Source organism: Thermobia domestica, chromosome 4 (genome assembly GCF_964235325.1).
Source record: "Thermobia domestica chromosome 4, izTheDome1.hap1.1, whole genome shotgun sequence".
Classification (NCBI taxonomy): Eukaryota; Metazoa; Arthropoda; class Insecta; order Zygentoma; family Lepismatidae; genus Thermobia; species Thermobia domestica.
In genome coordinates, this window is record NC_137457.1 from 271,398,325 (window position 1) to 271,470,413 (window position 72,089).

General features: G+C 35.6%; 1 protein-coding gene and 1 long non-coding RNA gene across 2 annotated transcripts; both read right to left on the reverse strand.

Annotated features, from left to right (window-relative positions):
• Positions 1 to 948: 948 nt before the first annotated feature.
• LOC145683513 (uncharacterized) lies at positions 949 to 23,759 on the reverse strand. The gene is made up of 3 exons (XR_014131130.1): positions 23,672 to 23,759; positions 6,290 to 6,426; positions 949 to 1,159 (listed from the first exon to the last, which is right to left on the reverse strand). It is a non-coding gene; the product is annotated as an uncharacterized LOC145683513 (long non-coding RNA).
• Positions 23,760 to 26,644: 2,885 nt separating this feature from the next.
• On the reverse strand, positions 26,645 to 46,592 carry LOC145683123 (uncharacterized). Its single transcript, XM_081754486.1, has 3 exons — positions 46,460 to 46,592; positions 41,836 to 41,976; positions 26,645 to 26,751 (listed from the first exon to the last, which is right to left on the reverse strand). Exons 1-3 carry the CDS (start codon positions 46,542 to 46,544, stop codon positions 26,645 to 26,647), a joined length of 333 nt encoding a protein of 110 aa, XP_081610612.1. The 5' UTR covers positions 46,545 to 46,592.
• Positions 46,593 to 72,089: the final 25,497 nt, after the last annotated feature.

Here is a 72,089-nt window from a genome sequence, read left to right on the forward strand (position 1 = left end):
CGGGCTTAGGATCGAAAGTGTTAACTAAGTACGAGTCTAAAAGTAAAGGGACTTTTGCAATTTCTCGCACTAGGGTTTGATAACACTGCTAGTATCCAACACTGAATTAGTATCGTCTGCAGCGCTTCTATGCAACATGTCACTGTTATTCCCTTGTCAGTCGTTGAAATGTAGCAGATCGTTAAAATGGCAGGTTCTTTGTTGATCTGCACCAAGAAGGAGATGAGAGCAAACCTGCGGAAATTATTCGTCGAATGTAAGCGCAGTATGGCGACAGCTGTTTATCCATTCGTAGATCAAATCAAGATCTACAAATGGATAGAACGTTATAAGGCATGAAGAATTTCTTTATGTGACGAGAAAAGATCGGGCAGGCCATCGATGTCAACGACTGAGGACAATTTGAAAGTCGTTGAGGATATGGAAAACAGACGAACAATAGTGGACGAAATCTCCAATACTTTACCTATCAGTCATGGTTCAGCGTATTCCACTTTACATTGAAGGAAGCGCTCAGGGGAAGAAGATTTGCAAACAATGCAGAAGTCTTTGATGCGGTACAAATGGTTACAGGTGCAATCGAAAAACTTTTTTACGGGCTAAATTAATAAAAAAAACCTTGTGAAACTTTGTAAAAAGTGCGTTGCAGTACAGGAAAATTATGTAGAAAGTTAATGTGTTTCAGTTTTCTATCAATAAAATAAATGTACCTTATTTCAAAAGTCCCATTACTTTTGACTTCTCCTCGAATAATGGTTGCAACTTTACTACACTGAAACTCAGAAATACTTAGGTATTATACTACTACTTTATCTATTGATAACAAGTAGAACTGTAACTCAGCAAATCATTTATTCATAGAAATTAAGCATTCGAAAAAATAATATAACAAATAAATTTACTTATCAAATAATTGACTTCATATGTTTTAGTTCAAATATTTGCACTTATAAAATGAAGAGTTGAATCAGTTGTACAGTATATATATATATTTATGTTGTTCACCGTAGCGAGTGAGTTTTCCACTTATTAACGTTTTCCTCAGGAAACCTCTAGTTGAACTATGCTTAATTGAGTCTTTCATCAAGCTCTCTCAGTGTTGCCAATACCAGTACAAGAAGGAGTTTATTCTTCAAAATATATGCTTAGTGTCAGCAGACTGGAAAATGATAAAGTGAAACAATAAGTGAGAAAGTTGTATTTATAAGTAAATATTCTCTTATAAATTCAATAGATCAACCTTCATCATGAGAATCTCGGAAGGTTTTAGAATCAATCTCGCATAAACATGCTTTCTTTAAGGGGCCCCATCAGTGCAAGATTAAAATTCCGTTAATCTTACAGTAATTATGTAAAATCTTCAAATACATAGAAGGTAATCGAAAAATGGAACAAGAACTTCCTAGACAATATTATTTTACATGAGACACCGTTATCACAACTCACTTATCTGCTTTCGACTTCCAGCCATTTAGAAAACTGGCATTTGTTTTCACATTTCTAAATGGCTGCAAACGTTAAGCTGATAAGTCACTTGTGATAACGGTACCTCATGCAAAAATAATATTGTCTAGGTCGCTCTTGTTCCACATTTCGATTATCTTTTATCTACTTGAAGATATCACACAATTACTGAAAAATTAGAGGTATTTTAATTTCACAGTGATTAGGTCTCTTAACATTATTTTCTCTAAAGAAGAGAGGGAACTAAAGGACATTACTATTTATGTATATACAGATCCTTATGTGTTGTATAGTAACATCTCAAAAAGTGCAACTTACCAGATTAATATGGTATTAGACCATTTTTCGGCTTCAGAATTGTAATGTAAGAATTTATTATCACGATAGTAATACAAATAGATATATTAAGCAACCACATATATATATGTTGAGTCCGTTTAACTTTGAATCTTCAGAAAATTATCTAAATCCAATGCATATATCTTAATCACACTCGACCGTAGCCATAGAAACTAAATACAAGATTCTGATTGGTTCTTTCCTGGTCACGTAACATATATATAGCACGAAGCAAACGCCAAATGCTGTCGGCTCTCGTAGCCGAGCGTGCTAGTGGGTTTGTCGTGGAACCAAATCCAGCCCAAGGAAAGATTTTATTATTTTTTTTTTATTTTCATACTTTTTTCATTAAAATAAGGTAGAAATAATACGCATTATCCCTTGTACGTAACATATAATGCATAAATTGTGCTTTTTCGACCATCTATCCTGAGTTTTCTGGTAGCCCTTATAAACAATGACGTTATAAACTAATAGAAGAGTAAGAAGTGGGTTAGGGGATAGTTTGGAGATAGAGAGGCGAGGTGCCGGAGGCACCAGGAGGGGGATGGACTTTGCACACACAACTTTATTGATAATAAAAGTGATTTACTTACCTTACGAAACAGTTCAGTGCAGCGAAGGGGATAAGAAGCCTCGTAAGGCTTGTTTTGTTCCACCTTGATAATACGTCACACTCGGGTGGCGCAACTTCGATCTAACCTCAATTACCTCCTTGTGACCAATTTAAAACAATTGGCTAGGGTTGGGCGTGAAAAAATGCAAATCTAGTATGTAAACAATCATCATAGTAATCCTTTTGTTACTGTTCAAAAATTGCCTTTTTTTCTGACACAGATGTGTTCAGTATTTTGATAACGTTTTCTGCCCTAATTTATCAAAAGCATTTTTCATTTATACTATGTCGGAGAATATGTGCCCGGTTTTCATTTTATTCTTGTGGATCTCTGCATGATCCTGTCGTCTTTTGTCCCCTATTTACAGCCATTAGCACTATTTCAGGCTACATTATTCCCTATCTTTTGTTGACTTGGTAGCTAATTTCCCTATCCTAAATTATACACCAACTACCAGCGTAGGAGAAGGGTTCTTGGGTTGCAGTGGATAGCTCTTTGATTTCATCCTAGCTCTTAATTAATAATGATATAGTGGTCCTGCGTTGTGTAGTTGCTAATGCTCTCCCCTTCGGTTGCTAACGCTCTCGCGAGCAAACGGGTCCCGGTGAGGGCACTCGGTCGGAAAAGTGGAGAACGCTTTTTCAGGCCAACTACCCTGAACGAGGTTTTCCTGGACTTTCCTTATTCATACGAGTTAAATGCCGGGGTGGTACCTAACTTAGAGGTCCCAGGCTACTTCCTTCCCCAACCCTTCCTTCCTTTCCTTTCCCGGATAGTGTGCTCGGCGAGGCACGTCATCCCTTAAAAACGTGACGTGCTAATGGCCTTACATGTCGACAGCCCAGAAATCCTAATCCTAATGATGATATACCCATCTAACTGAGTATTCTGACTACACATCATACAAATTTCTCTCTAAATAGGAAGTAACCTTCCCCATAACAAACTTAGGAAACTCTGGACTAAAATCTTGAATCTTGTCAAATCGTAAATCCCCCATGTTTCCTACGAAGCCACTTCTTTACATTTCTCGAGATTCATCTTATCTGTCGTACAAACAGTGTGTGTTATTGAAACAAGTGTGATTGATAGGACAGAAATAACCTGAGTAGTGAATTACGTAAACAATTTGATCTGGTAACGTAGTCTATATAAAATTCCTTCTTTAATTACATCTAAATGTAGTGGACAGTCATCGTTGATGCAGCAGTGGAGCTGAGACATTGGTCTCATTTTTTATGTGCATTCGCATACGCATGTTGTCGCATGTCCTTACAATCGCGAATACCGCTACAGAACTCTCGGGTGTTGGTGGAAGTCTTGGGAAATGGTTGGTCAGTGAAAGTCTTTCTTCATTTGAGGTGGGCATGCACTTATCCCGACACTCTGTTGTGTGATCCCAGTATTTGTGAGTTTTTCGGTGTCGGAGTCTTTATAATATATATAAAAATCAAAACATGGAAAAGTAAAAAAAATAATAAAACCTCAAAACGATTTAAAAAATCTTCATCTTTTATTCTTTGGTTCTTTTGTGGCTGATGGGAGTCCATATTTCTCATTCGACAGTTTTTAATTTCAATTCTTCTTTTACCAGAGCGGGCATTTCTCTCGACGGGTTTTTCTTGCGTCTACATTCCCCTTTACCACGACTGCGTCACGCTGATCCTACGGTGAGGTCGTACTTATGAGACAGCCAGGGAGTAGCATAAGATTTCCTAAGCTTCCCGGGGTAAAGTTGCGGCGTTCACAAATATTTTCTATTTGTGAATGAATATTTGATAAGAACTTTATATGGATAGTAAAAAATCTTTCAAAACGACTCCGGACTCTCTCTCTTGCAAAACGCCCAAATAAAACAAGAGTGAGACAAATAGGGCGCCTAATATCAAAAACCGCCAAATCCATTTCCTACCGAAATTGGGTTATATATCTCTTGTTATATGTTTGATCTAAAGGAATTATATGGAAACAGACTTTTGTTTAAAAGTTTAATATTTCATTCTAAAATCTAGTTCAAATATGGAATTTTGTACGCGTGTATATGGACATTCACTGCACGTTTTGTGAGATTACTCGAATTTGAGCGAAATGAAAGTGGCGGATTTTGACATTAGGCACCTCAAATTTTGAAGTTGTAGATAGTGTGGAAAAGACACGTATCGCACGGGTCCGAGTGCTATTAAAGGCTTGTTACTTTTCTTATTAATAAATTAATTACTTATAACACCCGAGAAATTAAAGATATACAGAAATTACTGAATGGAACTTTATTGGCGAAAATAGAAGCAAACAGTGAAGCTATTCAAGTTAACCTGCATTGGACCAGCAAACGTGTCGGTAGAATCCCTATCGTCTACTGGACGTCTCCTGCTGTATGATATCATGTTTTGAGCTTCTAAATTCCACCAAGGAGGAGATTTAATTGAAGCTGGATCATGAAAATGTAGAGGTAGCTCGTCTCGAAAGTAAGAAATCAGGTGAACTCGTTGCTACTAACTCTCTGATTCTAACTTTCAGTTTGTCTACACTCCGAATTACGTAGAGGTTGGTTATTACCGACTCAAGATTCGTCCATATATTCTTAGTCACCTATGCTGATTCGAATGTCAACACTTCGGTCACACCAGTACGTATAATATGAGTGTTGCTTTTTGTGAAAATTGTGGTCAGGGTATTCATGGTGTGGAAACCTATACAGCCACTATCCCTTTTGTGTCATCTGCAAGAGCGAGTATACTGCTTGATATCGAGGCGGTATCGTTTGCGCCAATCGAAAGCGGTTGTTCCGGTTATTGCAACATTACCATAAGCTTTCCGAATTATTTAGAGAATGTCTGTTGCAGACCTAATGGCCTTACGACAGAATTTAATAGCTGTATGTTGTTCGTCCTTCTCAACCGTCGCAGGGGCATCATTTAGGGGGAGCAGGGAGGGGCATTTTCTCCCTGAGTTTGAGATGAATATGGATTTTATCAATAGAATAGTAGTAAATTAGTGAAAAACGCGAAATTTTACTTATATCAAGGGGTCTTGCCTCCCCCAAGCAAAATCTGAAATGACGCTCCTAAGTCATCACATGTCTTGCCTTCCAAACTGCTATAACTAGCCTAATGCTAGTTTGCACTGTGGTTGTGTATGGCTGTCACTAAGTAATTCAATCGCCGTCTCACAAACAGCCTTTGTAAGAAAACACTAAAAAAAGGTCAGACCTGAAACTTATGGACCCCACTTCGTTCAGCAATTTGATATCCCAAACTGTTCGGGAGATATGGCGAAAAATGCTGTAGTTGGCAACATTGATGATCATTATGTAATTTCGAGAACTTTGTGTAATTACAACTAGCAGAAGCTGTTATTATAATGATATAACAGCAAAAATAAAGCAAGCAACAATTATATGAAAGAATTCACTCATTTTAAACAGTATAACAATCTTCAACTATGTTTAGCGTATCTTCGGAACAAGTTAGATATTAAATTGCAGTAAAGGTTATCAAGATAATTGCATCTATTGAAAACTATTTGCATTATTGGATGTTATATTTATCTAAGCATTTTTTCGAAATAAGTTATTTTGAAAGACGTCATATTTTCAATACCGTGTATCTTTGTTGCTATTTTAGGTAAATCAGTCATATAATGATCAAACTAAATTATTTTGGATGCATATTGCTTCATTTAACTCTCTTGCATTAGCACTCTTCTATAAGCTCCTAAATCTTGTTACATTTCTATGTCTGTTATGTTGTAGCATCCTTAATATGTAACAAAGAATGATAAATGTGATATTGTGCATGCATAATTATGTTAGTAATACTGGTAAATATATATTCAACTAATTTAACTTATTTATTATGTACTATACTTACTACACAGCGTTCTTCAAAGTAAACGTGTTCATCATTTTTTGTGTCGTAGCCTCTCTTCACCAATCGACATGTCTTATTTCTCCCAACACACGAACTAGGACCAGTGTCCGTGCATAAACTGTAATACTCTTTCATGTCTGCAATGACAAACTTTCTCGTTATTATACATTACCAGCTGGTACCAGATCTTTGAATATATTTTCTCAATTCATTACACACCTGTTTGAGACCAGAAAGGTAGGATGGAAAGGACAAAGGGAGAATAAGGTCTTATGTCTCCATAAAATAAAATATGGCACCATCTACTTCCTAATAAATCCATAATTATAAGTTACCTTATTATATATACATACATAACCCAAATCCTCATTACTATATTTGTGAGAATCCATGTCGTTACACATCCCCCTCCGTAGATAGAAATTTTACTCAAAGAAATTTTTCATTACTGATAATTTTTAATTAAATAAACCATTAAATCATTTTATCAAGATTTCATGAGTACCTTACACATTTTTTAATGAAGATGAAATGAAATGATAATGGAAATAAGTGTTAGTAGGTGATTGATTGATTATGAAGGTGAACAATAATAACAAACAAAATATACACACAAAACCAGTACACCCAATTCTCATTATGTTTCTCAGTTTTCGTCGATGTTAATCACATTTCTTTGTTCTCTATATATTTTTGCCAAACTTGTATGGGTAACAATCATTTTACCATCTTCAGTCTTACATTGAAGTGTATTGGCAGTAGGCTTTGATGCGACTGTCATTGGCCCCCACCACTGTGACATCAATGACTTTGTTACGTTATCTTTCAAAGAAGATTTTAACTGTGACTTAACCAACACCCTGTCCCGGACAGCAAACGTGACTGAAAGCATCCGCTTATTATACAACCGACGCCTTGCTTCCTATGCTTTATCCATATTAATGAAAGGTTGCTCCCATATTTGGGCATTATTAGGCCTCTCCAAAACATCAGGAGTAATACTCTACTTCACCATCAACGTATCTACCGGTTCTCTCCCAAAAAACGGACGAAATGGACTAAAATTATGCTCCGCATGTTTCGCAGCATTAAGACTAAATTGGAGCTCATTCTCGAAACGCACCCATTTCTCTTGTTTACCAACCAGATATGCCCAAAGGCTCGTTTTAACCAGTCTCACATATTTTTTGACTGCGTTCCCTCCTGGAAAATACGGAGAACAGCGTATGTGCTTTATCCCATTACCAAACAATTTTTTTTAATAGTCCAATGAAAAACAAGGACCCTAGTCCGTCGAAATGGCTCTAATCAATCCATATTTACAGGAAATATCATACAACGCCTTAACTACTAACTTACTAGTAGCATTGCGTAACGGGACTAAATGAAGATAACGACTTGCGTTATCTAAGCACAGAAGGACATACTGATACCCGAACCTAGAAGGCAACGGCCCCGCTAAGTCCGCATAATAATGGGCGTTAATTTCCTTACAATATTCCGAAATTAGTTGTCCTTGTGGAAGAGTATTTCGTGCCTTTACTAATTGACACTCATGGCACAAACGGACAAAGTCCCGCATTTCATTGAATATATTTGACCAAGAAAAATATCTACAAATCTTTTTGCATCTTTTCAATAAACCTAAGTGCCCTCTATTAGGTAATAAAGCACGATAATAACTTAGTAGTAGGGGTCTCAATATACGCGGAACGAGTATTTTATAAGACGACACCTTCGCCTTCGTTTTCATGTATAAAGTATCTCTTATTAACGTATATTGTTGATGATCTCCTTCATTGCTCTTTACCATCTTATAAATATCTTTAGTATCTGCCTCTCATTGCTGATACTGTTTAGTATCCTCATGTGCTAGCAGTGAATTCCACAGACTATACATATACCCCTCTGAGTCCATAATAGGACAAGGATCAACATCAACATCATTCAGATTTATCTCATAAATCGTGGAAAGAAACTCTACCTGATAGTTCTTATGACTCGATCATGTACTATTTTAAATCTGAACTCAAATAAGTTCTGCACAATGTTGGAATATCTTCCCAAGTTCTTAGGGTTTTGCAACATGTTAACCAAGGCACTATTATCCGTGAAAATAGTAAACTCCGAACACAAAAACGGACGAAATCTTATTACCACATTATATATAACAAGAAGTTCAAGATGAAAAATAGTGTGGTTAAAATCAAGTGGTTTCAAAGTTTTACTGTAGAACCAAACAGGACGCAATAATCCTTGCTCATCCTTTTGTGACAATACAGCCGCTCAGTCCGCCGTAAAGTTGCGTCAGTATGCAAGTAAAAGCGTTTACTCATGTCCGGATTTCGTAAAATATTTTTTCAGCAAAAGCCTCTTTTATTTGAGCAAGACTCGCATCCTGTAACGGACCCCACTCAAACTTCACCATCGGCGATCTTAATCGATTCATCAGTTGTACGATACCTGCATAATTATCGCAGAATTTAGCGTAGAAATTTAAAAACCCTAACATTTTACACAACCCTCGGCGATTTACAGGCGAATGGAGATCCTCTATGGCTTGCAGCCTATGTGGCAACATAGAAATCTCACCACCTTTAATAAGAAACCCCAAAAATTAAATACTACTCCTAAATGTAAACATTTATCTGGTGAGATGGTTAACCTCCTTTTCGCAAAACGCGATACGACTTCTTCTAACAACTGATTAAGTTCTTGGATTGTAGAACAAAAAATCACAATGTCATCTGCATAGTATTCTACCCCGCGTCCACGTAGGTCTCCCAGAATATTATCCAAGGCCCTCATAAATGCTTTATCTTTTGAATAAATTCATACAATTTTAAGGGATCCGTACCATCACAATTTTCTAATGATTCCATGAATGATTGTGAAACTTAAAATGCTGATAATTGTTCCATCTTATTAAAACAGCTGTTTTGTGTCCATTCACATAGAGGTTCAGCTCTAGCTTGATCGTTCACCGAGCTAAGAGGTAAATGGGCCGGCTGACTGCCAAGTGCCACAAACATACTTCCACAAGGCTGTGTGATTGTATTATCAGTGCCTCTACTTTGACCTAATTCAACACCTGAACCGACAAGTGCAGTCTTGCTGTTATCAGTTGTAATGGCCAACAGCATTTTCTTAGCGTCACTTTCACTCATAGAAAATATTTTTCATTGTTTTTCTTCTATAGTCACATTGAAAAACTCATTAACGTCCACAGGAATTTCGTCTACAAACTCTTCTTCAAGAAAGAAACTAGAGTCACCATCTACAGCCATTTTTTTCTATTTTGGATACGATTTTATACTTATATACCGGATAGCATGGGTTCGATTCCCGGAACCAATTCCTTGAACTGCTGTACAAAGACTTTCTATAAGGTACCCAATTAATTTATACGAGCAAGTTTACATACACAGCCCTGACTTTATATGACATGAACATGAAAAGTAAACAACTGAATTTATAATTAAATTTTATAAGTAAGAGAATTTTAGGTAAGTTCGTCACTGTTCTGTAACGAACCAATCTTAATCCCCTTTCTTTCCGAATGACCAGCCCGGGCCAAAATCCGTACTTGATACAATAAGGAAACAGTACATAAATAACTTTCAAAATAAAGACTTGTCCACCTAAGAAATAATCCTGAAAAAAGTGGGGAGCGTTTTCACCGGTACTGTATTAAAAGGCCGCGTAGTGCACCCCGATAATGTAAATATATAACTCTCACTTTTAATATATAAAACTTAAGCCAAAGAAAAAATATTTCAGTTGTTTAAGGAAGTTACTTAGCAATGACAACCCTACTATTTCAATTAACAAGAATAGACAATTTATTATAAATAAAAGGAAAAAAATTAAAAACTAAAAAACAAGTAATAGTACACAAAAATATTAACAATTGGATAATTAATAAAAAAAAATCCTACGATTCCTGATGGAAACAGCCTAGAATACATTTTTTCTCAAAATCGCTATTCCAACATGGACTACGGCAACCTCTAATTTTCTCGTCTTTCAGTAGTCAAATTTTCAATTAGCAAAATTATATTCTTGCTCGTGTCTAAATATGTCAATCCTTAAATAATCATCTTTCAAATACATTGAGTATACTCACGGAAATCCACTGACAAAATTTTCCACCATTTTTCACAAACAATAATAATTTAATCTAACAAAGTGTAAAGAACAAACACTAAGTACCTTAAACAGTGGCCAACTGACGATTGACATCAGTTGATCCATGGCTTCCATTCCGGGTTCAAAACCAATCAATCACATTCCGGATTTTAGATGACGAGGGCGTCGTCATTTTACATTACCAGCTGGTGCCAGATCTTCGAGTATATTTTCTCAAATCATTACACACCTGATTGAGACCAGAAAGGTAGGATGGAAAGGGCAAAGGGAGAATAAGGTCGTATGTCTACATAAAATAAAATATGGCACCATCTACTTCCTAATAAATCCATAATTATAAGTTACCTTATTATATATACATACATCACCCAAATCCTCATTACCATATTTGTGACAATCCATGTCGTCACAGCGGGAGCCACTCTGCCTCCGAAAATATGTACGTAATAATGCAAACAACACATATTAAATGCCAGAAATACCACACGTAATAAATCAGCCATGGAGAAGGGCCCCAAGAAAGTTTTCTAAGGTAATCCCTGAACATATAGTACCTAGCTAAATTTGTTTGAACACTTTGATGAGACTGTTGAAGAAAGTAGTTTGTTTCCTTTCCCAATTTAGATTTTATCGCCTGTTACACGAAACTACTTTCAAATTTGTAGATGTCTAGGTTTTGACAAATTTGACGATTACCGAAGTTAATATTGAATTTTAGAATCGGCAAACCTCACCCCATAAAGTTTATTAAAACTTGAAGCGACATTCCTTAATACAATGTGAATATGTTTTATTTAGATATAAAATGAAGACAACAAAATAATAAATTTTCATGTGAAACACTATTAGAATAAAAACCCGATAGGAAAAGTATACAGGTACTTAGTTGTCTCTGTGTTGTTATCACGCGTCTCAAATATGTGGGAGTGAACATACTTACCAAGTGTTCCTTTGTGATACCCTTGGCACCTATCGGTAAGATAATTTGTACTATTTGAGAGTCTGCTATAATATTGGTACGCGGATCCGATACGGATACTACATAGCATGAGGAAAGTTTCTGAAGATATACAATAGTTGAATTGCATGCAAAAAAAAAAAAATGCCTGTTATATGTTGTACGTATCTAGGAAAGATGGCAATGAAATTCATTTTCAGCCGTGGAGCAGGGTTTCATGTAAATAGTAACTGTTTCCAAAATGCAACACAAATTATATATGTTCTTGCATGTTAAATCATCACGCAACTTGAGTTGTATACAGAAAACAGTAACATATTTTTAAGTTACTACCTACTTCCTTTGTTTAACCTACTTCCTCTTCATATTCTTCCTGTTTACCTCAACCATAGGTTCGTGGGCAACATGAAAAATTTAAAACTTTTCTCTACCTTGAGAAATCTGTTTTATACTCTGATATATACTCTGTTTTATACTTTAAGGTCTCTTTTTCATAACTGCATCTATATATTCCATCTTTGGTCTTCCTCTTCCTGGTTTTCTTTCTGCCTTTCCCTCTACCAACACGGTAATCCAATCGGAGTGCCGAATAAGATGACTAAGCATGAGGTTTCTTTTTTTCCTATTGTCTTCATGATCCATCGTTCTTCATTAGTTTCCTTTAGTGTGTCTTCGTTCCTTTTCCTTTCGGTTCATGATATGCACAGCATTCTGCGCAAACACAACATTTCGAATGCTTCCAAAAGTAAAATAATAAAAATAATAAAATTACCAGTTAGACGCATCAAGTAATAAAGGTGATGTGTCATGACTAGAGCAATCGAGTGTACAGGGTAACAATATAAAATAAAGCAAAGATTAGAAACTCTGCACTCAATAAAGAATCAGACTCCATGAAATGTAATATATAAAATTTAAAGTGACTATGTTCGTGACTCTTCAACTCTTAAACCATCCAACCAATCTCGATCAATTTTGAAACATAGATGAAGTTCAATCCAGCAATGGTTTCAATCTTTCCACTTTGACGAAAGAACTTAGGGAACGGGAAGAAAGATATATAAAAATAAAATAAAACTTAATAACTCTTGGACCATCTGACCCATCTCGATCAAATCTGGTTGATGGTTGATGTTCAGGCCTGAAATGTCAATTATCATTTCATTTTCACGGTAAAATTTAAGGTTTGGGGAGGGGAAGGAAGAAATATAAAATATATACAACTTAACTCAGGAACCATCTGACCGATCTAGAGCAAATTTTCAACATAAATGAGGTTTGCACCTGAAATGTTTCTAATCGTTTCACTTTGATAGTGCATTTTGAGGGGGAAAAGATTCATAAAAAATGAACATGAAACTGACTACATTTGTGACTTAATAATTCTTGAAACACTGGATTGATCGCGACCAAATTTTAGGCATAGAAGAGGCTCCTATCTGGGATGGCTTTTATCATTTCATTTTGGGGAGGGGAGGGGAGGGGAAGCGAGATGTTTTAAAATGATCGAATGACGAATATTAGTATCGATTCCATACTTTTCGGGGTTGCTGAGATAAACATTGACACTTCCGATACGTTTAAATATAAATTCAGAACTGCAACTTGGGGAGGGGGATATATAATAGTAGCCAAGAAAGTTTTGCCGCTTTTTCACCCACCACCTTCAAACATCGAAATGTCACTTAAGACGTACTTGGAAGATCAAAACTTATCCCCATCAGCATTCACGACCTACAGCCAACGCTCTGGAAGGCAATGGATCTATCGCGGTAGAACTTGGAGAGCCGTGAAGCAAAGATGGTGCCAAGTGCATTTTGCACCTCTACTATTGATTTGAACTGGCGTCCTCTTAGATGATTTTCCAAAGAATGGAACAAGTGATAATCGGACGGTGTAATATCCAGGGAGTATGGCGGCTGCAATAGTGTTTCTTACAAAAGGCGTAGAATAGTGACCATGGTCATCCTAGCCACGTGGGGCTTAGGATTGTCCTGTAACAGGAGACTTCTAAGTGGTTCAGAAGTACTGGCTCCAGGGTTTTGAATTTTCTTGAACACGCTTCAACTGCTGACAGAACACAGTAGTATTGATACTTTGACCAACTGGTAGTAGTTTCTGATGCACAATGCCGCGAGTAGTCCACCAAACAGACAGGAGGATCTTATTCTGGTGCATGCTGGCTTCGGCTGTTTTGGAACGGCTTCATAGGATGCTAATTAATTATGACGGCGCTGTGGAGCTTCGTAAAGGACGCAATTATCATCACATGTCAACACTCTGTTCAGAAATGGTTCCTTCCTCAGACGAGACAACAAAGAAACAGAGATGTCTGCTCACGTTGCTTACTGGCCCGGAGTCAAATCATGTGGGATCCATCGATTCAAATTCTAGTGCTTCCCAAGTTGATGGAGGTGCTAAAGAATGCTTTCTCCACTCACACTGAACTGTAGTCCCAGTTCTTCACATGTCTGGTCACTTTCCGCCTCAATGGCTGCCTGGAGACCATCATTTTGTACATGTGTTGGTCTTCCCGCACGTGGTGCGTCTTCGAGTGTTTCATCATCGTCCTTAAACTTGTTAAACCACCGCTGCATTGTGTACGTAGTTATGACAAACTCACCAAGGACTTGGTACATCTTCCGCCCCGCTGCAGTGGCGTTTGACTCCAGTTTGAAATCGTACAGCATACACGCCCTTATGACGCTCTGTAGAGGTTCGATGTTCACTCTGTTCTTACGCAAGTTCACCGTGTAAGTGAATTGCCACAACCAGGTAGTATTTAGGATATACTCACACTAACAACTGACTTTCGTCTTAAAACCGTTAGCATCATTCAACTCACGGTGTGAGAGAAAATTGAACACAGACTTCTACAAAAAGCGGTAGAACCTTCTTAGTTACCTATTTATCTATACCCATCTATCTGTCTATCTATCTATCTATCTATCTATATATATATATATATATATATATATATATATATATATATATATATATATATATATATATATATATGTATGTATGTTCAAAAAGGACCGATATTAATGTTGAATCTACATTTTTCGGGATCGTTGAGACGAACAGTGTCAGTTCCGATACGTTTAAATCCAAATTTAGCCCCAATTTCCTTTATGTCCAAAATAAACGTATTCTTCCCATGCGAAGAAAGGGCAAGCTGCTAATAAATGATATAATTCTTTTAGTTGACGAATGTAATAAACACAGAAGACGATAGTGGTTGTGTAAAAGATGATACAACTTCACAAAGATAGAAAGAATATCAAGAATGAAGGAATATTAGGAATGAAAGTGCATGGACAAGATATTCAATAAAGAAGAAACAAATTAAACAAGATGACTTATTAAATGTAATTTGAGAATAAATTTGAATTGAAAAGGATTTAATGAATGAATACAACAGATGATGTAAAGGAAGTCTACAAGAATAAATTATTTTCAGTGATTATTAAAAGATAGATATAGTAGTAAGAAAGATGTTCAAATGGAACTTTGTATAAATTAATCTTATATATAAAAGAGAACGTACAAAATCCTTTGTTCCCTCATCACGCTAATACGGCTGAACCAATTTCTTTTATTTTTGGGGGGTTATTAGGATTTGGACCCTAGATGGTTTTTATCATATCACTTTAATTTTTAATTACCAGTGTCTTGAGATAATTGACCATTCAAGTGTCCATAACGTACAAATCCTTTGTTAGTTATTCATCATAGGTAAAAATAAACGTATTTATATGCAACCCGCATGACCGTGTCACTCGGCGGGTTAACATAAATGACAGGCGATATAATGTTAACATTTACTGCAATCTTCTATGGTTTTTATCATATCACTTGAAAGCGAAAAAGTAAAAATTATCTAAGTAACAAAGTTTATTGCGTTCCGGGGTGACCGCAGCGAAGCGGGGTGAACGCTGCTAGTTAGTAATAAGACATTTTAACAAAGGATTCCATTTCATTCCCGTAGAAGTGCGAAAAGCAAATATACAAAGGCAATAGAGTCAAAACATTCCTAGAGCCTGTCTATTTCAGATGTGCCCTCGGAAAATAATCGAAACATTCTTCGTGGTCACCCTCGCCGCCTTTTGACGGAGGAAAACTCCCGTTGGTTAGGGAAAAGAAGTGAATGACCTCAGTTGTGTTGCCAATTTGTCATTCAGTCGTTTGGTCTTGACAATTGAAGATCAAAAGCTACTTATAATGGGAAACAAGACAGAGCGCATCGAAGTCTGTGAAATAATTCGTTATGGCAACACTTCCGCATCCAACAATTGAAAAATCTTGGCCGCAGCAACTTGTCCCTCGTCTTTCGAGAGCGGTACGGGAAATCAACATCTACAACAGCGCCAGAAGGGACACGCTTCAAGTAGAAAGACTCTAACAAATGTGTCAATAATCATTAGCAGCTAACTCTATCACCATATAGAAGAAACATAACAGCAGCAACTACTGGAGGATAAATTTACCTTCTGAAGAAAAAGAGAACAACGAGAGAAATAATACCGAGTCTACCATTGAGTTTCGGGGACGCAGTGGATCACTCCACTCAGTTCGATCCTAGCTGTTGCCTTGGGGCGTTTCTGGCCGGCAAATACTGTGTGCATGAGTTTTCTTATGGTTCTCCTGTTTCACTTTCCTCATTCTCACATTACAATCAAGCTCTTTATCACCATCTCATGTATACTTGATGTAGAATCATTGGATATTAAACTCACAAGAGAAGTTGAATATTGAACCTTTATATTTAATTACAAGATAAGAGACCAAAGACATCACGATACTTGTCATCTCCACACTATTTAATATAGCTTGAGAGTATGTTTCGTTCTCGTTTGGTTTGGACTTCTTACAAGATGGTAGAACCAGGGCCGAGTTTATTGTTTTAATACCGATAAAAAAAAAAGATAATAAATATACCTTTATAAAGAGAGAACCAGTGAAAACGCCGCAACTTCACACCGAAGAGCTTACACTACTTCCTTGGCTATACCATAAGCGTGCCCGAAGAATCAGTGTCGAGCCGAGAAGGACAAATGGAATCGGGCGCAGAGAAAGCATTCCCGTCAACAAAAACGCACGGTTACGGAAAAATGAGAATTGGGATTAAAAGAAGAACCTATGAAGCCAAAAACATAGATCCCACCAGCCCATAATAAAATAAAATGTGTTTTTTTTTGTTTTTGTGCTTTTATTATTTTCTCTTTTATTATTATTTTTAACTCTTTTATGTTGTTATAGTTTTTCTGTATTTTTATATTTCCAAAGACTTGGTAACCGTACAATACAAACACTGGATGCCCATAACAGCACTTTCACTCCAGACGAAAGAAGACGTGAGGGTTAATGCATGAATCAGAAATTAAGCTGCCCTTTCAGCTCCACCTCTTTCCCGACGATAACGTTCTGCTATATGAAAGGGGCTGTGTGTTAGTTTGCCGTACTATTTCATGTACCAGTTTCACCTTATAAAGGAGCGTTCAATAACTTTTGAACAGGTGGTTATACTTGCAATATGAATACGAAAATTTAAATGAACATAATTTGATCCTTTGACTTAATGAATCATGCCACTTAATGTATCCTCCATCTGCTGTGTCGCATTTCGTCCAATGTTCTTTCCATGCCTTGAATGCACTTTCGTAAAATACAAGTGGCTGCTATTACACTACTCTTTAACATAAAAAATGAAGATTGTCTCTGTCTAATACTTTGCCTTCAAGTAACCATGCAGGAAGAAATCCGAAGGAGCCAAATCCGTTTTATAAGGAGGCTGAGATGACTTCCCATCCCATTTTCATGGCTTTTTGCTGTGTCATCATGACTGTGTGGGGCTTGACATTGTTATGATAGGGTTTGATGACCTTCCCTTGCAGCACCTGTCTCTTGGTCTGGTGAGTGGCAAACAATAATTCTTCTTGGACCCATGTTCCAAAATGTCTATGACAATGACACCATCCTGATCCCACCAAAACGAGACCATAATTTTCCTGCCTGATCTGGAAAGTTTTGATTTTTTTAAACGACTGCTATCAACCGTTGGATACTGGGACGGTCCTGTGTGTGATCTCCATAAATCAAAACCAACTTAGTACGAGTTGATGTGGCTGATTCATCACTGGTTTTTAACAAGAAAATCTTTTCCGTCTTTTGTCAGGTCCTGATGTTTATTTCAGTATACCCATTGTGGTTTATTTGTGAATAATAGAAGACATCAATTATTACCATTTTGAAGGAAAAGATTAAAATAGTTTGTCTAAAATTTCATTGCCATATTATAGTAAAATTGCCATATTACATTGCCATATTAAATTGCCATATTACATTGCCATAGTACATTGCCATATTACTAGTAAAAGTATTACGTCACGCGCCAGTATCCACGCACAGAAGCCGAATTCATCATTCATACACGAAGGACTTGATGTGTCTTCAAAGGGAAAGGTCGAGAGGGTTGAGATCTTGGGAAGCGCCTGGTCACCAGACGTGACCTCTTCTTTCAATCCAACGATTAAAGAAAGTTGTATCCAATTGCGAAAATCCACATCTAAGTGGGCAGGTGCGATGTCATGTTACAAAAACATTCTCGCGCGGGCATCTAGAGGTACAGTCTCCAATAGTTCGGGGAATACATCACGAAGGAAGGGAGACTCTTGGTGTATGAATCGCCAGTAGAATCCGAGGAGGACTTGCTTGCAACAGTCCTGGCTGGCTTCTTGATTGTGCAGGAGACGCCTATAATATTTGAGCGAGTGAGGCAAAAATTTTCTTTAGGCGATATTCTACTTGCATTTAGGTTACTGGTCGTCACTTTGTGCACTTACTGTGAGTTTTTGGTACTTACAGTGTAGCAGTAGTTTGTTTGTGCTAAATCTTACATACTCAGGTGTAGTGTTATGCACAATTAAGCAGGTAACATTGACTTCAGAAACATTTGTTATTGAAACATCGTACTTGTTCCCGCAGATTATTCCAACTTTAAGATAGCATGGCGCTTGAACTAGCCGTTCCTACCTTTGGTTTCCTATTTCAAAATGTTTATATTGGACCCCTCTATCACCTGTATAAATTTGGTACAAAAGATTATGGACACCCTGCATATATATCTGTAGAAAACTTAATGAACAATCTTTCTACTTTCGGTTAACCGGCGTATAGACACTTCTCATTGGGTTGTGTAAATATTAGCAAGATTTATGACTTATCCTCGTAAAATCAAACAATAAAAATTGCAGCTGTCTTCTACGAAAGAAAAACAATAATCACACATTCAAAATCAATTGATTAATACATTAAAGTAGTGTAGATAGTCAACATTGTTAAAGAGTCAATAATCTGATTTAGTTATCTTAGTTAGAATTGCATTGTTACGCAGGCAGTATGCTTATTAAAAGGAACCTTGGAGATGTTCATTTAAATTTCAATCACGAACTCCAATCCTATACCTGCCATTCTGTGACTATATTTACTTAAAGTTATGTCTCAGGAATCTAAATTAAAAGATGGCTGCAAACTTGATGACTTTACAAACTTAGAAGGAAAATCAACACAACATATTTGTTACCTACCAAGAAATGTTCTTAAACATGTTTTTGGTTTTCTTAGCTTTGCAGAAATATCAACTAACTTGAGACTTGTTTGTCGTCTATTTTGTGATATCGCGTCTGACATTTTAAAATCTAGTTTCGAGAAAGTACAAGCACAAATTCAAGTGATAATGTTCGATATTGACAAGGAACTGAAAGAAAATAAGCAGACAAATTCTAATTTGTTAGACTGCATCAAAGAACTTTTGATCTTGACGTCGGAGATTGAAATACTGCGTAGAATGTGCTGGCAATACATAAAGAAAAATCAATGTACATTTTTTGGGGGTGCTATATTGGATCAAGTTGAGGAAATTCTTGCTGTTATTCGGAAACAAAAGATGCCAACGTGGAGTGGAGAATCAAGTATTTTTGATAAAATTTTGAATAATATGATACAATTTATGATATATTTTCAAACTCAAATTGAACCACAGCTTGATGAATCTACGCCCTTTGGTGTTTATTGTGTTGATATATTAGATGCATTTTTTAGTACTGAATATCGCTTAACTGTATGCCATGAAAGAGATGAGTTTTTTCTTATGGGAAGCTATGAACTTTATAACTGTTTTGAAATACACGATCCATTAACACCTATTAACATGTTGTGTCCTTCGGAGAGTGACAAAAGGATATTCCTGTTCTTTCTCTTACATACTGTAATTATCAATAACCGCATGCATGTTCTTCAATTGGAGCTTGAAGATATTTTTACGCCTGCTTACAACAACTTAATCCACTCGTTCTCTGGAAAACAGTGTACCAAACGAGAAGTGTTAAACAACAGAATTCTTGAACTTTACGAGAAGCCTGGTATTGTGCAATTAACTGATTTGGAAGATACTGATCCAATGGGATTTAGTTGTCATTTTAAATTACATTGTACACGCAACTTGTTGCCTCTGTCCATGGAACAGTTAACTCTTCATTCCGAAGACATAGCAAACAAATTAAATGATAATGATCAAAATTACTCATTTTCAATGGATATAGAGATTTTTGCAGGGCTCGACCTTGAAACACAAACTCCTAGTCTGTATCAAATAAACATTGAAGATGGTAAAGTCTGGTAGCAAAAAAAAAAAAAATGTACTAAAGTATGAGAGATCTCTGAGTGTATTTCTGAATCTTTATTTTGATTTAAGTGCATCTACTTTCTTGGATGTGTATAATCCAGAACATATGAAGACAAAAATTGTTTTAAAAAAATGTATATTACGTTGACAACAAATATTTAAAATTTTATGAAACAATTGTTTACTTCCAGCAGTGTAGAGATACAAAAAAGTTCTTGATTTGCAAGGTAATCAGATTACTGTGTAAAATTAAACTTGTAAAAGAGAAAAACAACGTGAATAAACTGGAAATAGGCTTCGTATTTTATATTTAAGTAGTTTACGATTCCGGTTGTTGTATATGAACAGTAAAATAATCCATAGTAATAGATAATGTATTTTGATATCACATTTTAAGTTTTTCTTTACTTCGTTTGATATTCGATTTTGAGCGCCGAGACAACGTGAAATATGAACAAAGGTTTCACTGCGGAATAAGAATTACGCCACAGGAAGTCAAATTTCTTGTAAAAATTGTAACCATTAGTTAAAAATGTCACAAAAATAACAAATCACTTGTTTAAATATATTAAAACAAGGGTGTAAATAACAATACATTGGCAATATGGTATAGTCATGGTTTTACCGTACATCCAACAAATTCTGCATCGCTCTACACTGCTTTTCGAATCCGCAGTGGTGGTCGTATGCCATTGGTGAGTTATTTGCTGGTGTTGACCCACATAGTGGATCACCCTCTGATGTGTAGTATCTAAGATCAGGGAAAGGGTACTTTCGAGGAACTTGATACTAACTCCACACGTTTTTTTTTTTCAAAATTAACTCATAATCGCTAAGGACCTAACTAACTCCTCTCGACCTGAGCCAAATGCCTTGACCCATCGTACAGAACATCGATACGATAGCAAATCATTCCACGTGTTTGCTGCAAGCCTTCACCACACTGGCATACAGTTTTTCTCCGAAGTACATACATTTATATCAAAGTAGCTATTTAAATATAAAAACCATGGTTTACGGTATCTCACGTAATGCTGGACTTTATAAGCACTCACAGCACCCTGAATTATTGGTTTACCTACTAATTTTAGCACAACATACTTCGACAATTGCTCGAAATATAAATTTGCAGATCCTTCTCGCATATTAATATGCGTAACATACCTTCCTACATTATCGTCTGCATTTTATATACATTACGTGTTGTTTATTATTTGAACTTTGCTGGATTAAAAATATTGCACATGTTTCTTCTTACTGAATTTGGTTTAGAAAAATAGAAGGATTCTGTGCTTTTTCTACTTTGTGCTACAAATTTTACTTATATCGTCCAAATGCTTTGTTTTAGGCTTTCCATGTTCTGGTATGCATTCAATTCTTCCTTCCAATATAGCGTTAGTCTATTCTGTATGACACAATGCAAAACAATGCTAACTTATTTCTGGTGGCGACAGCTAATCATCATTTTTCTTTCTTTTCTTAAAAAAATCTGTGTTAGTTCTCTTTCTATCTCTCTCTCGCGCGCGCTTCCATTAATCCTCTCAAAAGAACAATATCATTATCTTTGATTTGCTATTTACGGTTTTGTCACACAGAGCCACATTCCATACAATCTATTAGTGTATATTTTCCTTTTTCTTTGGATACAACCTTTCCTTTTGTTGCAGATTGGTAATCCCTTTCTTTATTTGCTTACTTCATAGTAATCAATTATTTTGATAATTTTATCTCTTCAAATATCTATTTCAAAAAGAAAACAATTTTCTTCAATATTTTGTTTTGAAATTCGGCTTCTCGATTGTTTTCTTACTTCGTTTCTCTAGTTCCAGACTCAAAATTGGTTACTACAGTAAGTACCTCTTGGACGGTTACCTCTTTATAATACCAATAATATGCGATTGTAAACTACGAAGTTTATTCTGCGTAAAAAATTTCACTTTATCTCTGTTTCTCTTTCTATTTATTTTTGAAAATAATTATTAGTTAATGACTATTCCGTTAAGTATTAAGTACTATGAGAAATACTTACAATTTGACCTCATGTCTTTCTGTATTTTCTGTTTCTGCTGTTTCTGTTCCCTCGTAAATATCCTTAGACGTTCAGGGTAAGAATGCAACCTCAAATTTATATAAGGTTGAAACTCTTCTTCGTTGAACTTGTTATCATACTTTCTACACTGTTAATTTGCTTGTTCATTCCGATATTCCATTTAACACATGTAGAGTTGAGGAACTCCACCAGAAGTAAGGTTGTAGAAAGTACATTTTCTTCAATAATTATCCCCTAATATCCTTTATTTTCGAATTTTCTTGTCAACACAAACTGCGTAGATATTTATAAAATACTTGCAAACGTATAAGTTAATGGTGTCGTCTGATATGCATCCAATCTTATAAGCCTTTAAAAGGGTAACTCATAAGAAAAAATACACACTGAGCTCTACTAGATGTACTACAAGATAGTGTTGGAAATGTTTAGTTTCAGGACAGGGAAAAGTTGGAAGGTTCGCGCGTTAGCGTATGGGTGCGTACTTCGATGAGTATACACAAAAAAGACATATGTGATAATCATACACCATGCTAGGTGATTACTACAAGCCAGTTTAGCACTATAATTGTATATTAGTGGACTATACTTTTTCACGCAGTTTCTACGTTCACAGGTGATTTCTGTCTTTATAGGACAGGTGTTGATGAACATGTTCCAGGATGATTCAGAAAGTAGACCTAATGCCTCCAAGTTCACTACTTGTAAAATAGTACTGCAACCACTCTGAACTGTTTATCATTAATGCACTGATGTTCAGGATGTAGAATATCACTTATTTCACCTTCCTATTTCTTCTCGTTCCAGAGTAATAGAGCAATCCATGGCTTCCAGTGATGAGGTCCGGTTGAAACAGCGGATTATCATTTAATTTCTGACCGCATTAAAGTTTGAGCCCAGGGACATTCATTGCCGGCGACGAATCGTATATACACCATTACGACCCGAAAACCAAGCGTCAGTTGATGGAAGACCGTCACATGTCCTCTCTTCCACCAAAAAATTCAAACTCGTCCCATCTGCTGGCAAAGTGTTAACATTCTGCCTCATCCTGCCTATAGTCCGGATCTTGCGCCCTTCGACTTTTGGCTCTTCTCCAGACTTAAAGATCACCTTCAGGAACAACGCTACAATTGTGTCGCAGAGATCGAAGCAGAAGTTCGGCAATGGTATCGCCGGCAGTCACCACAATTGTTCGTCGACGACACGAAAAACCTTGCTTCGAGTTAGAGTAAGTATGTTGCAAGTAATGCGGAATATGTTGAAGAATGGTACAACTATTTGTAGCTGACATTGCAAGCTTTCCACTGATACCTGTATCGGTGCTATCTGCCTAATACAGATAAAGGTATCACCTTGGATGCATTAAATTTTGAATCGTAGTGTATATTCTCTGCGTACAGAAATGAACTTCTAATATTGAAAATGTGACAAAATTGAAAATAATGCTAAAACGACTGACTTGCTGGGTAATAAAATGTAAACAATTATGTGTCGTTCGAAACTCTATATCTGGTTAGCCTGCGTTTAATAAACACTTACCATCATCATCGAGACATTCTTTATGATAAGTGCAGTTAAGGTTTGGGTCGTCACAGTTTTCGCACAGCCTCGAACTTCCGTCTGTAAAAGAAGAACACATATTTTTCGTTATTAGGCGAAGGCGTTGTACCTGTGAACAATTTTATAGAGTCTTTGAAATTTGGTGCTAATATTCAGCACTTTTTCACCAGTTTTCGTCGTACATTTGAAGTGTCATCTCTTTGCAATCAGATAGGATGATTTTTAAACGTGTTACATAATTACAATAGCTTTTATAAGATAAAATAAGAACAAATCCGTTTTGTTCACAGGTACATTATGGTCATGTACCATTGAACAGACCCTCTTGTACCTTTGAAAAGTGATAATTACAATGTTTCAGCGGCAATAATATAAAAAGAAGCCACAAATATTAACAGTTATAAATTCCAATAAAAGGTTTAGCTATAGAAAGCTCCCCAGAATTAAAATTTTATCAATTAAATTAAAAATTGAAGAGAAGTTCTAACAAAAACTTGTGAACAATAAAGTTAAGCATAAACAACAACTCTTAACATTATGTTATACAATAAGCAAATATATAGAAACTACTTAAAATTATAATTAATAACTTTATATCCTAACCAAACCTCTATAAAATATATCAATTGTTTTAACTACTTACATTGTGTAGCTTTAAACAGTATTATTTATCGTTCAAAGGTTCAGGATGCATTAATGTTCATAGGTACAAGAGGGTCACCAGTACGAAAAAAAGTTCTCCACTAGCTTAAATATTGAACAGAAGTTAAAACTAAAAATATTACTGTATTCACCAATGATCCTACCCCAAGTTTGGACAAATAAACCTCACAAGTTGCGAAAACCGAAGAGCACAAAACTCAAAAGGTAACTACAAAAAATCTTCGTTTTGGGGGTGAAAAAATTGAAAGGAACATTACTCGACACAACACTCAGTAAACAACAGCCAAACGCGTTTGTAGTGCTTTTTTTTTTCATTTAATCTTTCAAATGAATTTTAATCACTGCACCTAGATAGCTCTGAATTCGAGAAAAGCATAGGTGTTCAAAGGTACATTGTTTCAAAGGTACAACACCTTCCCCTACATATAAATAAATTTATTCGAGTGTTATTGAATTAAAATAAATTTAATAAGCAGAAAATAAAGAATAGGGAGAAAGACGCAACCAACATGCCCAAGGATCCGCTCCTGAGTAGACAATATGTTGTATATTAAATAAACTTTTCAGTAGTTTGTTGTTTGTGAATTTAGTGATTTACTTCTTTCATATTGTGCAACTATTATTACCACAATGCATGGTTATGAAGCAGCGTCTGTTTTCCCAAAAAGTGCTCCCATGTTGCGCGTGATTTATGCAGCCTTGTTTTTTCACGTATATTACTTTCATAAATTTAAGGCAAACGTACATGCAACGATACTATGAAATTGATATCTATTCATATTTATTTAACTTTTAAACTCACTATAGAAATGTTTATGTTGCTATAGTTATAGATACAGTATAATTACTCTTGATTTAAAAAAAAATAGTCGAATGATTTTGCGCAAACAATAAAATTTGCGAGGAAGTACAGGGTGGTGTGCTGGAGTGAAAGGTTTTTAAAATGCAGTAATGCACAGTAATATTATATTCTTACGTGATTATGGTATGACAGATGAAGATATGTGTATGCCATTTATACAAAAACAAAAGTAACCCATGTTTAGAAAATAATGTATCTATAATGGTGTTTCTTTTTGAGCTGATATTCCTGGATTCTCAAATGGATGTTTCTCAATACTTTCTGCAGTAAGTTCGCAATAATGGGTAGAATCTCTTCACATATTGCAGCTTGGAGTTCATCCAGTGTATGACTACGAGTAGCAAACATATGATCCTCTTTAACTAGCCTCAGGAAAAGAAATCACATGCTGATAGATCTGGTGATCTTGCAGGCCAGTTCATATCGCAATTTTTTGATACAATATTGATTATAACAAGTCAATGATCGATATTCTCACTGTGTGATCTCTAGCTTCGTCTTGCTGAAACCATGTGGATTCATTCACTGCTGACTTTTGTAGTTTATTTCTGAAAAACTTTAAATCTTTAGACCCATTTCTTCATAGTGTGGGCCAACAAAACCATATCATGACGGTGCAGTTGAAAAATAACACCGAAATTCATGTCATAAATCTTCACAAGTATCATTATTTTTTGTAATATCTTTTCACCGCGAAAGCGCGTTGCTTCCCTGACCACTGCTCCATGGCAACTGAAGTGGCATCGTATATGTTACATTATGATGGTCTCACACCGTTGTCATATTTTACACTACGCCATTCAAAATCTCCCGCGCGCACCCTGTAGTAGTGTATTCTTACGTTCCATGAAAAACACATGATATTAATTACGAGGGTATTTAATTAAGTGAAGGAAACTAACATATGCATGAAAATACGGTAACTTTAATGAGACTAAAAGAGTGTTGTATACGTGAACATCTGCTGCAGTGCAGGGAACTCGAAATATAAGTAGACACCTGTAAAAGTAATAGTACTTAGCACAGTATTATTTGAAATAACGTTATATGATGTGCCACCACACAGAAACCCTAATATTCCTCGACAAAAGGAAACATATTAATGCGACTGTTGCAAAAATAAAGTAGCCCATTGTTAATAAAGAAATGATGGCAGGCTCAAAGAATTAGAACAGTTAACGTGTTTTTCGATGATGTCACTAACTACACATGATGTAAAGCTAATCTTCCGACTATTGTACTGGCTAGCATTATTATACTTATGTAATGGCCAAAATTGTGATGTAAGAGCTGGACTCTGTTGACTACAAAGAAATACCTGGCTACACTGTTGTCTGATGTAATTACATTTAGTGTGATATATAAGAAATATTGACTACATTACTGAGCTACATTTAATTAGAATTCTGTAATAATAATCCTAACTATTAATTAATATACTTGCCTTCAAATTCACAGTTCCTGTAGTATGTGCATATTTTGTCTGTGTTGTTGTAACATTCAGAACAATACTCGTTATCTACTCTCTTCAAAACTGAAACAAACATTTTTTAAGTTTAGTAGAAATATCTTTAAAAAATAGGGATGCAAAAATATGATGGACAAAATTCTGAGCAGCCACTAATATTTGCAAAGCATTATGGCTAGGTGTATGCTAAGCTTAACACTTTGCACATATGCATACGCGTAAACTAAGCATATTCTTATCATAATACACTTATTATAATGCTCCCAAGCGTATTATTTGTTAATTTAAATGACTATAAAGGAAAGCTACTATAATAGATTAAATTGTATCTAATTTTATGTATTGTAATAAGTCTCTAATAGATAGAAAACACTCAAACTTTCCAATTGATTAAGCAATTTATAAATCTTAACTCAGAAGATAAAGTTCATTTAAATAAGTAATTTAATATAATAGTGTGATTATGGGTATCTTGCTGATCACTCATTTCTAATTGGCCGGTTTATAATGTAGGATGATACTTTTACATTAGTAAGAAGGTGCGTGCGCGTTTATATCCTTTACATCATTTGCAATCTTGTGCACTATTGTGAAAAACTTACAGATGAGATTGATAGAGTAACATAAAATATTGGGTAGTCCATGGAAATGAATGAAAACCTGAAATGTTGTCAGAAGGCTTTCAGAGTGTACAAGGAACAAGACGTTGCATAACGTGAAGTCGGTGCAATCTAGCAATGAATGGTTATGTTTCGTCGATATGAAGCAATTGCGTGAAAGAGACAAGGCTGCGTGTGTCAGTAAGAGAGTATTTAAACTGCATGGTGGTAGTGTTACTCACAACAACATTGACCGGAAACAGTATTTGGGTGACTTTACACAGCAAAGTAGCGTTGTGATATGGAAGAATAACGAAGTGTGAGGAGTGTCGCCAGGAGTTCGGTGTTGACCACATCATTGGTTCGGGTGTATGAGAAGAATTCCGAACAACAGACAATGTCATGTTAACGAAAAGGGGTTACTGATGAGGTCAAGTACAGCAAAGAACAATTGCTATATTCGGAAACATACAAGAAGACACTGATGAAAACCAGCGGGTGCAATTGCAAACACATCTAGGAGGACTGCAACGCGCTTAATCTCTCACGATCCACAGTGGTAAGTTTTAAACTTAGAATGGTCTCTTTACCCGATAGTCATTACTTCATATTTTGTTGAGACAACACATCGGTTGCAAAGTCTGCATTGATGCCAATGCCATCTGGACACGACTGAGTGGTAGTGGGGTTGCGTTCTTTTCCGATGAGAGCACATTCAGTCTTATTAGTCATTCTGGGTTATATACATCTGGCGAGAGGTGGGAACACGAAATGAACTCAGGAACATTGTTGAATATTATCAGTTTAGTGATCATGTCTTCTTGTGTGGGGAGGCATAAGGTTGCGTGGGCATACTGGCCTCCAAATTTAATGCTATGTGGTGACGTCTTACAGCACATCAAGATGGGAAAAGGACTATCCAATAGTGACCAATAGCGCCGGAGGAGTAATGAAACTCCAAATAGCATCAACTTCCCTACTTCGTGTATTGTATGGAAGCACGTTGCAAACCACGCATCGTTACGCTTTTAAGAACGATTTCGCTCATTGTGAACTGCCAAGGGACATTACAAGTAGCAGTGTTTTAGTGTAAGTTATTGCCACCGTATAAAAGAGTCATTTTTACTATTCTAATCACGTGTTTTTTTTTTTTTGAGTTGTATACTTTATCATAATGTAATAATAGTTGCTTTCTATGGTTCAAATTCCATCAATATGTGCCACTTGGAGGGGATGGAAGGGACATAGGAGGAGAAACTGACTTTTGTCTTTAAGTTTTGCATACCAGGATATTTTATATCTTTGATCAATTAATACAAATAGCAAAAATGGTAGGTCATACGTTGGAAAATCGTGTATCTGATGGATAATCGTTTGGGAGATCTTAACTAAAATAATAGTTGCATTACAACATTAGCGAACTACTTATTTTGGTTGCACACAGCTTTGTTGACTTTTCAGGTTTCTTCAACCAATCATTACCTGCAAAAACTCAACAACTTTCCAAGCCTCATATCTTGCTTCTTCTGTAATTCATTCCGCATTCGTAAAAATTCCATAGTTGAAAATACTATGATATTCGGATAAATCCATCTTTTCGAAATCTCCGGATTTTGCAGAAATTTCTATTTCGGAAGATTTCAGAAACTCGAAAATATTTTGAACACGATTGCATACTTATCTCATAATGTAAAATTTGCAAAATTTTATTGTATGTACATTAATTAGTTAGAAAATATCTGAATTTTGAAACATATGAAAAAGGGAAATAATATGCTTGGGAATGTTCTGAGTGTCCTCATTTTCCTTAGAATTATGTCCAGTATATCATTATTCTCAAAATAAGGCATTTTTGTTTTCGAATTGAATAATTGTGTTCGAAAACCAGTCATCTCCATCGAAATTAATTTTACAGGAGAGACACAAAACTAGGTTAGTCAATACTGTCTGACTTATAGGGATGTTTACATAAGATTCCATCACTTTCATATGATAATAACCGGTTTAGTTTCATTAAAAAAGGAAAATTAGAAATTGGAGATGACTTGTCTTCGTACAAATCAGGATAACTACTTTACATTGTGTTGAACAAATGAAAATGTTATTAATTTTTCATTTACAACTTCAAATAAATGTATTATATATGTCACAAATTATACGGATATGGTTATATCTGTCACTGTAATAGAATTAACAATGAACGAAAAGCTGAAATAAGTCTATAACTTCAGACATTCTTTTGGATTATGGTTATAACAGATAGCAATTAGAGAGTAGATTTAGAAATCCCCCTCTGGATCTAGACAATCTGTTGTGAGCCATAACATATTTCTTCACAAAAAGACAAAAACTCACGTAGGATGAATGCGAGCACTTTCTTGATTACTGCAATTTTCTTCTAATTTATGACTACTTTTCCAGAATATGCTTCCCTTATTGGTAGAGGACCCACTTTCAGGGTATTTTCTTTAAACACAGCAAACCTAAATGTACATAAAACACCAATGAAATTACATTATCAAACTTCATCAGGTGTCGAGCTTTCGTATTGAAACTGCAGCTTCTCATTCCTTATTTTTTTCCATAGCGGTCTGTTGATTTTACAGTTTCTTTACTCCGATCAACAGCTTTTGGAATCAAATATTATATTTGTTGTCACTTCCATTACAGTGGACTTCTATGATGTGATTAATAATTGTATCAATGTGGCATATTGTTGAGGACGGTCTTCCGTTTGAATTTTTCTCTTCACAACCACAAAATCACTGTCAGAAGGATTGAATGAATGACCACGTAGTGAGCAAATAGAGATGAATGACAGAAAGAGGTGAAAGCACCGTTCAGAGACATTAGAAATCTCACGACTATGTGATTTCGATTCTGTCCTGATTATTCATCCGAAAATACATATATAACGTACCCTAATATAAAGGTAACCAAGAAAGTTCTGTCGCTTTTTGTAGACGTCTGTATTCAATTGGCCCTCCCACCGTGAGTTCAGTGCGAATAGAGATGAGGCGAATGTCACTTGTTGGTGTTAGTATATCCAACATACTACCTGGTAGTGCAATTCACTTACACTGTGAACTTGCATTAGGACAGAGGGAGCATCGAACTTCCACAGAACGTCATAAGGGCGTGTATGCTGTACAAGTTCAAAACTGGAGTCAAACGCTGCTGCAGTGGGGGGAAGGTATGCTAGGCCTTTGGTAAGATGTCATGACAACGCAGATTACGGTGACGAAACACGAGTTTAAGGACTGTGACGAAACACTCAAAGACCCACCACGTGCCGGAAGACCAACAAATCTACAAAATGAACATCATGCAGCAATTGAGGCAAACATGTAAAGAACTGGGACTATAATTCAGTGTGAGTGGAGAAACTATTCGGCAGCACCTCCATTAACTTGGGAAGCATTACAAGTTGCGTCGATGAGTCCCACATGATTTGACTTCGGGACAGAAGGCAACGCGAGCAGACACATTTTCTTTTGCTGTCTCATCTAAGGAAGGGGTCATTTCTGGACAGGGTGTTGACATGTGATGAATAGTGGGTCTTGTACGAAGCTCCACGGCACCGTCATCATTGGTTAGCATCCCATGAACCGGTACCAAAAAAGCTGAAACCAGTAGGTCCTCCTGTGTGTTTGTTGGACTGTTCACGGCATCGTGCGGCTGGTTAGATCACCAATGCACCTGTGTACTGTTAGCAGTTCAGCCATGCTCAAGAAAAACTCAAAACTATGGAGTCAGCACTTCTGAATCGGAAAGGGGTCCTCCTGTCACAGGCCAACGATAAGCCCCATGTGGCTAGGATGACACTGGACACCATTCTAAGCCTTGGATGGGAAACACTATTGCATCCGCCATACCTCCTGGACATTGCACCGTCCAATTATCACTTGTTCCATTCCTTGGACAATGGACAATTATCTTAGAGGACGCCAATTCAAATCCCTAGTAGAATTCAAATTCAATTTCTCAACAATATCAGCAGTAATTATGGGAATCAGGAAGGAATTAGCACTATTTCGGCACTGATTCTTGATTCAAAATTTTGTTGTTCTAACTTCTTAACGAGACTTGCACTAACTCTGTGAATCGAGCACTAACCCTGGCACGGAATTGTTAGCGTTCATAGAAAGTGGTTAGATCAGTGTAAAGTTGACTTATCCACTTTCCTTCTGTCCTACCTTCTCAACTAGAGTACCATTAATACTCACGCTCGGTCACTAATTAGTCAAATTCAAGGTGGATTTTTTTTTTTTTAAATCTTAGAAAACCGTTGCACCAGTGTGAAGTTTGCCCAGTATCTTTTGCTGTTCCCTAACTTCTGAACGAAACCAACACTAACTCTGAGAATCGTGCACTAACTAACTAATTTTTGGTGCAAAATATTTAAGTTTGGAGAAAGTGGTTTAGGAAACTTTACGCATCTACTTTCCGTGATTGAATACTAATCTCCGCTTAGTAGGAATAAAGACAGTCATGGTTTCTTCTCAACTTCGGAACGGGAGTCATATTTTCGATTTACAGCAAGTGCTCATGTGATTCTTAGCCCAAGTTAGACTGTGGATCTCAAATATCTTGAGCTTTGATGCTAAAAATGATACTAATTCCCGAATCAATCAAGAACATAACACATAGTAAAACATTATAGTCCGCTTCATGTTCTCGAAATCCTATTATTGCGTTTTGCTTTAAATATACTTTTAAATATATAATTGTATGTGTTTTACTATCATCAACTTAAATTGAGACTCTTCCTTCATTCATATGTTTTTTTAGCTTCAGAATATGATTAATAGTTTTAATATTTATTAAATTTATTGTAATATATTTTACTTTCCAATATCATAAGAAAATGTCTACTTTGCAGAATTAAAGTTCAAAATCTTTTTTAAAATGGGAAATCAATGAGTTTCAATATAAGAGTTCAATATAAGAGTTTCCTTCAGTAGTAGTGTGTTACAAACTGTGTTCATTGCAAAAAGAGCACGTGTGTTACCCATGTGTCCTTGTTGCACTGACCGCCGCTTTTAACATTCAAAATAACTGCCTTCAGAAGGCGATACCTGTGATCTCTTTGTGGCAAATAATGGGCCTACCCATATAGATAATGAATCTAGTGTTACCACAATTTTGACCAAAACGTTACATGTGCCCTTTCTGCAGTGGCTGATTCACTTATTTCTCATTGTTCGTCAATCAACCGACAACAACCTTTGATTTAACCTAACCTAACGTTGATTTAGCGTCACATGATTATACTCAGTTATCTTTAAAAGACAGATGAATAATGAATATAAAAAATTATAAAATACTTGTTGAAGTGATAATGCGGGAGGAAACCGAGAAACTCAGGGAAAATCCACGAACTTAATGCTGAGGGCCACATTTCAATTTAAAGAATATATGAAAACTTTAATTCAAGATTTATAAGAGTAAAAAGGTAGGATTGCTATATAACACTTTCAAAAACCTAGCAACTGCGGTTGTACGTTAACTAGAAAATGGTATGGCTCTCAACTCTCGAAAAAGAATACAGTTCCTTACTGAGATTATAATCTTTATGTGCCAGAGACAAAGAAATCTTGAAATGAAATGAAATCTTTGAGTTTTACGTCCCACGGTTATGCCGGTTAGGCTAAAGGAGACGGTGATGATGAGTAATGAATGAAATGGTGGAATGAAGAAAGTGGGAGGAAACGGGAGAACCCCGAGAAAACCCACGCACACGGTGTTTGTCCACCACAAAGTTCACTTGGCGGGGGCCAGAGACAAAGAGTTTCCGTTATAAAGTACTCATCCTTGTCCCATTATATCTCGAGTTAAATTCCGTTTTACGTTGGGCACATTTCGATCTATCATAGATTGTGAGGAATCCTCCGTTTACTCAAAACCTTCATTCCAAATTTCTTTTTTCTCTCTCTCTTTTTTTTTTTTTTTTTTTTTTTTAACTTTCATCGGTGCACAGTAAAGTAATTCAATTGAAACGTTGACCAAAAATTGAAACGGCAATATTTCACTGACAGTAAATTAAATCTCGCTACCTTTTAGTTCAATGTTCATAACATCTCGATCCTTTAATAGTGATTATTCGGTTCTTAACGACTGAATAGTCACTTCTAATATAGTTTCTCTGCCGGTATGAGTTAAAAAAGATTACTTTCACGTGCTATTAGGTCTATGAACTAAAGGATAACAAGGTAATTTCTCTCAGAATTTTTCGTACTAAATTTTGATCAACTCGTCGATCGAAATACCCATGTGTAATTGTTGAATAATGATTGCAAAAGTGTTTCAGTGTTTGCAAGCGTAGCGAGAGGAGACGAACGAGGCGGTTGCCCCGAGCGCTAATCGAGCAACAACAAAGAAGAAGTATTGCAAAGGAGTAAACGACGCGGCGCCCTGCAATAGTATTGGTGCCCTATTAAACCAATATTGTTGTCGGTTTGCAATTAAATAGATTTGGTAAAAAAAAAAAAAAAATCTTGCTCCATTCGCAATTTAAACGTTCCAACAAGACTCACAACAAGGTTTTACTTATTACTTTAAAAATGTATTATATGTGATTTGTTAATGATGATGTTATATACCCTTATAGTGTACGCAGGAGTGTTTTCAAAATGTGGAACGGTCAAGGTCTGAGATACGTGTTCGCCATTGTGATGGAAATGAGTTTGTTGAGTTAATTATACTTTGTAACCCAATCGGATTAGTCAAGATGGTGAGGATGCAGGTATGAAAATGACAGTGGAAAGATAGACGCAAGCTGCTGTTTGCACGCAAAAATAAAAAACGAAGGTAAATGAGGGGAATTATAACATTTTCGAACATAACTTGACCCAACGAATTTCGTCTTTTTCAAATGCTGATCACTGCCAGTGATTTTCTTTATTCCATTAGCATATGAAATGCTTCCAATTTGAAAATTTATTGCTATCATTTCTCGATCAATTAGTTGTATAGCCAGGATATTTTTATGTGCATATGTTTAGTTGTGTTATGTTTTATCTATCTACACACATACAAAACATGTGTTAGTGTACTTTTAATGTTAATTAATAATAAGCAACCTTAAATTCAGAACTTTCATTCATTAACAAATTAAGTAATTACTATAATTTCAAACATATGTAAAAGCTAAACTATATTTTGGATTTTAAATACAAAGATTAAACATATTCTACACCTCCAGCGATAAATAATGAGAAATTCGAAAAAAAAATCTCCTTCTGAATTTCTATAATATTTAACAAAATAATTTTTACCGTAAAAGAAGAAGTCATCTAACTCTATTTCCTAAATCTATGGGACCCGGAGGTTCAATCACGCGTTCATAAAGCTTCTTCAATGAATTTTGTACTTGTCCAACTGGATCCAGTTTCTACTTTGTATTCCTATTTCTGAGATATCCATCTTAAAATTCTCCTCCCATCTGCACTTTTGTCTTCCTAATGGAAGTTTTCCGATTGAATTTCCAGTCAAAACTTTCAAAGGATTCCTACTTTCATCCATTCTCGCTACATGATCTGCCCACCTGAACCTAAAAGATTTAATGACTCGAACAATGTTTGGTAAAGGGTATAAATTATACAGTTCCTAGTTATGAAGTTTCCGCCATTCCACATTTCCATTCCTCTTGCTCCGAATTTTATTCTCAGATACTGTCAGTCTGCATTTCTTCCATAAAATAAGCGACCATGTTTCGCAACCGTACAGAACAACACGCATTATTATCGTTTTACATCTTTTAAGCTTCAAATTCTTCGAGAGAATTCGGAACGACAAAAAAATTTTGAATAGAATAATAACACAAATTTTCTGTTTTAGTGGACATTTAATTTCTTCGTATACATGATTTTGGTCTTTTAAATTATCAGTCTTGAAAGTATCTCCTTTATTGAAAGTATTATTTGATATTTTGACGCATTCATAATTTGCAGTATTACGGTTCCAGCGAGCATTAATGTATTTAGTTTTTTTTAAACTTTACTTCTAAATCTGCAAGCATTTAATAAGGTCTCTGCATTTCTTTGCAATGTTCTTCTATCATCTACTATCAGATTTTCAACATCAACTTACGCGATAACTTGGTGAATTCCATTCAGCTCTAGACCCGGGTTGCTATCTTTTTTTTTTTTTTTCTTTCTTATAGCGTACTCAAGAATCAAATTGACTAAGAATGTTGACAACGCCATCTCCTTGTTTCAGGCCATTCTCGACGTGAAACCTCGTGGATAAAAACTTTTCTATTTGGACTTTACTTTGAGATTCATTTAAACACATGTTAATTAATTTAACTAGCTTTTTCGGTATTCCAAATTTTGCAAGGATATAGTACAATGTTTCTTTCCTAATAGAATCGTAAGACTTTCTCAAATCAATAAATAATTCATACGCCGAAGTGTTGTATTTCCATTTCGTTTTGAGTATTTTTCGAATGGTAAATAGCTGGTCGATAATTAATTTCCTCTAAATCAACACTGATAATCTCCAATAATTGCATCTACGTATGGAATCAATCTTGCGAATAGAATGTTTGAAAGGATTTTATAGGATGTTGACACAAGAGAAATACAATTATTACATTCCGCTTTGTCATCTTTCTTGTGAATTGGAACAATGATTCATTCTTTCCACTCTAGTGGTAATTCCTCCTTGTTCCAGATAAGGACAATTAGTTTGTGTATCTTGTTCCACAATTTTTTGCCTCTAGCTAAAATTAACTCAGCTGGAATTTCGTCTACACCCGGAGATTTATGTTTCTTTAATTTCTTTATAACGACTTCTACTTCTATTCGGTTAGGTTCTGGAATATTCGGTTCTGCTGTGTGCATATCCCTTTCTCCACGGACATTAGTTTCTCGTTCATGTTAAGCAAATCGTCAAAGAAATTTTTCCATCTATTCATGATGCTATTTGTATCAGTGAGAATTGTTTCGTCGTCTCTCTTTAATATATAAGGGCGAGGTTGATACTCTTTCTTAAATTCGTTGATTCCCTTATGCATCTCTCAAATAATTGTTTTACAATTATCTTCAAGTTCATAAATTTTAGCTTTCAAAAAATCACGTTTCTTTGGTCTAAACATTTTGAACGTTTCCCGTTTGATGTCAAGGAAATTTTGTGTAGTTATATGGTTTGAATTTTGTAGCCAAAGCAGTTTCGCACGTTTTTCCTTATCCGCTACTTTGGTGTATTCCTTGTTGAACCATGGTTTGTTCCTACGTATTTCCGGTTTTATCCAATTTTCCTCAGGCTGAAATTTTAATGCTATACCTAATTTGAACCGAAGTACCCTGAACAGTACTGCTATCAAAACCTTCTAAAATCGAGAATCTATTTTACACTTCAATCTGGTATTCATGTCTCGCCTCGTTCTCATCTAATTCTTTTAAACTAAACTTCTCCGTTTTCAGGTGTTGAATATCTCCTTTATCCAACGATAATCTATCTCTTATTATTGCTGCTACAAGATAGTGATCAGTGTTACAGCCAGCTCCTCTGAACGATTAAACATCAGTTAAGCTAGAGTGTCTTCTATCTACTAAAACGTGATAAATTTGATTGTGTGTTCTTCCATCTGGCGAGGTCTATATGCATTTGTGAACATCGCGATGTGTATCTTCACGATATGGTTCTGGATGTTGAGAAACTAATGAGTCTAACACCATTCTCATTATTTTCTTTCCTTATGCAGACTTTCATTCCCTATAATCGGTTTGAAAATATTCTCTAGTCCTACCATCACTTTGAAATACCCTAATAGAATTTTCATATGGTATTGTGAGTTGGTCGATTACCCGTTGTACTACTTCTTCGTAAAAACTTTCTTTTATATCGTCATCCTTATCTTTTGTTGGGACAATATATATTTAAAACAATAATATAACACCACTGACCCATAAGAGTAATAAAGCAAAGCGTATTGTTAACAAATTCAACCTGTTTAACCCTTAAGAGATCCGGGGTTTTTGGGCTATTTTTAGACTTTCAGTCAAGCAGCTACTGCATTGTCAAAATTTATCCTAGGATCATGGTTCATACCTCATTATCTTCAGAATGGAGCTGCCTTTCAAATGATACCACTTGCATGCTCATACCATATACCAGGAGCGGGGAAAATGATGTCAAAGGGAAAATTTTGGAGGGATTTTTTTCTCGCACTTTGGCCCCCCCTAGAGCGACCCTGTGTGAACATAGCCATCTAAAAAAATCTGATACATAGTACTTGGTATACTGAATGTGTGTGCCAAATTTCAAGTTTCTATCTTGAATACTAAGGGCGGGAGAAATTTATCAGGAATTCCCACCATGCCCCAAATTACCGTAAAACACCATGATCTCAGGTAAAAAATTTCCTGAGACATCCCTAATTACCCTAGGGTCACGTTTCGCCCATCATTCTCTTCAGAATAGAACTGCCTTTGAGGCGGTACCATTCACTTGTCCCCATTATGTACCTAAGGCGGGGAAATCCCGTGAAAGGGATTTTTTGTAAAAAATTCCCTTTTTGAACGTTTAGCCCCTCTGTACCCCCCTGTTTCAACGCAGAAATCTGAAAAAATCTGGTAAATACTACTCGGTGGACTGAATGTTTGTGCACAATTTCAATCTTGTAGGTGCAAAAATAAGCCAGCACAAAAATAGAACCGAAAATGTCCAAAATTCCCCTATACAGAAGTATATTTTCATAAAAATTCCCTGACACTTCCCTAATTACCCTAGGGCCATGTGTCGCACGTCATTCTCTTGAGAATAGAACTGCCTTTCAGGCGGTACCATTCGCTTATCTCCATCATGCATCTAAAATGAGGAAAAACGGGATTTTTGGGTAAAAATATCCCTTTTGTCAACTTTTTGACCCTCTGGACCCCCCTGTTTTAACGCAGAAATCTGAAGAAAAAATCTGGTAAATACTACTCGGTAGACTGCATGTTTGTGCAAAATTTCAATCTTCTACGTGCAAAAATAAGCCCGCCAAAAATACTTTACCTAAACCCCCCGAAAAAGTATTACACGAAAATATAAATTTTAGACTTATGACGTCATCACCTCCTATGTCTCGACACAGGAAGGTGTGAAACCATCCGTAATGTCTTCTACAATGCCTCTGGACTTGAAAACCAAAAAAAAAAAAAAAAACGGACGAAAAAGCTCAAATAGGAGAGTTATAACGCAATGTACCATGAAACACCCCGTATGGTACAAATTGTACCATAAGATCCCCAAAGGGTTAACTGTGATATTCAAAAAATCGAAATTAAAATGCTATACACATACAGAATAAAAATACAAAAGTTTACTACTATTACTGGAAATTAATGCTGTGACCCATTTTGAACATTTTAAAAGCAGATAGTTTCTAATGTATTGAAATTTCATTTTTATCGATAGCAAGAAACGTTGTAAATAATTGTATACTGTAAATTTCTAAATTTCCACAACTATTCTCTAAGTGGATCTTTGTACCAGCCAAAGGTGGTTTTGTCAAGTTCAACAAGAAGTCCACAATAAGCCTCTTGAAAAAGCTCTTATTTGTAATCAAATAATGATCGCCTTTAGCTAGGTATATTGCAATGGTCTGTCCAAGCAGCTTAATAAAAATTCAATGCAGCATAACAACAAAAGTTGCTTCTCTTATATGAAAAAGGAAGGAAAAACTTGGTATGGTGAGTGTAGGGGACGCCGAATTCTTCTTCGCCCCGAGCGCCAAAATCTCTAACTATGGCTCTGTGGCTACCTTGTAACTAAAGTGTTAGGAAGACTTCAAGACATGTTACTCAAATCCATAAATGTTGCGGTTCGGTCGGCGTCATTCTCTAGAACTATTTCGTGATAACGTGTAGAACTATAGCGATCTTTTTGAATTCAATTACTTCAATTTACAATAAAAAGGATGATTTAGATAAGTAGAAAAATTGCTTTTGCTGGCCTAATTTTATTACCAGTGACGGCAAAAAAAAAAAAAAAAAATCCGAGTGAGTACAGCTCAAAAGAGATCACGATCATTACAGCTTGTATCACAATTCATTTGATTTTTTTCTTCTCTGTTGTTCTACATAAACCTATTTGTATATTTCAGTTTCATCAGCCCATTTAATATTTTAAAAAAATACAGCTCCGTTTTCAGAAATAACTATGATAAGTCTGAATCTCCATTAAGTAAACAAAACAATTTCAGAGATGCGAACAAAGCAAATCATCATATCAATTTGTTTAGAAATATTTAAAAAATGAATTTAAATAGTATAGGACGCATACATTCTCAATAAACTCACAAATAGAATACACAAGTTCAGGAATTGAAGACTAAGAACACACAATAATCAAATGAAAGTTTCCATGTTACAATGACGAAAATACACTACCCACACAGCACAAGGACGTAATTAGGAAATCCCGAGGAAGACCCGCCAGGATGGTAAGACACCCCAGGTCAACCCAAAACGTATTAGGCAAGAAGTAGGACGTTCTACGGACGTCCCTATGTCCGATTAGATTCCTGAAAATAGGATCATCCTAGAGAATAAAAATGGCACCACTTTATAGTAGAAAAATTCTCGCAACAGTCCGAGTGGGACATCGACGAACTGTTGTATTTCTCAAGAAGGCCCCAACAATCTATCCCACACGGATCCCATTGGGCTTTCCCGTTTTCAGGCTTTTGGGAACTAAATAGGAGGTCCCTGGGACGTGATGTGCTGTGCGGGCAGTGATAAAAAAAAAAACACACAAATAAAATTAGATTTCATTTTGAAATCGATGCAAGTCACAGCTATGTATTTTTCCGTATGTAATAAATAATATGAGATTTGCATCGACTTAAAAATAAAAGCGAAAAATGTATTGTGTAACATTTTATTCTATCTTTCTCACCTTTTGGCATATAAATATTTTTCGCATTTATTTTGTGGTACCAAACTAAACAATATTAGTGCAGATTGTCTATAGACAACGATTTCCTAGTGATCTTTCTAAACTTCTTTTTGATAACTTCTTAAAGGCTTAATAGCTTTGAATGACTTTATTTTGTTTTCGTGTGTTGAGCTATATATATATACATAGCTCAACATACGAAAACAAAATAAAGTAAATATATATAAAAGCAAAATAAATTGAATAGTTTCGGAGATTATCTGCGAAAATCAGTCATGGAAATATCCAAATATACATACACAACTACTCGTACATAAGAAACGAAATGGTGTTTAGAACGGTGTTTTCAGTAAACTATGTGAAAGTTTGGATATGTTATTACAAATACAGAAGGGTCGAATACGTATTTTTTTTTACAATGTTGGTTAATGAAAAAGTATAACCGAACGTTCCTAAGTGACTTCTTTTATTTCATTCATCTGACAAATATGCATAATATAGTCGTACAACTACACCGTACACCAAACTGATGTGGCAATACATTCCCTGTAAGTTATACCCTACGTTAGGGAACGTCTAAAAATTTACGTGACAGTTATACAACACGTCATTTGGGTACACTAGAATTTGGAAACAACAACTTGCAGCACGGAGTCTCCGACTAGGCGGAACTGGCAAGGAATACCAGCAGAGGGGAGTACTCCCTTCCCCTCCCTTTGCCTTCTGAAAGGATTTGATTGACGCCACACCTCAGAAAAGCGTAGTGTGTTATCGTCAGGGTTAACATTGGTCGTTATGTTTGATGAGAAATGATTGGTTGCAAGATGGGTGGACAAAGGGAACGTTGGGCCAATTATTTTGTGCTACCTCGGAAAGGTTTCGCTACGTTCTATTGATGTAGTATTGAGTTTCTAACCTAATATTTAGTTAAATAGTTTATTTCAAGCTAAACAGAAACGTCTCTCTTAATGTGTTTCTTCTGCCTCCTTCCATCAGCGAGCATACAAACTTTCATGTACCCGTAAAACAATAATACTTGCTGGTCATCGGCTCATTTCAAACAGTGACTTTCTATGTATTCGTCTGATGTCTACTCTATGTTACGATGCATAACAGTATCTATTATTAGGGAAATTATGGTTTTACATTCCACAAACTAAAACTAAACATTGAGTAAATGTAACTGACAAAACTTTAACAGCATGCTATGTTTAAAGTATAAAACAGGGAATTAATTTCAATTTCTTAGGGCTCAAGTAAATAAGAAATGATTTACTTCCATATTATTCTATAGTTACTAACGAAAAGCGTGCTTTGGATCACTCATTGATTCCTTACCTTATAGACTATGATAAATAATAATCTTTATGTCTATTCCAAAAATATATTTTAATAACTATTAGTCGATAAATTTATTCAGACAATACACCTGTATCTTTATGTAGTTTGTGTCCCTTCACTGGTGGTTTTAAGCCCATGAAATTTAGCTTTAAAGCAATTGATTTAGAAAGAACAATTAAATCCAAATGTTAGTTCTTAAAAGCTGTTTCTTACTGCTCATTTACTGATATGATAATACTTGCAAAGCAGAAGATATTATTCGCTTACGATGACAGGATTCCTAACGACAATTTGTTTAATATTTCTAGTTATTGGTACTTACATGTTGTGAATGCTGTACAATTTGCGTATGGGTAATAAACGGGTTCTTCATCGCTATCTTTGTCCAATACAATTTCTTTTAATTTCCTTTGACAGTATTCATTTTCGGAGCAAGTAAAGTTCTCACACATCTTTTCTAAATCTGCAAAACCAGTAGCAAAATTGTCACAATATTATTCAGTAAAATGTACAAAATATTCCTGAGGATTATTCCACCATTGAACTTTGCAACTTTTTCCTTTTCACTTTGCAAAACTTTCAAAGTGAAAAGTTTTTGAGTTCCACCATTACTTTTGAAGAACTTTACAATTTTATGTTCTGCAACTGCAAAGTTGTAAAGTCTTTGGAAAGTGACAGTTGAATGTTGAAGTGCGACTTTAAGCGGTATGTTCTAGTTAATAATTTGCAAGCATTCAGTGAGTTATTTCACAAATGAAAAAAAAGGAAGAAATTGAGAAGAAAATAGTTTTCCAGGTTGGCAAAGAGAAACGTAAAATTTTGTTTGGTTCATTTAAAGACAAGTTGACCAAAACTATATCTGGAAATATGGGTCCTTAGGCAGAGTCTTTCTGACGTGCGATTAGTGCCATACTAACGAGTTCGACTAACATGTTTCCTGCAATAATCAAGCCTTTAGGACGACGCTAATCTTATGTCAAAACAACTCTGCATAAGGCGGATAATGTTTATAATATAGTTAATAACACCATGTACTGTTCAACAAACAATTGTTTTTGACACATTTGTCGTAATCCGTGCATTTGAAGAACATTTCCTAGCCAATAAAGGAAAAGAAGTACTTGTTGTCTTGGTGTAAGGTTTTACTATGTTTTGTTGTTCTTTCCATAGTTGGTCCAATGTGCTCCAATACAAATTCTACTTGCTCACTTGTCAAACGAAAACATTCTTTAAACTGAAATAAATTCATACTGTGGAAGACGGGTTCTATTTTTATACACTGTCTTAAGAATCCCATCCTCACTTGATGAATATAATAAACTCCGAAACATTTTCAAACTACAATACAGCTCTTACTCAATCATTCATACAAAGCCAAACTTCACTCTGCAAAATACGACTCAATTTTGAAAACTCTTGCTTTGCACTTTTCAGTTTTAAAATGATGGTGGAACAAAAGTCAGATATTTAGGCAAAGTTTTTGCAAGTTATCGCTTTTCACTTTGCACTTTGTAGAAATATTTTTTTTTTCGTGGAACATAAATCTTATTGCAAATTGTAAAGCACAAAGTGAAAAGTTCCGAAGTTCAATGGTAGAATAGGCCCCTGGACGAAACCAATAATTTTTGCTTATTTGTTTGTTACGTCAAAAAAGCCTTTTCTTCCTTCAAAGATATTTTATTAGCAAGTGAAAAACAAGTGAAAAGTGTACACTACAAGACATTGAAAATTAAGTTTTAAGAACCCAATTGTTGCTCTATCTCATCACAAAAAGCAACGTATGTGATGATCTCACTCTTGCGTGTTAAGGTATTTGTCCTCCACATTCGGAGTTATGCCCCTTCTCCATCTTGGTAGGTTGGATAGGAGTTTAACATTCCTTTTACTAGCGGTGAATTTCTATAAGACGTGAACCTACAATTTAACATGGTATCTGAACCTCATGAATTCTCACTGGGAATTGAACCTGGTCCTATGGAACAAAAGCATGAATCCTAATCATACAGTATGTCCTTCTTGTTGTCGTACTTTTGCTGTCCAGTGTTGTATAAGTTACAGAAGATAGTTCTGTCGCTTTTTGTGGAAGTTTGCGTTACACGGGCCCCCACACCATGAGTTGAATGCGAATGGAGATGAGGCGAAGGTCAGTTGTTAGTGTGGGTATATCCAACATACTACCTCGTTATGGCAATTCGATTGCACCGTGAACTTGTGAAAGGACAGATTGAACATTTGACTCCACATACCATCGTATGGTCATATATGCTGTACGAGATCAAACGGGGGTCAAACGCCGGGAAGATATGCCAGGCCTTTCGTGACAGTGTCGTGGACAGTGCGCTGGCAGTATAACAAGCTTAAGGACGGTAAGGAAACAATTGAAGACGCATCACGTGCCGGAAGACCAACACATGTACAAAACGAAGATCTTCAGGAAGCAATTGAGACAAACAGTGGCCAGTTATGTGAGGAACTGGGACTACAGTTCAGTGTGAGTGGAGAAACCATTCGGCAACACTTCCATTAACTATGGAAAGTACAACAAATTGACCCGATGGGTTCCACATGATTTGACCCCAGGCCAGAAGCCTACGCGAGCAGACACTTGTGTTTCTCTGCTGTTTCGTCTGAAGAAGGAGCCATTTCTGGATAATGTATTGATATATGATGAGAAGTGAATACTGAAAGAAGCTGCACGGCGCCGACATCATTGGTTAGTAGCCCATGAACCGGTTCCAAAACAGCCGAAACGAACATTGCAAAAGAAGGTCCTCCTGTGTGATTGGTGGACTGCTCGCGGCGTCGTGCATCGGGAATTACTACCAGCTACTCAGAGCATCAATGCAACTGTGTACTGTCAGCAGTTGAGCCATGTTCAAGAAAAACATAAATCTCTGGAGCCAGCACTTCTGAATTCCAAAGGTGTCTTCCTGTTACAGGAAAACGCTAACTTCCCGTGGCTAGGATGGCCCGGGACACCATTCTACCCCTTCGATGAGAAACACTATTCCATCCGCCATACTCCCTGGATATTGCACCGTCCGATTATCACCTGTTTCATTTCTTGGACAATAACCTTAGAGGACGCTAGTGCAAATCCCTAGTAGAGGTGCAAAATGCACTTGATACCTTCTTCGCTTCACAGTCCACCAAGTTCCACCGCGATGGTCTATGGCCTTCCAGAGAGTTTGCAGAAGGCCGTTGATACTGATGAGGACTATTTTTGATCTTCCAGGTACGTCTTAGGTTTCATATCGATGTTCGATGAGGGTGGCAGAAGAAGCGACAGAACTTTCTTTGTTAACTTTGTACAATCTAATGTATGAACAAAAGAAAGGAAAGGAACAAACTATGCACAAATATATTCAAATCAAAATAAGAAAATTTATTACCTTTTTCTGTTTTAATTATCTGATCAAACCTTTCATAAGAAAAATTATTTGTTGATTGAACATCAAACAAATAAGAAAGCACTGTTAGTTATATCTTGGATCTCGAGCATATTTATATATTTACAGGAAAAAAAATAAACCCAGACATATTTGAATCATTCGTGCATTTACATAACAATATAACTTTCCTGTTTGGTGCAAGATTATGTCTGAAATTTCAATTAGAATAGTGAGATAAAGAAACAAAACACATACTTTCTACTAACGAAATATATCGTTTTCATTCCAAATGTATTTAGGTAATGTGGCAGTAAATACTAAAACAGGTCGTCTGGAGAAAATAAAGGGAAAATGTTTAAAATGATAACAAAATTCGTTAACAAAATTGTTCCAAATTTTCCTGACCCTAAGGGAATCCGATACTATTCTACCCTACTTAAAGCTACCTTACTCTACTCTTAAGGTAGGGACATGCGGAAGGCACCTCGCGATCGAGATCGAGGTTTAAGTCCCGGTCACACCCTCGATACTGTCACAAACACATGGATTAGAATAGGTAAGCGCATGTCGAAGATGTATGCTACATCTGGACCTAGAGGTCGACCGCGAGAGTGAATTAGTGGTCGTGGTGATGAACAACTGAGTTTGTTTTTATATCGATGTTCAGCGGAAGCATCGCTGTTTCTCGTGTTCTCATTGGCTCTCCCTGAAGCTCTGCGTGGAATAAACTCTTCATTTGTTTAGAATTTCGTTTGCAGAGGATTGTATGCTCCAGAGGTTTTGTTGCACTATTATATTTGATTATGAAAGACATATTAATATATCTAATGAGGAATGTTAAAGGAAAACGGAATAAGAAACACAAGCAACATCATAATTGGCACGTTTTAAATAGAGAATGGAAGAAAATACCAACTGAAGTGGGAATGTCAGATAACTTATTTATTTGAGAATTATACTGTAGCTTATTATTATATAAGGCAGTGGCGGTCACAGGGAGGGGCTTTCGGGCTGACGTCCGTATATTGTAGAATTTTTAAAGAAAAAAAGAAGCTATTATTAATTATTAGGTTACTTAAAAATAACCTAATACATATACTGCATAATCTATCCGTATATTATTTGATACGCATATATGTATAATCATTTGAAGTAAGTTAACTTGTTTATATAGTCCCTCATTTCTGTTAATTATAAGTTTATTTAAGTCTTATCGGCGGCTCTGGTGTCCGTATATTTTTTTCTGGTACTGTGCTGTGTAGTGTCAGTACAAGTATGCAAAGACTCACTTTTGTCATTTCGTCAGCCAGCGTTTTGCCTCACTCCTGCACAAAAACACTCTTTACGATTTATTCTTTTAATAGGTGGGAGTAACTTCATGCTGCTGTTCTAGCTGCTCTACCAGGCGTAATTAATCTTGGAACGGGCGTTAGTTGGGTTGCATAACTCACTGATTTTGTACCTCAAGAATTTATGTGGCCCATTGTACATACATAAATTTAAAGTTTAGATAAAAGTAAAATTGAGATAAAAATGAGTAGATATAGTACTTACGCTCACTTATTTTGTCCTTGGTGATATAGTAGTCTGGTACTGCTGTCAGAAATAATGTTGAGGTAACTATTACATGTGTAATCATGTCCTATTACCTTCCCAACTAATATGGATTTTTATTACGAAATGGTAGTGCAATCTGGAAATAAAGCAACTTGTTTAGAAGGAAAACTAAATATCCATCAAACATTTGTAATATTTCTTACAATAAGAAATAGTAAGAATTATAAAGAAGGAAATTTTACGACTTACTTTATAACTTTAGCCCGTGCCCAAGAAATGCAAGTGCATACTCCGAGGCATGCATATTTTTGTCACGTAGAATACGCCGGTAGTTCCTGATATGATGTTATAATAATTTTCTAAATAAATAAACAAACTAGAAAGTCTATAATTAATATATCATAATGAAAGAAATTTTATACAAACGGAAGAAATACATGCAGCATTCTGTGAGTATATAATAATTTCTTAAAATAATATAATATAATGTTCAAATAACCTCTTTAATAATGCTATTATAATATTTTTGTTTTATTTAATTCGTTATATGGAAGGTGTCCCGTAATTCCTATGACAGCGTTTCGGAGTTGAAAGTAGATACCAAAACAAACAAATATATATACATATATGGACAAAAACGCGAAAGCGGCGTCGTATCCGAGTGATGACCTTCGGCAGTTTGGCTATACCTTGATTGTGGTAATAAGACCTTAAATACTGCAGTTATTTATATGTGAACTAGCATATGCTCCGTGTGTTACGCAGATATTTTTCATTCCATCTTCTCCCCGTGTCCTTTAAATCCCTTAGAGACTGCATTTTGAACAATCTATGGTCATACGGGACTTACAATACAAGAACATATGTGCTAATTTTCAAGTTTCTACACTTAATAGTTTCAGAGATCTGGCGAACGGCTAAAATTCTATCGATTCCATTTAGGGTCCCCATTCCAGAAAATCACGTCTCGTATACAACTTTGTGTGCATGCAATTTTTTTATGCAAAATGTCAACTCTACACCGAATGACATCAAATAGCTGACAAAATGGGAAAAAAATCATTCAAGCTTCGTATCAACCCTTAGAATCCTCAATTTGCAAATAAACTACTATCTTATCTACAGCTTGAAGTGCAAGAGGAACATTGGTACCGGTACAACTTTTCAAGACTCTTAGATCAATAGTTTCGGGGACTTGGTTCAACATAAGAAATCACTCAAATTCTTTCAATCCCAACGTAAAACTCGAAAAAGAAAACTTTCAATTCCCATAGGATTCTCAATTATAAAAACACTGGCTTCTTTGAAACTAAAAGCATAAGAAGAACGTTTGTAAAAAATTAAATATACTCTATGAATATTTTCGAAGATATGGCTTTCAGAAAAGGACAAAAATAATTCAATTCCTATAATCATTCAAAATGTTCTGTCTTATTTACAGCCTAGAGTGCAAGGAAAATATGTATGTCCACGTTCCACGTCTATAGTTATAATATGTAATTCCACGTCTAATAGTTTTGGGGATCTGTTAATTGCAATATTCATTCAAACTTCATTATCCTGCGTCTGTGGTCGCATTCTTAAAAATATTGTCTTATCAACATCTTAGAGTGCAAGAAGAACATTTATACAAAAATATGTGATTATACGTTCAATAGTTTTGGAAATCTGGAGAGTGGCAAAAATATTAAAATTCTATTATTCCTACTTAGTGGCAGCATTTCGAAAACTTCCAAAGTATTTACATTCTACAGTGCAGGTAAAACATGTGTACAAAATTTAGAAGTTCTACGATTATAACAACACTGGAAAAGAGAATGAAAGAAAGGATAAATCAACATAAAGATGATGTTAGGAGGAAGAAAGATACCCATGCTATATACAAACATGTTAAGGACACTAATCACGGAATTAATTGGATAAGACGGAAGTATTGGAGATAGAGAAGAGAATGATAATAAAGAAGTGGAAAGAAGCAGATTGGACAAAGAAGGTAGGAAGAGATAAAACTTATGAACTGGACAGGGGGTTTATCTATTAATGAATTATGACAGAGAATTTTAGATAGCGTAGACAAGATGAAATTGAAAAGGGCCCTTATAAGGACCAAAAATGATGGAACGTGATTGGTTGGAAAGTGGACATGGGGATCTACGGTCATGGCTGAAGGCTTCAGTCAATCGAATTTAAACTTTTTCATAAGAGAATATATATATATATATATATATATATATATATATATATATATATATATATATATATGTCTGTATCTTCGTTTGTTTTCTATAGTGTCTGATGAAGGGTATGTTAGATATCCGAAATCGTTAAACATTATAGTTTAAAATACAGTGTGTGTTGAGTAGGGTGGGCCGAAAACGGCCGAAATTTTTTTTTTTTAGAAAATTAAGATTGAGTACCGTGCAAAAGTTGTAAAATGTTATATTATGTTTCCTCACCAAACTAGAGCCGGATAAAAATATATTTAACCGGGCCCCGGGGGCCCCAAAGAACTTTATTTTTTTTAAAAAAAATAGTTTCGAGCAGTGAAATATTGAAATATTTTTTTTTTTAGAAAGTTAAGTTTGAGTACCATGCAAAAGTTGTATAATATTATGTTATGTTTCTTCACCAAAATAGAGCCGGATAAAAAGATATTTAACCGGGCCACAGGGACCCGAGCGAACAATAATTTTGAAAAAAAAAGAGTAGCGACCAATGAAAATATTATTAAAATATATTTTTAGAAAGTTAAGTTTCAGTACCGTGCAAAAGTTGTATAATGTTATGTTTCTTCACAGAAGCAGAGCCGGGAAAAAAGTTATTTAACCGGGTCCCGGGGGCCCTAAAGAACGTTTATTTAAAAAAAAAGATACTTGTAAATAGTGAAAATATTATTGAAATATATTTTTTAGAAAGTTAAGTTTGAATACCGTGCAAAATTTATAATGTCATGTTTCCTTGCCAAAAGAGAGCCGCATAAAAATATATTTAACCGGGCCCCGGGAGCCCGAAACAACGTTAATGCTAAAAAAAATATGGTTGTAAGTAGTGAAAATATCATTGAAATATTTGTTTTCAGAAAATTAAGTTTGAGTACCGTGCAAAAGTTGTATAATGCTATGTTTCTTCCCCAAAACAGAGGCAGATAAAAATATTTCACCAGGACCTGCGGGTCCGAAAAGTGTTATTTTTTTAATTTATTTTTTTTAATATATACCATTATTTTAAGTATATATAGAAAATTGGTTAAGATTCCTAATACTTTAACTTGACCCCAGGATTTTAAATGTTCTGATCTGATGTGCAGCTCTTCGTCTGATTGGTGTTTAGTAGATATAATAGTACGGACACAAATACATAAGGTAAGATTGAAAAATTGACCAACAAACACCAAACCAGCCCAGAACTAACCACGTGGAGATGGCTACACAGCGAGTTCCCCCCACCCACCTTCCTCTTACTTAAAGCTCCTTAGTTAAATCTTGGAACAAAATATTGAGATTTATGTTCGAAGCTTGGTAGATACTTTCGTGTTTCCAGTTTTATATCGTCTCGTGCAACACTACCGCATACTTCTGAAGAAGGTTCTGTTACTACCTTTACACACCTCTCCAAAGCCTGTGTGTGGAAGGGGATCGTGACAAACTGTGAAACCTCCTCTTTTCCACAATCATTTCGGTTAATTCTTCTGTTGATATGTTAGCCAAAATTGGAGGTTTCGTTGCTATTACTTCTGACCAATCGGTCAAATCGATATAATCCGCATATTCTTCAGTGCTTTGCCTACTGCAATTGTCAATTAGAACTATAGTTTGATATTTTCGGCCATCAAAATAGACCCTTAAAATTAGTAGCTTTACACTGTAGATGGTTTCTTTTTTCTCTTTTTTTTCTTTTTTTTGCTAGTTTCCTATGGATTCTGGTTTTATCTACTACCTTGTCTTGGTTAGTTTTGTTCAGTAAATTAATATTTTCTAAAACAGCGGATACAATTTTAGCAGCAGACTTATTCGAGACACCTGTTAAATCTTTGGCGGTACTCATTTGTTTAGGGCTCACTATTGTTTATTTAGGTTTACTTTAGATTTTATTATCTAAACGATAGCTCCATGCGAACTCTTCATTGTCTGAATTCGGGGTGGAAGCACTTAATGTATGTTCCAAGTGCGTGGTTGAGACTAACGATTGTAACCCCCTTGTATTTGGTACCGCAGCGTCATAATCGATCTGTGTGTCATGCTTTCTTTTGAGCCTATGGGTTTCTGCTTTATCTACATTGAAACTCGTCATTTGTCTCTGATTTCTCTGATCTAATATTTATTTTATTTATTTATTTATGACTTCTTTTACGTGGCGAAGTTAAGGCTCTGCAGCCTTCTCCGAGCACTTAACCACGTGCATACATTCTTTTTTTTTTTAAAAAAAAAAAAAGCACCAATATATAGAAAATATTAACAATTACAAAAGAAAAGTATTGAACCACATAAAAAAAGATTATACCACTGAAGTAAAAAAGTAGTTAAACACTTCAAAAACAAAAATTGAAAATAACATACAATATAGGAAACAAAATTACATGGAGAAACTTAAAATGCATATATCATGTAGCGGTACCAGAACTATGAATATATAAGCTATACAAATTAGCATAGGTTACCTATTGGTTGTGTGTTCATATGTGGGTTATTAATAATCTTTTAAAACGAAGATGACTCATGAGCTACCAGTATCCTTATCTTTACTTAAGAGAAGGGAATTTACGGATTTTTTAAATTTGGCAACTGTGGAAACGTTGTGTATTAATTGAGGTAAACTGTTCCAGAGGCGTGTAGTACTTACTGTGAAGGATTTTGAGCATGAATCAGAATTGTGATTGGGTATGGAGAGTAAGAAATTATCTTGTGATCTTGTGCTTCTAGTATGAAAGTCTGATAAATATAAAAAACTACGGGCAAGATACGATGGTTCTGACGTAGTAAGTATTTTGTACAGCGGGGGACACTTCTAAATGGTACACCTTAGCCGTAAATCTCCATATGGCTGTACCATTTAGAAGTGTCCACCGCTGTACAATAGGGTAAGATTATGTAAATTTCTTCTTCCAACTAACGTCAGCCATGACAGTTTTTTATAAAAGGATGTGAGATGTTCCCTGTAAGTTATATTGAAAATAAATCTATGAGCTCCCACGGCGGTATTTAATTTGATTTATCACACTTACAGGTTACTCTATCGCAGCATTTGCAAGAGATAATATCAAATAACTTCTGAGCACCGTTCTTAAATTTCTTTAATTTGGCTCTTAATGGAGGTATCTTATTTCTTAATGGGGTTAATGATCGTTTTGCATTTTGACTTGTAATTCAAAATCATATCCTTAATTCGAAGGCAAGACAATACAGGAACAGAGGCTCGCAGCCATATCGTTTCTAGTTTATTTGAATTCAGCAATGTAAGCGCCGCCTTCGGAAAGCCAGTGTTGTGCATTTTGCATCCAGATGTGAAAAAGTGATATTCTCTTAAAGTTTGAGAGTTCTGAGCTGGGCTCAATACGAAGGTTTTTCGTGGTTAATATGGTGGTTATGAAAGTTAGTTAAGGTCTCAATAGCTACTTGCGTATATTAAATCCATGTATTTAATGTTTTATGTATTAATAGTATTGTCTGGAAAAATGTCCTTATTACCTAAATCATTTTATTTCAACAAAAAATTAGGAACTTTAGGGCCACGGGGGCCCGGTTAAATATTGTTTTAAAATCAACATATTTGACATGGCTTCATTTCGTACCAATACACAACTTTTGATAACTACTCAATCCTGAATATCTGAAAAAAAAAATTCGGCCCACCCTAGTGTTGATGCTTTGGTCAATGTTCCTTTTGTTACAATATTCTAGGATTAATAATTTTAGAATTCTGTTAATTAACAAATCAATAATTGAAACAAAGGATTTACTTTGTATGTTACAGACATATAAATATTTATGGAGAAGTGATAATTCGTAGAAAGATAGTATTGCATGTTCATAAGATTAAGAAGATTGGTATAATATTTATATAACGGGTATACTTACATTTCTTCATTAAAATAGTATACTTGTGCATTCTACATCCTTTTTTGTAGATGCATACCAATATTCAATTTAGAAAAGAAAAAGAGCTGGACACAACTATTAATAATTGTTCAAAAATTACAAATCTTTCACTAATTACCTCCAATCGTATCTAGACATTTATTTTCTTGGTATCTGTTCATCAAATGCGTATAAGTTTATAATATACCTACAAACGTATCTGTCGTAAATAATAGAGTTACACAGCCATAAAGCAAAGTACTTTGAAAATAATATACAATTAAAAGATTTTTCGTGAGAAAAATACGCACCAACCTGCTCTAGGAATCTCTCCAAGCGATAATTCTGTTTTGATTCAAGGCGAGACACGGGTATTGACCTATTGTGATATTTCGGAGGTTCGTCCGTAGGGACCAGGCGCGAAATGACGTAGGACATAAGCATAAAGATAGGAAAGTGCGAGAAACTCGAAAGGAAAACGAAAACGTTTTCGAAACATATAACGAAAACAAATGGCACAATTTTGGACGTTTATCATTGCTAACCGAGTTAGATATTATATCAACAATATAGGAAAGAAAATAACGAATATATTTAAGGATAATTCAAGATGGCGTCAAGCTCCAGGTCTTTGCAAAGTGGTGCTCTTTTTTTAACCTTTTTAGTGGTTGTGTATGGTGTTTATGTGTGTGTGCTCTGGTGTCATCACGTAGCGTCGGTGCTGTAATTTTCCCAAGCGATTTTGCCAATGAAACAGACTGAAGTGCAGTGAAAGATCTTTCCATTTTATTGCTGCAGCTGGTATACCAAGAGGACCGCCATGTATTATTTTAGGTGCTGCTAACAGCGACAGATGAACTATCAGTGACTGTGTGACAAGATATGGATCAAAAGCAAAAGACAAGTACCTTATTCCCTCTTCATTTCTTCTGCTTAGTGGTGATGTTCATATTAATCCTGGCCCGCCTGGTCCATATTCCACCAGTACTTTTAATATATATTACCAAAATGTTCGTAGAATTAAAAGCAAATTACTCGAATGCTCTATCAACCTAGCGACAGTGAAAATAATCTTTCAAATAATTTCTTCATATATCGTAAAGACCACATAACACTGGGAGATGGAGTGATGGTTTGTATAATAATGAGTGGAAGCGCAAGAGAAGACTGAACCTTGAACGGGCTTCCAAAGCGTTACAAGTAGTGCTGTCAATGGGTCGGGTCCGGTCGGGTTGAAGACCGATCCGACCCGACCTGTGACCCGAATTGACTGATCCGACTCGACAACCCAACCCGAGCTGACCCGATTGACCCAACCCGACAACCCGACCCGAGCTGACCCCATTGACCCGACCCGAATAACCTGACAACACCCGAGCTGACCCGACCCGTTTGAGAGCACTAGGTCACGACACTGAGTGAACGCCAAAATGCACTCCCATTGGGAATTAAACCCGGACCACGTGTATCGAAGTCTTACACGTTAACCGCTGCTCCAGTTAACCCGGACCACGTTTATCGAAGTCTTACACGTTAACCCTGCTCCAGTTAACCCGGAACCAGTGCTCCAAATAGATTTATAGTTTCTATAAAATCAATTGAAAATTGCTATTTTTAATTAGGCAGCTAGTTAAAGAGCAGCTTTCAGTCAGTTGACCAAAGTGAACTGACCCGAGTGACCCGACCCGAGCTGACCCGGTAACCCGACCCGAGTGAATCGACACGACAACCCGACCCGACAACCCGACCCGAATAACCCGACCCGAAAACCCGATCCGAATAACCCGAGCTGACCCGACAACCCGACCCGAGTAGCCTGACCCGATTGACCCGACAATCTGACCCGAGCTGACCCAACTGACCCGACCCGACAACGCCACCCGAGTAGCCAGACCCAACTGACCCGAAAACCAGACCCGAGTTGACCCGACCCGACCCGTTTGAGAGCATTAGTCATAAGCGTTTATTGGGTGCTTCTATAGACGGAATAAGAACACTCGGCAGCATATCTTGGAAGCTTGCCATAATTCACTGTTACAAAGGTTGTCAGACAGTATACACTATCCTATTGGGTGATTTAAACCTTTCCATCAAGTAGTAAGGCAGCAAGGATCGCTAAAGATGGAAACAACAATTATTTCATGGACTAGGTCAATATAATATGCATAATACCCGCATAGAAAGCAATCTTGTTACGTTCTCTAGAACTTAGAACCTCTTTGTATTACTCCATGTAGAAATCTCTATCCCTCTGATCACGATTCCTTGCATATTTCTTTCAATTTCCTCCTTTCCACTACTATAAACGAGCCCCTAGAAAGTAGGTCACACTACTTTGGAAGAAATCCCCCTAGAGTAACATCTGTCAGGCTATTATACTATTTCCTTGGTGTTTGTTAGAGGCAGGTACTATTAAAAGGCTTTGAACTTACTTAAATCTGCTGTCCACTCAACCATAAGACTTTGTCCCTGCAAAAGCATCAAAATCGAAAAAATTTCCGGTCTGTTATGACAATGAACTACGTGATCATCTTAAAAACAAAAGGCTTGCCTGGAATCTGTGGACGACACATCCAAGTGGCAACGCATACAAACATTTCGCAAAAATTAGGTAACCTCACCAAGAAGGTATAGCAAAGCAAGTACTTAGAATATATGGGCTCAGTTGGTGATTTTACTGTTGGCAACCCTAAACTCTTTTGGTCTGTAATTAAATCGAGTTGGAAATATCGTGGCATAGAGGCATCAGTTCATGACGAGAATGTTCAAGTTAGTGATGTCAAAGACTCGACCTCTGTAATAACTGCTTCTGCAAAATATTTTCTTTCGTTCTCCCTAGAATCCATCTTTATTCTCTTAGTCTTATCTGTTCAAACACCTTACTCAACTTCTCTACCATTTGAGGTGAAGTTCGGAATCTGGTGCAGTTCTTTTATCTACATAGATCCCTTGGACCAGACAACATTGGTTCTCTGTTTCAGAACAAAACTGCTTCAGCTATTGCTGTTCCTCTATTAATCTTATTCAATATATACTTCTGGAAAGGGCATTACCCTACCGGCTGGAAACTAGCTGAAGTGACCCTAATATATAAATCAGGCTTTAAAGATCGTGTCCTCTTATAGGTCAATATCTCTTCTTTTTGTAATATCTATTATCTTCCAAAAATAATTAAAGACAGTCTATTTAAATTCACTTCACTACATCACACTTCTCAGCACGGCTTTCTGTCGGAAACCTCAACTCTCACAAAGTCAAAATCTTTTCTTTCTTGTGCAGTGAAATGTATGAATAACAATACCCAATTAGATGTTATCTACTTTGATCTCTCCAGGGCATTTGATTCTGTCAGATACACTCACCTTCTATTCAAGCTTTCCAAAGATTTTGATGTAGATGGTAAATTTCTCTCTTTAATCACTTGAAGAACAGTAAACAGAAAGTCGTTCAATAAGGGGTGACTTTTGAACTCCAACCTGTGATGTTGGGTGTGCCTCAGGGAAGTGTACTTGGGCACCTGCTATTTGTTCTGTATATAGATGATCTTTACTCACAGTTATCAGCTCTTTCTAGTAACCTTCTACTGTTTGCTAACGATTGTAAGTTTTATAAAGAAATATCATGACTCCTTCATACATTTGCCCTACAGCAAGACAGAAATTATCTTATAGGCTGATATGAAATGTGGCACCTGAAACTTAACACCAAGAAAGGTGACAGTATAGCCATCACTCTGGAAAAGTGTCCTGTTTCCTCCACATACCATAATAATGATTTTCCTATTACATTCTGCTAGTCATAATGGTCTTGGTATCATCTTTGACTCTATACTCGCGTTCCCCGACTAAATCTCAATAGTTAAGAATTCAATGCTCATGTTACGGATTTTTTTTACCGTTTCATTGAAGTATGCTATGTGGCATTATTAGCAACATTTTATAAGACTCTAATAGTGCCCAACATAGAATACTCTCTCATATGTGACATGGCCGCAGCTTCACATCTCTGTAGGCTTGACAATATTCTCAATTTCTTTATTGCTATAGCACCCTTTCGTCTTCTTCCACTTCAAATATTAGCTAAGGAGGAACTCTTGCGATATCTTAATACCAAGACTCCGTGAGCACACAGAAATAACTCTAATCTGAATTTTTTTCATTACATAGTTAATGAGAACTTAAGATCGAAAACACTTAGGAACTATCCTTATGTCCCTTTCCGCATAACCCGTAATACCGATCTATTCCATCATGTCCGCCCCAGATTGGAAATTATACAGAGATCTATTTTTCACAGAATACCGAACTCTTATAATCATCTAACATGTGATGTGAACCGAGCTACATGGTGTTTGAGAGAGTAAATTAATTCATGTTGAACAAATAATACTACTTGTGCACTCTTTGTTGACACGTTTGATTTTTCCTGTTTGTTAACTTATCCCAATGTAAAATGACAAAATTTTGTTGTATATAGTAATTTGTTCAATAAATAAATAAAATAATCGTAAACAATAAACAATATAACTGGACATTTACTTACACAGAGCAGAATTAGAAAGAAATGAAAAGAAACATTCAACCATTGAAGGCGGGAATTCACATAGAAACAAAAATATGACTTCAGCAGAAACAAAATTTTCCAATGACATGTATAACATAATAAACAAACCGAAAATCAATAACAATATTCAAATGTAATAAATTAAAAGTTACAACCGGAACAATTGAGTTTCATTTCAACTTTCAATATTGAAAAGATGTGTTGCAAAATAATTGAGTTGTGTCTGAGAAAGTTGATAGAAAAAGTGTAAGAAAAAGTAAAAACTATACATATAATAATTCAAATATGAAAGTTCAAAACAATACATATAAAACAATTTTGGAGCCTTTTTACAAAGCGTGGAAAGGTAATTGTTGGAAGGGAGAGAAAAGATCCTATATGAAACTAAACAATATTTTGGTATTGAAGCACGATCTGTTTCCTTCAGTCTGTTTAGAGATGATCACAGTTTTCGCTATATATTGTATGAAACATACCAAAAATGAAAGTTCGTTCTTGTACGGTACCAGGTTGTGTGCAAATGTTAAGTTCCCATACGATGTTTGATGTAATTCTCAAACCAACATTACTTCAAAGAAAACAAACAAGATCGCTCAACAGTGCCATTAATTTCTTCAGTATTATAGGTAGACTGAATTTTTTCTTTCTTATCACATATGTGTCAGATATACATGACATATTATGAAATAACAAAACCAAAGCTCAGGAAAAGATATTGTGAAAAGAATTTTCGTTATTTCAATATAGTGAGCAATATGATGGAATGCATATTGTTGCGAGTTATATCAGTGCAAAAATCGATTATTTCATTTCCTTAGCACATGAGTGATAGGCAAGAATTTTTATATATTTTCTATAGAGCTATTTATTTGAACACACATTCGACTAAAAAACTATTAACATGTGAGTAACAGAAAATGTTTTCTTTTTAATATTTGAACGAGTATCGGACCTACAGATATTTAATCTAACTTATCAATTGAAAATTATGTCCAAAATGCATACAACATAGTACGGAAGAGTGTGGTCGCTATAACTGACCTTGACATTTAGGAATTATTACTTTAGAGAACTCCTTACTATTGTAGTGGCTATTGCGGTACCTTCGGTACACGGTAGCGGAAAATTGAGTGTAGTTCGGAGGTATAAATTCTACCTCTCATATAGTCCTAGTGCTGAAAAGAAATCGTCTACTTCTAATAATAAATAAATCTCAACTTTAGCCCTCCCCACTGGTCTATTTGCAAGATCACGGTCGAATGGTATTAACTTATTTGGACCTTCTCTTGTGTTTTTACGAAAAGTAATCAACTCTTCTGTACTTTGAAAGAGACCTATACCGAGTGGATTGTGGTTGCCAGAAATGGTATACTATTAGTACATAAAATACAGCGAAATTTCAATTTAGAAAATCAATGCGTTATTTCAAATCTAGGCAAAGTGATATTCACGTTTGGCTATCTGAGACCCTAGGTGACGTTATTAACCAAGCAGTTGCCTTATAACTCAGGAAAAAAGTTTTCTATCAATGTGAAGTTTGAAATGAAAATGATATTTAATGTAGTATTGACGGTTATCAAAAACTATTAACTACATACATTCAAATAGGGTTCGTACCTCGAATGCTGAAAATAATTACTTAAAGATTAGAGTTTTTCTTTACCGTTGAAAGTTGAATATTCTTCTTTATGATGTGTCCTTAGAATATGGCGAAATCAAGAAACTATTAACGGAAAGTAGAATGAAATCGTGACAGGATTAATTCTGTTTATATGGTTCTGAGAAAGAAACCTGATTCCCTCCAAACTTAAAGAGGTGTTTTAATCTGCATATGTAGTTTATTTCAATCAAAACAGAACATGCTTGAAATGTATGTGAACTCATTATGTGATCTAATAGTGTATAGTAACATCCATTGCTTCAACCCGATCAAATCCTAGACCGAGTGAATAAAAAACAACTGACTTATCCAATGAAAGATTACCAATCAAAATGAAAATAGCTACACAGTCTCTAGGGTATGCTGAAAACTACAATCTTTCCTAATATCCACCATCTGTTACTTTCCTTGTAGCTCGACTGAAATTGGTGATGTTACTGCTTTATCTGCTCTCAAACCGCTGAAAAATGAGCAATCTCGTGGCCATATTCAAAACCAGAAACTCTAATGCCTATAACAGATGCCGAAACGGAGGCTGTACTATCAAATAACGAAACTATATATGCCTTGTCACTACATACTTCAAATCTCAAAAATGTACATCCGCTTCACTTGCTACGAAGTTATTTCCTCTCTCCCCATAAACAACAGTAGGTTTCCTTTTTCAGCTGTATTGTGGTTCTTTAAGGGAGAAAGGAAATGTGTTACCAAAAGAAACAATTATAACCACACATAGTGGTAAATAACTCGAATCTGTGAATCAATGTAGCAAGTTGAAATCGGGAAAATGTAACACGAGAGCCGACCAGCGACTCATCTAAAGCGCAATCAACGAAGTAATCAGTAACGTAATAAGCTTTCGTGTTTTCTTTTCTCCGTTTTAAATGCGTTCGAGGTGTTCTGAGAATATATCTCTTTCTATAAACATGAAAAGCAGTTCTGATTCACACTACTTTCTCTGCATATTTTCCGTACTGTCATTGTTTCTCACAAGGAACATTTGCAAAGTGTTCCCTCACGATTCGTGTAAAATTGATTCACATGCAAAGTTATTCGAGGTCCAATGGTTATTGTACTAGTTTTAGAAGCCCTTACCGGTAATTTCCATATTTATGGACATTCATATAGCTGAAATTCAATCATACACTACTATAACGCTCGGATACAACATTACTTTTAGTTTCTAGACGTACCTGGACATGAATGAGGGCATATGCAAAACACGTTGGAAAAGTACTGCTTCTGTGACACATGTTACCCACCCCATCCGCCATCTTGGATTGTCCATATTGGAACCAACTTTCGATTCTTTTCAAATGGAAATACAGGCAAATGATACATCAAATTCATGTACGATTTTCTCGGAAATTCATTGGTGTAATGAGCTCTACGTAGTTTGTGCCGTTTTCAAGGTGTTACATGTTAAATTTCTGGCCCTTAACAAATATTGAGCCAAATAGAAAGTTGCGCAGAGTCCGGCGTGCATGTGTAATATTTTACGCAATTTATTGTTGACGAAATATTCTCTGAACATACATACACACAGACACGCATTCGTCAGTACTGAAATGGTAGGTCTTCACCCAAATCTAGTCATACCTGGATTTACATTAGGCATTTTGACCATAATACAATACCTTTTTGTTATAATATAGCATGTAAGTAATAACAATCACTCACAGAAATGTACTAAGATTATGATATCAATGTTCTAAAGAGTTTGTTTATAACTATAGTATTTTTTTAAGTTAGAAATTGTTTTGATTTGTTAACATCAGAAACATAAGCGTAACAGATTGTCTACAATGTCTATTCGCAAAGTGCCTGGAGGGGTTTAACATGCAATACCTTCCAAACGGTACAATTTACAGTAACATCCACTACACCAATGAACTTCCGAGAAAATTGTACATGAAGATCTATTTATCACTTGTATGTATTCCCATTTGAAAAATCGAAAGTTGAATTCAATATTTCGAATCCAAGATGGCAGCTGGGGTGGGTAAGGTATGTCACAGAAGTAGTACTTGGTCCAATTTGTTTTGCATATGATCACATTCATGACCAGATACATCTAAAGAAACTAAAAGCAATGTTGTGTCCGAGCGTTATAGTAGTGTGTGATTGAATTATGGATATATGAAAGCCCATAGATATGGAAATTTTCGGTATGAGGCGCTACAATTAATACAATGCATATTTGCCAGCAGACCACTATGCATTTGAATCAATTTTACACGAATCCCTAGGGAACACGTCGCGAAGGTACCTTGTTAGTCATATCTACTTGATGAAGTTATGTTCCGGTAATGACTCTTTCATTGCATATTACTTCTGTCAGACACGTAGTGACGATTTCGTGAACGGGGGGGTCCGTGACATGAAATACTGTGGTCATCACAAAAGGGGCTCGATATCTCTAAACTATTTTACTGGAACATATATTGGTTCGTTTAGCCAGGATTTCGTAACGGGGGGGGGGAAGTGACTTGAAATTCTGAAGGCCCAGGATTTTGATCAATCTAAACTACTTTACTAAAATGAGGATATGTTGGCAAGTATTTTAATAACAAACTATGAAGAAATTTCGAGCAAAATAATAAAAAAAGTATTGAAAAAGATTTTGCAATATTTACGTCCTTCTTCTGTTTATTCAAATATAACAATTTTCCTTTCGTTATGACCTCAATTATTATAAAAAGTACATACTGAATACTGTCTTGTAAACTATCTTCTAATATAAACAAAATAAAGAGTTTGTTTCTGTGTTTCTCTGTCTGTCTGTCTGTGTGCGGCCTGGGGACCAGACGAGTGGACCGAGAGTTACCACATTTTAGTCAGGGGTACCCTGGCCCAGGCCCCAGATCAAGACGAAGCGTTTTTTTAAAAAAATTTCGAAACAGTGGGGTCTCAGGGAGCGTTTACGGCAACCGGCTTGGGAACCAAACAAATTGACCGAGAGTTACCAAATTTTAGTCACGAATGCCTTGGTCCAGGCTCCAGACCAGAGTTAAACGTTTTTGTCGAAATTCGAATCAGGGGGTCTCAGGGGGGCGTTTAACGGGACATGTAAAAGTAGTAGAAAATGACCGATATTTATTTATTTATTTAACAATCACCAGATACAGCTCAGAGGCCATTTTACATTGGATATCCAACAACATTAACAATGGAAAGAATTTGGGAAGGTATCGGCCAGGGTCTGTTTAGTAGGTGCCATCCCAGCATTTGCCTGGTAGTACTGAGGGAAACCCTGGAAAACCTCAGTCAGGATGGTAGGCAGCGGGATTCGAAGCCACGACCTCCCGAATGCGAAGCCAACACTCTACCACTTGAGCTATTAGTGTTGAATTCATATTTTCGCGGTCTCTGAATCAATGGTGAAACTCCAGTCGCATTAACTTCCAAATTCACGCTATTCGGCTCCGGGCCGGGGGTCACCGGAGGGGGGTGAAATACCAAGACATATAAAAGTAATCCAAAATGACCGATATTAGTGTCAAATCCATAATGTTCGCGGTCGCTGAAATCAATGGTGACACTTCCATTAGCGATGACTTGCAAGTATGCGGACGGGTGTCAGCATTGGGTGGATACCGAGACATGTAAAAAAATAGCCCAAAATCAAATAGCCCAATAGCCGCAGTAGCCCAATAGTATCAAATCCATAGTTTTCGCGGTCGCTGAGATCAATGGTGATACTCCCACAGGCGTTGACTTTCAAATTCAGCCCCTGTGCAAATCATGTTTATATTCAACTAGTTTTACAATATATGCGTTCCCTTCTCTGTTGAATCATATGCTAACATAACTTTTTTTCAACATATTTTTTGTTTTTATTATTCCGTCAACTACTGTCGGTTCCAAATGGCAGGTTAACGAAGCAACAGAAAATTGTCCTTGAAACAACATGTTTGATACTGCAAGGATGAGATGACGAAAAGTTATGATTAAAAATGTTCACGCTGTTACACAACGGCACTTATGCTTTCGAAAGCTTGAAATCTCCCTGACTAGTAGCAGGAATTCTGAAAATTCCATAACTTTTCTTGAAATTTCAATTTCCCTGACTCTTCCAGAATACCTCGCTTACCTCGCCACTATATTGCAAGTAATACAAATCTCCTCATAAGAAAGAGTAAGCAAAAGCTTCCCGTAGTTTTCTTTTTTAATTTTTAACGCTGATCCTTCTTTTTGTCATTTCATTTTGTTTTATCCTTCCTTAATTTTTCATTTCTGGTCCCGAAGGTGGGGTCCGGACCCCCCTTGGCTACGTGCCTGCTTCTGTTCTCAAAGAATATGAGGCTCCGAAGCTCAATCGTCCTGTGATGATAAATACTCCCTTGTCTTAAATACAAACATAAGACAAATTTCTTAACTGAATATTACTGGGCTAAAATTTGCCTTTTATAAACTTAGCTTTAAACTATTTATTCAACAATATTATTTTGATTACATTGTATTACAAGAAATCACTTTTTATGCATTCACCTGTATTTCTGAATACAGTGTGATTTCGGAATACAATCTGTAAAACACTGGGACTCAAATCAAACATGGACCAAAATAGTCTCAAGTAAAACGTGTGTAATCAAGGCGTAGTAAAAACGTTCATACTTAAGATATCTTTATCTCGTAGTAATAAACGTGATGAAAGAGAACTTTATAATGAAAGCATATTGTCCTTTTTACCGGCAGATTCTAGTTGAATTTTTTTAGTGATCTAAATATCGTAATATTTTTGTTTGTCTTTCGTAAAAGAGACAAAAAAAATCTCACTTCCTTTCTAGTATGGTATTTAGCAATTTGGGAACTCTTTATTTCTTCATGACATGTAGTGTTTCTATTTTAGTTCCCTAAATTTACATACAAAAATTCAATCCAGACTCGACAGATTTTACACTACAAACATGCAAATGTATAAGGTCACCGTAATGGATATCCTTGTTCCAGAGTTCACTAATGATGCCGCCCTTTATTGTAATGTATTACATGTAGTTCATTCTGCTGGAAACTCTACATGAAACCCTTACACGGTAGTGATCTGCAGAGCTTGGATTTCTGTGAACTACAAACTTCGAAAATATGCATGCTTTTATGAACGGAAAACGGCAAAGTATCATATAAAAAATAGTCTAAATTAATTATTTTCGGATATAGTTATCAACTAACACTATAACAATATGATAATGTAAAACATGAAAAGAGTTTAAAATCAAGCATATGATGCAATTGTTAAAACAACACGCAACTTATCAAAATTAAAGTACTTGTCTTAAAGCATCTCAAAACAATTCTTATTGATTCTGTAATCTATGATAAAAATCCCTCTGAGGGATACCAAATATCTTACACTCGAAAAAGTATAAGTACGCTCACTGCAAAAGAAGGAAAGAAAGAAAGGAAGGTGGGTTTTATAGTAGCTCCAGTGATAATTTCAGAAGGTGGATCGGAGGGAAAATTCTCTCGGTGTTATATCTCTGATCGTACTCAATGTGGATAAAATTCTTTCCGGAGAAATACTTCTTTCCTCGTGTATGTTTAGACTTCCTCTGATTTGAATGGAAATATTTTCTACCAGCAAAAATACAGAATTATACTTGAGTTAAGTTTGTAGGAGGAGGAGAAAGAGGTAGACAGAGAGTCTGCGATGCTGAATTCTGTTTCCAAAGTAATCCAGATCAACAACTCTACTCCCTCTCACAGTGTTATGAATTTCTTAAAATCCCGTTAAACAAGTTTAAATGTTTCTAAGAAAGATGTTCTAAATAGCCTAGAGATGCCAACGCTGCAAAGTTATTTCTGAGCAATAAGCAAAATTCATCTAAAAATGGGTTTACGTTTGAACCAAATATGATTTAAAGCAAACAATATGGTTCAAATAACATTCATATGCCCACCATAAACAACATTTTGTGTTCGCAAAAATCAGAAACGTGTTTATATTCAATTAGACGCGTAAAGAGGTACCAAGATAAAGTATCGCATGTCATAGAAATACGAACATAGTAATATAAATATATCCTTTGATATAAGTAATCTCGACAAATTTTGTCCCATCATTCAGTGCTGGAATCTTTTTCTCAAACAGAAAATACTGTAGGTTTCGTCAGATGAAAAATAAGTGAACTGTAGGAGATAGATAACACACTGGAATATTACTATTGTGTTTCAAATAATTTCTGGAACCATCCTAGTAGCTCTTTCATTTGTCAATATATCGGTAACATTATATCGGTCGTATTCTTGTATAGAAGCAACATTGTACAGAAACAATTTTTCAAAAAAATGGACAAGAATGATACAATTTTACATGGTCAACCATACTTTTATTATTATCTACGCAATGGAAAAAGTGTCATGCTCAATTTATGAACTCTCTTCAAACAAAGCATGGAAGTCATACTACAGACCCCAGTCGCATCCGTCAGACCATTACCAATTATTATCTTGACATATACGGTATGGTCATGAAACTTGACAGGTATGGTATTGTCAGAGAACTATTAGTGACTCTTTACAAATGCCGCTCCGTTAAGTAACTGAATATCTACTTTGTGAATTTACGGCAAGTACAAAAATAAGATTTTTCAGATGTTTCAAAGATGTAAAGCTCAAAAAAGTCCCAGTCCTGACATCGTAAGGCATGAAGTTTACAAGTACTATTTATTCACTGACGTTACATGATAATTTATGTGAATTATATAATGTAAAATATATGAATTATATACTCCACAAATGTAATATATGCGCTAATTAATGGATAATAATATTAATTCGAAAGGAAGGAAAAGCAACAACTGTTAGTGACTATCTCCCAATCACACTCTTTAATACAGGTATTAATTTCTTTAAAAATGTTTTGACAATCCGCTAAAACAGTTGTACTCTTTTCTATTAGTAACTACCAAACAGTACAGCATTTACTCTCAAATGTAATCCTTTGAGACTTTTCGCAAAATTTACGCTATCTCTGAATATTACAAATTTATAAAGAGTACTGGTTTTTAATTATTCGTTCTCATGATTACTTATTTGGTGATTTAGTGTGCATATGGATTGCTGTTCTCCTTAGTCTAGATTGTACCAGTCAATGCATGCAGATGCTACAGTTGTCTTGAAATAAATCGATATCTTACCTCTCCAATCGATATTAGTTGTGCCACACAAAAATTTTCAAATATTAGCGTTTCCCAATCGTTCTAATTTCGAGACCTCTTGTACCAACTTCTAATTCTCCGCAACTCTGTTAATTCGAAGACGGTTGTTTAGAAACATTTTACTTACCATAAAAATGAAATTATAAATTACAATTTTGCAATATGTAAATGTACCATTTATGACAATGCAATACTATCATAACTGGAGATATTAGTAAAAATATGATCATAGTAGTAAGCCCTAATATTATGTATATTATGTATTCAACACTGACCTTATGATGTTTTATTGTTTTTCATCCTTGTGAATTGATGAGATGTTGTCACGCATAATTACGTAGGGATAAACTTTAAGTTCATAGAAAAACAGTGAAATTTGAATTTCACAAATCAATGCGTTATGTAGAACAAAGTCCTACTGGCAATCATATTTGAATATCCGAGCACATCAGTTACGTTATGAACCAAGAAGCCGCCTTTCAGCTGCAAGATAAGAAGATTCTGCGTATTCTGAGAATGAAGGGATATATAATGAATTTTTGACTCACTACCGAAAATTGTTTCCTACTTAGTGCCAAAGGTAGCAAATGTCTTTCAATCCTTTTGGCAATTTTAGGATAAAGCTCCTTCGACTGGAACTAATACTCCAATAATGGTAAGGAAAGAACCAGTATTTTGAAGTCCAATCACAAGACAGTTTGATATTTTTTTTTGTCGAACAGAAGGAAGTCCGTATTTCGAATATCCAAACGGAAGTTTTATCCAATCACTCTTTCAGAATAAATCTTTAGTGTACTTAGAACGCAAATCACCTTAAATGTTCAATAATACTTTCTGAAACATCACTAGAAATGGATAGTTCACTAAAATCAATGAAATCTCTCAATGTGGGAAAGGAATCGTTTACTCCTTTATTTAGAAAGTTACATCACATATTTGTATTTTGATTGTTGCCTATATCATGTTTTGTACGAAAAATGCAGTAATAAATCTTCCTTGGAGATTTGAATTAAGAGTATTCAAATTGTTAAAAATGTCCGCCAAGTGAGAAAGACACCAGAGCCATGTGAAATCGTTTAACTGTGTGTTAACCCAAATTTACAAATTATGCGAAAAAGCCTTAGAAGGATCAAACAATCACGTCAGAGCCTTATACCTGCATATACAGAGAATTTCTGAGTGCAATATAAGTATTCCCGATCATTAACACAAGATCATACATACTGCAGATTGATCTTGCTGCAGAACGTTTGGTTTCTTTCTTACCAGAACTATGTGGTGAAAACTGAAATCTCTATGTGATCTTTTTGTATGGTCAAACATATTTTTTCTGAATAGTAGGAATATTTTATATCTTCTATGTTTTGATGATGAGTAAAATTTCGTGAATATTATAATAAAGTGTCAAGTACTGTATGCGAGAACAATCTATCGTTATTACATGAAACAAACATCCAATAGATCCAGTTTTGATACGGTTCGAATTTTGGGCGTGAAGTTTATTTTCTAAAACTCCACCTTCAAATCGCTTGTTACAAATTGATCCAGGGTTATGTAAATACTATTACTAGATCTTGAGCTTACATTGGTATTCAAGATAATTTGGTTCAATTACCTTCCACATAACTCTATTCTACACTCATGCAATTCGTTCATGCACAGATTAGACCACAACTGTGTCAAAATTGTTGCACTACACTTGGATACATAGATAGAAAACTATAATTTGAAGTGTTTCACAGTGGATAATAGAAGTACATGGAAGTGCCTCATTAATGATTTTTTCCTAAAAAAGAAAAACTTCTAGTGATCAATTATATTACGTAAGTGTCATGGACATATTGTAGTTAACACTTTAATGCATCGCATCATGGTATATCTTGCTACAAGACCAATATGTGACTTCTCTTCCAGGGTGCTAGAACTTACTGCTCGACAAATACCATCAGCTTTCTCTTCTAATACCTTACGATGTTCTGAATATCATATGTATCGGCAGACAAAATTAATTGTGATATATTGGTTGAATGGATGTATTATACCCTATACCAGTTGTTCTCAACTTAATTCCTACAACGGCCCCCATTTTATCACATCTTCTTGCCAGCAACCATCTTATAATTTCCAGTTTGTTATAAGCTTGTATGGGATTTTTAATGTACCTATTGCGGAAATCTCACGATATCCTTCTATTTCTAATAGTGAAACCATTTCTTGTATTTAGTGGATACAGTTACTTCCCTAAAAATGAATGGATTAAAACCAAATTTGGTCAGTTTATTCGTAGTACATACAAACATCGAATCCGATCCGTCATACTGTTTCAAAATTTAGGCCATTTGCAAATTTTAAAAGCTTCATAGCTCCCTTAATTTTGGGAGTTAGATGATATAATGCGATACCGGTCTATGTGTGATGAGTGTCAAAGCATGGAAAGTAATAAAGAAAACAAATTGACCATTCAATATGTACTTTCTGAAAAGGATGAGGGCCCATAAGGAGGTGTTTGGCTGTAAGGAGTTAAATATTATAAGTTGTGTATCTATAAAATAGGATCGTTAGCATACAAAAATATATACAAATTAAAGTCAAAAGTGCATAATAACATTGCAGAATACACTGAAACATTCTTAGTGCAACAAATCACGAAAACATAAAACGTTGCTGTGGCTTCGGCAATAACCAAATAAACTATTTAGAAACCTACGCGTAATTAGTACTACCCGTCGTCAAAGCTTTTTGCATGTTTAGGCTAATGAGGAACATCAGCATTCATGATATAGGAGGCGTGTGGATGTAAAGAAGGCCCCAATACTTGTAAATATCTTTGATGACCCAAGTACCGTAATACAGCAGCTATAATGTACACAACATCCAATCATCCGTGTACCAACCTTGCATTCGCAGTACCAGCCACGAATTGACGGTAAAACATCATTGTGATATTGAATCCATGCGATGTATATTTGGAAGACGTCTGACGTAATTGTAGTTGGACACAAACCATTGAAGTGACAGTGGAGATCTTGTGCCAAGTACTCTTGCGTTCTTTCCAGTTTCCGGATTCTACTAGTATTTGTAAATGATTAGGTTGGTTCACTAAGGTTAGCACTCATTCGGCGGTGATCTCGTCTTCCGTATCACTTGAGATACGAAAAACTCGAAAAGCATTGCACATAGCACAAATAATTCGAACAAACTCGCCAATGATGGTATCTGTGTGTTCGGCATTACTTGTCCTAGAGCTTTCCATCGTTTGATAAAAGCGTTAACAGCTTTGATCACCCACGTAATACATGTAACCAGTCGTAACTCATTCAATTCATTTGCGGTATGCTGTTTCTTGGTTTCTAAGTAATGTGGCATTTTTGGAATAAATCTCCCTTGATTTTTCAATATTTTGCACCACACATACATCTACAACTTCGCACAATGTTACTATAATGCTTTCTGCTCTACAAGCACTGCATGGGCCTTCTTTCTCTCGCAAATGGACCTTCCGTGTGATCAAATGCCGTTCCGTTTCGTCTTTACAGGCAACTTTTTGCTACATGACGACAGTGCGGCAACTACCTACTAATATGTTTCTTCTTCTTTTTACTATGAGCGCAATCGTGATAGATTTTATTACTTATATATCTTATGTGTTGTTTCATGATTAGTATAATATATAAATAAGAAAATGTATCAACGTTGCGCTCATAGTTTAACAAGCACGAGACTGACGAAAAAGCAGCGATTATTTGCAAAAATTCTCCAAGTACTCGGGTTTGGGACTCTACAAAAATATAAATATAAATGTAGTGAAACAAATATTTATAGCATCGTTGCGTAGGTATGTTTTATATTTAACACGAGTAGTTAGAATTGTTGTAGTACTCATTTCATTTTATACAGATTTTCAGAGCCAAAAAAACCTTATAAACCATCATCCTTTATTAAGGGAATTTGGTGTACGGACATGGGGGACCAATGACTGAATTTAGACCTGGCCGTTATTTTCTAATTGTAGTGCATTCTTGTTCGAAATGGTCTTTCCTAGGAAGATAGTGAAATCGGCCCTTGATCCAAATTGGGTTGCTATTGACCCAAAAGATTACCTTAGTCCTAAAACTACCTCAAAAAAAACTTTTGACCCCTATCCCCTTCGCTTTCCGAATTATCCTATCATACATGCTCAAAATTGAATATTTTTAATTTTGGTGGAAGGGGTCGAAAAATTTTGAAAGTTTCACAAATTGTATATACTATTTAGATGTAAATGTGCATTTTTTCGAAGCTTTTGATGCGCATTTTCTTTATTATTATTTTTTTTTTGCGTGTTGAAAATTTCAAAATAATTGTAGAAAAATTTGGGGGGGGGACGTCGCTGACTTTTTGTTTAAAAAAATTGTTATACCCTTACGTATAACATATATTTTTCGGGACCTGAAAGTGATGGCAACGTTGTCAAAAAGAAATGAAACTGAAAACAAACGTGCTTTTCGCACAGTTTTCCCACCATCTTAGGGCCCCAAAGGTGAGGGCCCCTTCAAACAATTCTTTACCAAAGTTCACAATTTTCATTTCTCTTGCGTCCCTTCCGTTCTGTCTTTTTTCAACTGCTTCGATTGTGTCCATTTCGGAATAGAAACACCAAATGATCACCGTTACATTGCTTCCACTTCAACCGACTCTTGCATAACAAAGTTACACAGCTCGCGGTAGAGAGCGCCACTGTGTGTGTGTGATCAGTAAAGTAATCACTGATAGATACGAGGAGCCGAAGCGAAGTGTGTGTAACTTCGTTGTGCAAGAGTTGGTTGTAGTGGAAGCACTGTTACGGATATATATTTATTGTTTTTATTCCGCAACGAACACAATCGAAGCAGCCGAAGAACGACAGAAGCGGAAGGGAAGCAGGAAAAAGGAAAATTGTGCAATCTAGGAAGGATTGTTTAAACGTTTGTTTTCAGTTTTATTTCTCTTTGACAATGTTACCATCACTTTCAAGCCCCGAAAAAATATATATTGTACCTGAGAGTATAACAATTTTTTTAACCAAAAAAATCGGCGACGTGAGCCCCTCCAAAATTTTTCTATCATTTTTTTGAAATTTTCAACACGCAAAAAAATAGAGAAAATAAGCATCGATGATTTTGAAAATATTGCACATTTACATCTAGATAGTATTTATAATTTGTGAAACTTTCAAAATCTTTCGACCAGCCCCACCAAAATTAAAAAAATATATTTAATTTTGAACATGTATGAGATAATTCGGTAAGGGGAGGGGGTCAATTTTTTAGGTAGTTTTAGGTCAAGGGTAACCATTTGGGTCATTAGCGATACAATTTGGATCAAGGGCCGATATCTTACTAGTAAAGACCCTTTTTTAGTCTATTAGAACTTTGAATAGTCAAATATTATTAGTAAACTTTACAAATTAATGTGTAGGCGTAGTTTTCTGTTTTCATTGTGCATGGGATCATGGTGTTTATATATCTACAAAATTCAAAGATTTTCAGTTTGCCCAAAGTATTCGTGACATACGTATCACTCTTTATCACAGCAGTTATAGGAATCCGAAAAGATAAATTTGTATTTTGAAGCACTGTTTGAAAATATTTTTCACGACAAACAATTGTAATGGGATAAAGGGATGCATTAAATAGAACTTTCCATAAATTGCTTAGAGTACACAAAACCTAAATGTTCTCCTATGGACTTAGTATATAATTATTTTCTTTGATGCGCTTGAGGTTCAATTGAATGTTAGAAATTTGGATATGGATGCCGAAAATTTAGCAGTAGTACTAAACACAATGGAAAATACATATATACTATAAAAAAGCAAGAAAAATATATTTGGTAAACGTAGAATACCTACAACTTAAAATTGGAAAATAAGATTTTAATTTAAATTCCACATAAATCATCTTGGACTGATAAAATTACAATAAACTTGTTCTAATTGAATTGGACTGCTAGAAATTATTAAATTCATAGGACTCAATACTATCCAATTAAGATCTGTTAGTAATTAACGAGATGTAAGAAAGTCTCGCGTTTCTTTAAGACTGATAGAGAAAGTCGATGTACGATATAATAACAAAATGTAATTTATATTTGGAAATCCTCTCGAGTCATAGAAAAATTTTTGTCAATATGTATCATACACACACACACAC

Excerpts from the sequence above, each read along its gene's own strand:
- LOC145683123 (XM_081754486.1), bottom strand. The coding sequence starts at position 46,544 with ATGATTACACATGTAATAGTTACCTCAACATTATTTCTGACAGCAGTA. Across the intron at positions 41,977-46,459 it reads CAAGGACAAAATAAGTGAGC|ATTTAGAAAAGATGTGTGAG; the intron begins GTAAGTACTATA and ends CTGGTTTTGCAG. Across the intron at positions 26,752-41,835 it reads TTGTACAGCATTCACAACAT|TTTTGAAGAGAGTAGATAAC; the intron begins GTAAGTACCAAT and ends TGTTTGTTTCAG.